The 72,089-nt window shown below is 36.4% G+C and overlaps 3 protein-coding genes and 1 non-coding gene across 10 annotated transcripts; all 4 read right to left on the bottom strand.

Moving 5' to 3' along the window:
- Positions 1 to 7,117: 7,117 nt before the first annotated feature.
- On the bottom strand, positions 7,118 to 7,224 carry LOC131608376 (small nucleolar RNA R71). The gene has a single exon (XR_009285641.1). It is a non-coding gene; the product is annotated as a small nucleolar RNA R71 (small nucleolar RNA).
- A 485-nt stretch (positions 7,225 to 7,709) lies between these two features.
- Positions 7,710 to 12,010, bottom strand: LOC131604355 (protein FAR1-RELATED SEQUENCE 6-like). The gene is made up of 3 exons (XM_058876800.1): positions 11,829 to 12,010; positions 10,639 to 11,636; positions 7,710 to 7,823 (listed from the first exon to the last, which is right to left on the bottom strand). The coding sequence occupies exons 2-3, from the start codon at positions 11,632 to 11,634 to the stop codon at positions 7,710 to 7,712; spliced, it is 1,110 nt and encodes a 369-aa protein (XP_058732783.1). The 5' UTR covers positions 11,635 to 11,636; positions 11,829 to 12,010.
- Positions 12,011 to 16,369: 4,359 nt separating this feature from the next.
- Positions 16,370 to 20,725, bottom strand: LOC131601450 (uncharacterized). Its single transcript, XM_058873266.1, has 6 exons — positions 20,383 to 20,725; positions 17,833 to 17,892; positions 17,618 to 17,730; positions 17,477 to 17,545; positions 17,214 to 17,265; positions 16,370 to 16,985 (listed from the first exon to the last, which is right to left on the bottom strand). The coding sequence occupies exons 1-6, from the start codon at positions 20,674 to 20,676 to the stop codon at positions 16,854 to 16,856; spliced, it is 720 nt and encodes a 239-aa protein (XP_058729249.1). The 5' UTR covers positions 20,677 to 20,725; the 3' UTR covers positions 16,370 to 16,853.
- Positions 20,726 to 28,555: 7,830 nt separating this feature from the next.
- Positions 28,556 to 33,140, bottom strand: LOC131601448 (uncharacterized). Of its 7 annotated transcripts, none has more exons than XM_058873259.1 (4): positions 32,728 to 32,864; positions 31,396 to 31,467; positions 30,946 to 31,051; positions 28,556 to 30,282 (listed from the first exon to the last, which is right to left on the bottom strand). In XM_058873259.1, the coding sequence occupies exons 3-4, from the start codon at positions 31,006 to 31,008 to the stop codon at positions 29,062 to 29,064; spliced, it is 1,284 nt and encodes a 427-aa protein (XP_058729242.1). In that variant the 5' UTR covers positions 31,009 to 31,051; positions 31,396 to 31,467; positions 32,728 to 32,864; the 3' UTR covers positions 28,556 to 29,061. The 7 variants fall into 7 exon arrangements, with proteins under 7 accessions (XP_058729242.1, XP_058729243.1, XP_058729244.1 ...); XM_058873260.1 differs by having other exon boundaries at positions 30,946 to 31,033; XM_058873261.1 differs by having other exon boundaries at positions 30,804 to 31,051; positions 31,396 to 32,866.
- Between the last annotated feature and the right edge of the window lie 38,949 nt (positions 33,141 to 72,089).

Here is a 72,089-nt window from a genome sequence, read left to right as displayed (position 1 = left end):
TGGTACATAAGATAAATAATAATTAAAAGAAATTATAATATTCAAAAAAAAAGGAAAATAGAAGATTCATGTAATTACAATAAACAAATAAAATAAAATAAAATAAAAAGTTGAGAAACCTAGCTCTGATTAGGTGTTATTGGCTCCTGGAGGTCCACCGTGGATGAGCGCATGCAAGGCCCTTGGACCAGGTTTCCATAAGCATCCAACGGTAGATAATTGAAGGCGCATCGTGAATCATAGTTGCTTGGCTTGCCGCAACGCCTGGAGACACTCACTTCAACCAACGCACCGCATGCTGTCTGGTGTTAGCCTTTCCGTTTCCAACCGAAATATAAACAAGTTGCAAAAAATGGTTTTTAAAAAAAAACAAGACGCGTGAACACTGTTCACCGTCTCTCTCGTCTATGCCTTGTCTGCTCAGCCATGGCTATACCTGCAAAATCACGCTACAGACGCACAAAGATAATTCATACCGGCTATAACCGCCCTTGTGAACCCAACGGAATCATCAATTTAACCTGAAAAAGTCTCTATAAGAAAATCCCTAATTCGAAAATTATGAACCCTAGCCATGGAGATTCATGCTTCTTGCATTTGAACACCAATTAAATTATACAGAAAGATTGCAAACGTAATTATAAACATAACCACCGATACAAATGCGATTTATGATGCATATATGGATAAATCGGGATTCAAAGTAATTGGACCAAACCGTGAATGGCAGGGCCAAATTCCGGATGTGTGAGCACCTTGTGACGGCCTGGAACGCTTCAGGGGATGGCGAGGAATCGACTGATACCTTTTGAATGGCTTGAATTGATCCAATTCTTGGTCTGCAAAAGTCTTCACTGCCACCGCCTTTTTTGGTTCTATCAGGGTATGTTTGTACATATATAGGAAATCAAATCAGGTTAAAAAAACTGAATCAAATCTTTATAATTTGGAGGATTGCCATGGAAATTGAAACTTTCCTTTTTGATTCTCACTCTACCAAATCATGCTTTATCACACGGTTATTTCTCCCTAAAGGTCTTATTCTTTGGCTTTTAAAAAGATTTCACAAATCATTTATGAATTAATCCAATTTTTCATATTTTAAGATTTTATTAAATATTTAAATGAATAAAAATTCAAATAAATACTAATAAAATCTCATAAATAACAAAAAAACAAAAAAATTCAAATGATGGATGCAAAGGTCCCTCATAAGGTCATGGCCATATTTGAAAACCCAAATAATAGGCCCATTAGTCAAAAAAAATCCAAACTACTCGATATTGAACCTTATGCATTTCTTTAATTTAGCCAAAATTGTACCAATCACAACTCTTTCAATATTTATCATATGGAGATGATATGGGACTCCTTAGAGCCATTGGTTCATTGATTTTTCCTCAGAACAATCAAAACCTAGTTTTTTTAACCTTGTTTTGAATTTGAACAAGAGAAATAGTATGGGCAAATTTTGGGGTATGACAGTCGCGGGCAGCAAATTGAATGTATTTTAGATTTGATATTTTTTATCTCTTGTCTAATGCGACTAATAAATTTAATTGGGTCGATAAGAGAATTAAACCAAGGATCAATTAAAATTATTTCTCGTCAATGCGACTAATAGGTTTAGTCGGATCGAGGAGAAAATTACATTAATCCCGAATCAATTGAATAAAAATGAATGTTTTTGCCAAATGGGCAAGTGGGATTGGACAAACCATAATTTTTATAACCTTTATAGGTTTTTTTTGATTTTATAATAATTAAAATTGGTTAGAATAAGTTAAATCGAGATGGTCAAATAATCGGAAAAATCCTAAATCCTAATTTATACTTACCCTACAATAAATTAATTAATAAAATTAAATATAATGTATTACTATCTAATCTAAATAATTAAATAAAAATAAGAATATATTTAGAGAAACCTGGCTACGATCGTATGCTGCTGCTCTATGAACGCCCATGGTGTACCCGCATCCTTAGGGACGTTTGTTCAAGCGCTGATGAGATCCAATGGCTTCAGTACGCAGGTGCACGAGGATCCTTCATAAGCGTAGAGCACCGAATCCTACAACATGTTGATTCAAGAAAAATAAAAGAATGAGCAAGGGGCACCAGGGATCGAACACACGTTCCCTTGGTCACCCAGTGCTCCACTATGCCACCTGCGCTATCTGCTTCAGCTGATAAAGGGAGCGATCAAAAGAGATATAAACAAAAAAACAAATTTTAAAATAGAGGAAAACGCGCCCAGCAGCCATGGCTGTCTTCTTCGCGCAACTTTTCTGTCCCAATTCCCTCTTCCTGAAACACGATCAATAAATGGAAGATAAACCATGGTTCGACTTAAATCACCCTTCTGAACGCGATGGTACCCTTCACATAGTCCAATTTTGCCTATTTTAAAAAGCCCTATTTCAAAGCTTGGAACCCTATCCATGGCGAAACCCCATTGTTGTACTGGAACTTCAATCAAAATAACCAGAAACCATCGGGACATCAATACAAACCCGAATATACGATCAAATCCAATTGAATTTGCATGAATATCCGAAATCGAAATTAGATCAAGGGGTGCTTAAACCGTGGCCGTGACTTATGTTTCTGAGCGTGGGAATGATCTGTGAATGTCCAAAACGAATCAGAGAAGATCAAGGAAGGTCTTGGACCCTTTGATTTGGCTTGAATCAATGAGAATCCTTGGCTGCTATTTGCTTGAAACCTCACGGTTTTTCTTTTCTTGAACAAGGATTTCTGCGGCCCCCCTTTGGTCTGCAATTGTTGTTCAGTTATATATCATTCAATTAGGGTTTTTTTTTAAAGTTAATTCTTGATTGAATCCTGTTAAAGGATGATAGAGATTTATTGCCATTTTGGAGTGATATTGTGGGGTCTGCACCTCTAATCCTCTCACCTGAAACGTGAACAAAACATAGTTTGGCCAATTTGATTCCTTTCTTTTTCTTCAGCCCAATATCAAAACAATGAGCCCAATAATTAGCCTAATAAAACCCCCTCCTAACAAATAATAATAACCTAGTTAACAATAATACTAATACTAATATAATAACAATTATTAATAATAATATAATAATACTAATAATATTCTAACCTAAATAATAATATTAATGCTAATTTTAATAATATATAATTAATAAAACCTAATTAAAAATAGTAAACTCAATTAATTAAAACCTAATATTAATCCTAATATTACCTAATAATAATTCTAATAATATTAATAATAAAATTTATAATGCTAAAAAATAATAACAATAATCAAAACAAATGCTAATAAAACCCATAATACCCCCAAACAATGATAAAACCCTTGTAATAGTCGGGCCCAACGTTCGGGTCCTAAACATCTGTTACTTACGCCCTTGTGTTAACTCAACCTAATTTATAAGAGAGCGGGTTTGACAATAGAAATGTCGAACCCCATGACTCTTAATTTTGAACCTTGATGGATTAACGGGCGTAGATTTGATCGGGCAAATTTTAGGATATGACAAAAAGGCCTTTAAACTTTAAAAGGCTTAAAAACATCATTTTTGTTTTAATTTAAAATTGATTAAATAATAAATATTTTAGATTTTTAAAATATGGTCTAAAAATATATCACATAATCAAGGTGTGTGCAAAAAATTAGACAAAAATAAGTTCATTTGATAGGTTAAATTATTAATCAAAGTTGTAAAGAAAAACAATAAAATAGTGGTAAAAATATAAGAATGCATTTGGTAGGTCTTGAACCCACACCACTATGATTGCCAGCTCAAAACTTAACCACTGAGCCAACGCGCTTCAACTGCTAACAAAATACGCGTAATAATATATAATAAAAAACATGTTCTAAAGCCAGATTGAACTTCATCTTCAACCTCTAGCTCATGATTTTTCAAAAATGCATCATGCTCAAAACTCAACCATTTTGAAAAGTGTAAACATGAAAATCACTCCATTTTTCCTCACGATTCCAAATATGTATAAATCATTAATTTATTTTAACTATAATTCAATAATTTTCGAGAAAACCTCAAGAACCCTAAAATTTAATTTTGAATTAAATGGTATATAAAAACGATAAATAAACACAAACAGGGGGATTTTGATCCTTACATTGTGCTGAACATAATAGAATCAAATTTTATTAAAAAGGATGCAAAATCCAAGGAGTTCAAGTTTTGAAAGTTGCCTTTGAAGCTGGAAATCGAAACCTGGATTAATGGACTTCCTGAAGTGAAATGATGATCTGAATAACCTCCTTGGACCTCGGTGAAGCTATTTGAATGCTTAGAACACTTTGAAGTTGCTCAAAAATCTCTACCTGAATCCTCTTGCAAATGGCAAAAGTTGAAAATGGGGAATGATGTTCTAAGTGTTACAGATGCAATCTTAAGGCTTGAACAATTACGATGAGGTGTATGAAAGGTGTTTGGATGGTTGTTTGACACAGAAAACACTTGGAACTTAAAAATGCTAAGTTTATGCAAAGTGAGAAATTTAAAGTTTCAAGTGAGGTAGTGAATTGGAGAATTTATGTGTGTTTGATTTCAGAGGCAAAACCCTCTATTTATAGGGAAAATTTGCGGCCTCAAAGAATTTCATGTTTGGTGTTTCTTCAAATTCTAAAGAAATCTTGACGGAAAGTGGCCTCAAAGAGGCCTACTTTTCAAGAATAAATCTGCCTTGGAAAATTTTCCAAGTGTTGGAGAAAAAATAGACAACTTCAAAGCTCCATAACTTAAAAGCCATTCATATTTTGGAAAATAGTTCAGAATGACAAAGTTGTATATTTTGAATTTTTCTTCAAGTGAGGCCTTTGAGCACAAAATTTGGCCAAGTATTGAGGAAGTTATGGCCGTTCAAAGTTGAGCAAAAAACATGTATTTCTTCATGAAAAAGTCTAAACCCTAATTGTTGACTTTTTGATTCTTGATTGATTTTCTTGATTTTTCTTGATCAAATGACTTCAATAATCATATATTCATGATTTTGATCTTCAAAAGTCCATGGTTGACCAAATTTCTCAAAAGTCAAAGGTGATCTTGAATAGTTGACTTTTTCCAATTGATTTGATTTCTTCCAATCATCAATTGAATCAAGCTCTTCTAGCTAAATCGATGATATTAGTGGATTATAATGAGGAATTAGAGATACTTGAATCATAATTTGAGCCATGGAACCATGCTTTGACCAAAAGTCAACTTTCTAGAGAATTAGGTCAAAAACCCTAATTATGTACCAGATGAATTTGGAAGCTGTTGATCTTGAATTAAGCCACACTTGGGCTTGGATATTGATGAGGGGAATCCCTTGAGCATATGAGAATGCTTGAGCTTCTTTGTGAGCCTCAAAACCCTAATTGCTTGAGTTCCTTGATCAGCCACCTATCTTGGAAAACAAGCAAACACAATCTTTTTTGTATATTTTGGTTAGTAAATGATGCATGAATGTTTATGTATAATGATAAGATGATGATGATCAAATCCTTGGTGCTTAATGCGAAATGAGGTGGGATCTCATAGTAAAAAATTGGGGTACAACAGGGGACTATTACAACTTAGTTCTAAGTATTCTCTTCTGAAGTTTTCATTCTGTATTTGGATAAGCAATCTTGCTGGCATAATTTGGAACAGTTCTGAAGTAGTTGTCATTTACAGTATTATTGCATTTATATCAGGTTCTATTTAATTGCTTTCTATCAGTGTATGATTGTTTTGATATCCTTGTTGTACTTTTGTCCCAATAATTATTATTTCTGTTGAAATCATGTTTTATTCCAAGATTAATAATTGCGACAGCATGTTTAAGTTTAAAACAATGTTTGACTAAATCTTTTGATACCGGTATGTGATAACCGTTGTACGGACGAGATTCGGTAATAATTGGCGTTAACTTTTATAAACTATTTTTCTGATTTTAGTTTCTAATTCTAAAACTAAAACGACTTTTGTAACGAGAGTAAAAAATCAATAAAGGTTATGGTCAATAGAGCGACAATTTGAGATTTTAACCGGATAGTAGAAAATAAGCATTAATCCTCAACACAGCGAGAACACTTTAGGATTAATTAGAACTTATTAATTTTCAAAAATTACTTTTAATTCAAATGAGTGAGCGACAGTAAAGCATTCTGGTTTAAGAGTATAGTTAGAGACAATAGCACGACAGTGTGAGATAAAGTCTTTTAAATTATTACTTTTTGCTGAAAAATATTTTGACACATCTTACGCCAACATTTTACCGAGTCCCGAAGTATGATGTGAGTATCATATCGGTGTCTCATTATTGAATATTTCTATTAAAGTTTTATTTCTTCGTTCAAATTTATTTATCGTTTCCCTCAACCTCAACAAGAATCATTAGCTTTAGATTTACGTAGTAGCAGTAGATAACGGTAATTTGACTTTTGGTCCTTTGGGTTCGATAATCTTTTAAAACTACGCGATACGACTGTGCACTTGCAGTCACGAATCCTATAGTCATACTAAGCCGCAATTAAGTTTTTGGCACCGTTGTCGGGGACCAATTAAGTCAGTATCGTAACTCTAGTGTTGTGCATTATAGACTAAGGAAAACAATTGCCTTCTTTCGTCAGTTATATGCCAAGTACTCATTCACAAGGCGAGGAATTAATACAACAAATTAATGAGATAATATGTTTTATTAATATAGGACATCGATTCCACAATCTTCCCGAAGTCGAGCCAATTCCAATTCTGAAAATGACTCAACCCAGCTAACCGTCCTCTTAAGGACTACGCTGCCCCATCTCGAGCTAAACCGCATTTGAGTATTGCATCTCCTGCCATCGAGGCAAATAACTTTGAACTAAAACCTTCATTGTTGCAAGCTTTGCAACAGAACCAATTCTCTGGTAGTCCTATGGATGACCCAAATCTCTATCAGTCAGTGTTTGTACAATATGCAGACACGGTAAAAGCTAATGGTGTTAATCCCGAAGCGATACAATTACGTATTTTCCCCCTTTTCTTTGAGAGAAAGAGCCAGAGCGGGGCTCCAGTCCTTACCTTCCAACTCCATAACTACATGGGACGAATTAAAGAAAGTCTTCTTAGCAAGACATTTTCCACCTAGTAAAACAACTATGCTAAGAAGCCAAAACAACGAATTTACACAAAAATACAATGAATCACTTTTCAAAGCATGGGAGAGATACAAGGATATGTTAAGGCTTTGCCCACATCATGGACTTGAACCATGGCTAACTATCCACACCTTCTATGGTGGTCTCCTATATAACACAAAACTAACCTTAGACGTTACAGCTGGCGGTGCTCTAATAGACAAACCCTATGACGAGGCCTATGGACTTATTGAAAACATGGCACAAAACCATTATCAATGGGGAGGAGAGCGAACTTCCATGAAGAAATCCCAAATTAAGGGAGGGGTGCACGAAGTCAGTGGCATAGACCGCGTCAATGCTAAAGTGGACGCCCTAACTCAAAAGATTGAAAGTTTAACCATAACTCTCGCGACCAACGTGGCTGTCGTAGCTCCAAACTGCGAATTATGTGGAGTACCTGGACATATCGAATCCGAATGCTAATTACTAGTAGGCATACCACCTGACAAAATGAATTATGCTCAAGGAAACCCATATTCGAATACTTACAACCCAGGTTGGAAAAACCATCCAAATTTCTCCTATAAGAATAACAATGCGTTGTATGCCCCTACCCAAACACCTCACAGTTTTCAAAAGCCAAATCAAGCCGCACCTCAAGCACCCCGAAAGTCAAATCTTGAGATAATGATGGAAAACTTTGTTGCTTCTCAAACACAACAAACTAAGGAGTTTATGAACCAAAATGTACATACCTCTGAGTTAATGAAACAATTAGCAACTAAAATATATGCCTTGGCTACTCATAACAAAATGCTAGAAACTCAGATTTCTCAAGTAACCCAAGAACAAAAACAACATCCCCAACTGGAGTGTTTTCTGATCAACCACAACCTAACCCGAAAGGTCATGCTAATGCTATTATACTGCGAAGGGAACAAAATTAGATGGGTCAATAGACCCAAGAATCTAAATTACGCCCATGTCTCAGCAAAAGGAAAAAAAAAGCTGAAAAAGCAACAAACAAATCAAGTGAACATGAAGCTAAAACTAGAGAAGAAGTTGAAAAAGAGAAACCATACGTACCTCCCCACATAAATTTAAGAAATTTATAAGATTAGTTTTAATGAGTGATTTGATGATAACTATGATAGAATAATAGTAATGCTTTAGTGGTGCAGAGAGAATTATTTAAAGAAAATTTGATGGTATGAGTAAACGTTATGATGCACACTATTTGACTAGGCAAATAATTGTTGAAATGTTACATCACTTACTGCTATGTATATACATTTGTACTTGATAATGCAATTCCATTTAGGTGTATGGTAAATAATACAATATATGAATAATTGTGAGTGGCTATGATATTGATAGTAATAAATTTAAGAGTAATGCTAATTTGTGCTCCAATGACACATGTTAAGAAATTTATAAATGAAATGTTTGTGTTGGATATAGAAACTTTGTGTTTGAAAATTATATATTGATTTGATTAAAAATTTATAGTTAATTTATTTATTTACTTTTTCAATACAAACATTCCATTTATATTTTTCCTTGGGTCACAAGTTAGCATTATCCTAAATTTAATATACTGTGTGGAGAGGTAGGAAACGTAAGGAATTAAGCGAGTGGGAATGTAGAAAGAGAATTTCTTTAGCCACCTCCTAACCTTCTTGCCCACCCCTAGTGAATTTACCACTCTACCCCTTGTTTCGGAAGTTCATTTCCGAAACGGTACTTTTTTTTGCAAAAAAGGTGTTTTCGGAAATGAACTTCCGAAAAAGTGTTTTTTTTAATATAAAAAATTGATTTCGGAGATGCATCTCCGAAATAAAGTTAAATTTTCAGAAAATGTGGTGTTTCGGAAGTTCATCTCCGAGCGCACCCCCCATGATGGAATTCGGAAATGCACTTCCGAAGTTATGTCTGGACAGAAGCAAAATGAAAAATAACAACGATTCGCTTTATTTAATCGGGTGAAGATTAAAACGATAATATTACTGAAAATCAAAGTTACATATTGTTGAACACGGGTAGGTGGGGATGAGTCAACATTTTGATAACGTCGTCCGCCGATCTTTGAAGTTTGGCGTCCAACTCGATCGGGGCTTTCGAAGAAAATCGGTCGAACGTTGTCCACATAACCGCTAAGTCTTCGTCGTTCTTGATCTCAAAAGGTGTGAACTTAATGTCTCCCTCGTCGTTAAGCGATGGAGAGCGGTACTCGAGCTTGACAACCTTCCGATTCTCGGGATAGCGCAAAAGCGTGTTGAGCGACGGTATCAATTCCGCAAACGGCGTGTCGCGCGAGAAGCGAAATTGGAACGGCATCGGGTAGCCGGTTTCAAAGTAGACGAATGCTAGGTGAGGGTAGGTTTGTGTCATTTGTGTTTTGTGGTGTGAAGAGGATGAAGAAGAGTGTGTGGTATTTATAGACTTATTGGAGCATTGATGGCCCAACAAACCTTATCCTGCCTCAGGGGACATTTCGGAAATGAACTTCCGAAAATAGGCTCCGGACATGTATATTTCGGAAGTTCATTTCCGAATTATGCAGAAAACAGACTTAAATTTTGCATTTTGTTGATTGCTTAGTGTTTTGTGTAAACAATACCAAAGGAATTCAAAATAGACATAAATTAGACATTGATGACATAAAACATACTTATATTATATATGTATTGAATCGGTCCGATTTTACATGATAAACAACAATACATACAAAAAATGATCGTTACAAACAAAAAACGATCCGGAACGAACTAAAATTCACCGAACCAATCGGTGGATCCTAAGTCCAAAATAGGCACGTTCTTCGAACGCTCTCTATTTTGCTCGCGATCCTTGCTCATCATTTCTTCAAACTCCGCCATCCTCGCAACGAACGGATCCGGCCAAGTCTCCGCCTCATTTGAACGATGTGCCGTCCATTGACAAGAAGTAGCCGGTATAGGACAACCCGGTTTCAAAAACACTTGAACGAAGTGCCGCGATCGTAGATACCCGATGCATATGACGCGGCCCGACCGGTGTTCCATGACCGTCTTGCTCCGACCGAACGATGTTTGAATTTCATTGTGTTGATTTTCAAGCATTTGATTCACGGTGTCCCACCCGCGACACAAATCTCCCTTACTATCACCCAACCACCTCTTGAAGACCGCATGTGCGGATTCAACTCGGTTAGTCGTGGTGCAACCAAGATGTCTAACCCGATTTGTCCAAGCGCACACGACTTTTTCTCTAACTTTGTCAAGAATGGTGGATTCGACGTAATGACAAAATGTCCTAATGGAACCACACAAAGACCTAAAGTGTACCAATTTCTCGGTATAATCCTCTTCGGAGTATGCATCCAAAATTCCCCTCCATGCCGCCATTATCCTATCAACCACAACACCGGCTTTGACAAATTTACCATTTTCATCCAACCTATCTTTTGTCCCAACCGCGGGTTTCAACTTGCTTCTCACGTTGCAAGTTATGTGATACCGGCAAAGTAAAGCGGTAGATGTCGGGAAGACGATATCGACCACATTCATCAAAGCATTGTCCCGATCGGTGACAACGACGTTTGGCATAACCTCTTGATCAACTAACAAAGACTTGCAAATTCCCAAGGCCCACGTAAAGTTTTCTTCTTTTTCACACTCCAAAAAAGCAAACCCCACCGAATAAGTCTTGTCCGTCGAGGTCACACCGACGATCTCTAGAAGAGGAAGCCTATACTTGTTTGTCTTGTACGTCGAATCCATGACTAGAACGGTTGGAAATGTGTTGAACAATTTGATACTTTCGGGATGAGTCCAAAAAATATCACGCACGGTAACTTTGTCCTCGGAGGTTCGGAAGCTTGAAACGTAATTGTTATCGCCTAGAAGTTTCAAAAGTTGTTGCATTTCCGACCGAGGGCCCATATTCAAAACCTTGAGATTGTGCCGTTCATTGTAAACTTGCTTGATATTTGAAACGCTATCCGGTTTCTTACGCTTCAAATCGGCAAGTATGTTGCGAGGCGCCACTTTGACTATCGTTAGGTCCGATATCACATTCCTCTCTTCGCGGGACAAACGACACGCCATTGGATGCCCGTGTAACTTGACATCCAAGGCATGATTATGCATTCCACAAATTACGGTTAACCGCCACAAATCATCAACCCTCCGAGTGGCACGCAACTTAAACGGACACCCGCACTTTCTCGATCCCGTGTCCTCGTGTTTTAGCACACGGTTTGATTGCACATAACTACCACCACGTTCGCAATTCAAAACAACGAAAGCTTTCCGCCTACTATTTCCGTTGTCCGACCTTAAAATGACAATTCCAAATCCAAGTTTACTAGCTTCGTTTCGAACCCAATCAATCAATTGTTCTCGACTAACGAAGCTCCGATCATTTGTAAAATGTTGCCTAACATCGACCGCATTGATCATAGGAGTAGCGTCAATAACCGGATCGTTATTAACGTTGACAATTTCCGGATTTAATACTCCATCGTCTTGCACAATGTTGTCCGGATGCACCATACCTAGCAAATGCAAAAATTAGCAAAATTGGCCAAAACTGTTTTTTTTAAACTGCCAGGGCATGTTTCGGAAGTTTATTTCCGAAATTTGTTAGGTAATATATTTCGGAAATGAACTTCCGAACCATATCAGTTTTCAGCATAAATTTGTTGAATCAATGTAGTGAAATAGGGGATGAAATGAGAGATGTTTACCTGAAATTGTAGCTTTCTATGCCCCCTTTAACGTGATCAACGGTTTGAAACTTGCTTTTAGGGCGAAAAATTGATGGAGATTGATAGGGTTTAGAGAGGGTTTTGATAAGTTTTTGGAGAAAAATGATGAAAAAGTGAAGGAGGGAAATTTGTATATGCAGCAACAGTTTCGGAAATGAACTTCCGAAAATATGCACGGATTTTGAATTTTTTTTAGTTCGGAAATGAATCTCCGAAAACATCAAATTTTTGATGTTTTCGGAGATTTATTTCCGAACTAAAAAAAAACAAAAAAAAATAACTTCGGAGATGCATCTCCGAAGCAGGGGCAGTTTTGGGATTTCGCTGGGGGTTTCCCCCATAGGGATAGGGAGGTGGGTAAAGAAAAATTCATGTAGAAATTGTTAACTAAGTGCATTATGGTTCCTAAAAGAAATGGGGTAGTGGACTAAGTGATGAATTAATTCCACAATAAATTAATTTATTGTTAATAGTAATTCTAAGAGTGAACTAAATAATAATAATAATAATAATAATAATAATAATAATAATAATAATAATAATAATAATAATAATAATAATAATAATAATAATAATAATAACATAAATAATTAATAGAGAAATAAAAGAAGTAAAAAAGGTGGGTGGAACGTGAGTGTGTGTGTTGTTAGTTATAAAAAATAGTTAAGTGAGAGAATGAACAAATAGGGGGAGTTCGTTTTAAAGTTGAAGAGGTCAAAATTTTGTTCCATAATTTTCTCCTCTCAATTCTCACACTCTTTCTGATAAAAAAAAACTACCTTCGCGTAGAAAGGAAAAAAAAAAAACCATAATTCTCTTTCGCTCACATGAAAAAAAATTCTTTCAAAACAACACACAAAAATAAATAAAACTCCACGCCATTATCAGATCACTAACGGCGTCCTCCCGTTCGCAGTGCAATTCTTGAAGTTTTATTAATGAAATTGGATCGTAGAATCTCTTTGAGTATCGAAATTATAAAAGAAAACGCGTTCAGTAAGGGTTTTTTCTCCATACATTCGTACTACATAAGACGGTATTGTAGAATGATAAAAAAACCTTGATCTATTAAAACTAAAATAGTTATAAAAAATTAAACATTAATATACATGTATTTATTGCTTAGATTCATGTATTCACTGTATGTTATTGAATGTGCTAACATTTATTTAAGATTTTGCTACCAATATATTTATATCTTACAATCAGTTATTTATTATTTGTGATTTTAATTAAATCATGGGTACCATTATTGGTATGTGTGTGAAAATTGATTTGGTACAAGTAAAGAAAACAAGAGAACCTTATGTTACGTGATACATATTATTAGTTATATTTATATGTACTCATGTTGACTGTTGTTTCAGTACAGTATAATGGGTGTGAATAAATGTTACTCTAATATATGTTGGTTATGATGCTCTAGAATGTGTTAATGATATGTATATGAATAATTATGTCTTGTGTGGGATATATAATATCTAATAAAGACTAGTTGCTCTGTCGATGACTATCTCTGTATTTTGAGACGTGCATCATATAGACTATGTCAGTAGAGTCCTTGTAGTTGCATTTGTGATAAGTTCGACGCTTTCAGGCCTTTGTGGCAAGAGTTTTTGTGGCAAATTTAACACTTTTGGGCCTTTGTGGCCTTTGGGCCTTGTAGTTTACTAGTCTAAAGCTTGCAGAGTTGCCCGCTCATTCACAAAATTATTCTTTTGTTTAACTGTGCCGAGCTTACGACATTAAACGAAACGCTGCGTGGGAGGTAATCCATAGTTTTAGTTTTTATTTCTTAATTTTCATATAATGTAATATGCGATTTAATTGTTTTAATCAGTACTAACTTTCTCCGTGTCTCTTTTCAAGCTACTCACTTCTTAACTAACTTTAAAGATGGAGAACATAGATAATATGGTTATCACTTTTGATAACATGGCCCATCATCATCGTTATGAGATTCTTTTTTAGAGCGTGATGGCACTAAAAAAATATGTTGATAGCACTACCATGACTGGTTTAGGTATTAGGGATAACATCTACTACATGTTTAACCAAATAGGATGGGAGGGTTTTATTAGGAAGAGGTGCCCCACTTACCGTAAGCTGACTTTAGAATTCCTAAGCTATATCCCTTATGATCCTAACTATGGGATGACTTTCAATAGAGTAAGGATCTCTTTTAGACTATTTGGGTATATCTATCGTTTGACCCATCATGAGCTCGCAGAAGTGTTAGGTCTTTCTAATGGACCCGACATTTTCACAACGGCACAAGAGGATTTATTCATGGAAAATGAACTTAACCATTTTTGGAGTAGAATTTCTGGCCAACCACATCATGATCCACACCCCATGCATTCCACCCAAATCCATAACCCTGATATCTGTTACTTCCACATGATCTTAGCCTTTACCCTTTTTGGAAAACCTGAGAACGATACCCTAGTGTTTAGAGATGAACTTTTTATTATGTTTTTTGTTTTCCAGTCTAGACCCGTAAATGGTGCCACCTTCATGTTTGATAACCTATATAGGGTTGCACAAGCTACTCATGGCCCCAATATATGATATCTATTGGGCGATAGCCTCCGAAAGGGTTTAAGCATGAAAGTGGGGTTCTTAAGGCTAAAGCAGAGGCAATCATGATAACAAGACCACCCACTAAGATGGGGCCATGAGTAGCTTATGCAATCCTATATAGGTTATCAAGCATGAAGGTGGCATCATTTATGGGTCTAGACCGGAAAACACAGAACATAATGAAAAGTTCATCTCTAGACACTAAGGTATCATTCTCAGGTTTTCCAAAAAGGGTAAAGGCTAAGATCATGTGGAAGTAACGGGGTTATGGATTTGGGTGGAATGCATGAGGTGTGGATCATGATGTGGTTGTCCAGAAATTCTACCCTAGAAATGGTTAAGTTCATTTTCCATAAATAAATCCTTCTGTGCCATTGTGAAAACGTCGGGTCCATTAGAAAAACCTAATAGTTTTCGCGAGCTCATGATGGGTCAAACGATAGGTATACATTAATAGTCTAAAAAAGATCCTTCCTTTATTTAAAGTCATCCCATGGTTATGATCATAAGTGATGTAGAGCTTAGGAACTCTAAAGTCAGCTTACGGTAAGTGGGACACCTCTTCCTAATAAAACCCTCCCATCCTATTTGGTTAAACATGTAGTAGATGCTATCCCTAATACCTAAACCAATCACGGTAGTGCTATCAGCATATTTTGTTAGTGTCATCTCTCTTTGAAAAAGAATCTCATAACGCTGCTGATGGGTCATGTTATCAAAAGTGACAACCATATTATCTATGTTCTCCATCTCTATAGTTAAGAAGTTAGTAGCCTGAAAGGAGAGACATAGAAAGTTAGTATTGAATACTGATCAAAACAATTAAACCACTTATTATATTATACAAAAATTAAGAAATAAAACTAAAACGGTGGGTTACCTCCCACGCAGCGCTTCGTGTAATATCGTAAGCTCGACACAGTTAAACAAAAGATTAATTTTGTGAATGAGCAGGAAGCTCTGCAAGCTTTAGACTAGTATAATAGTATCTGTTGTCAACGCAATGATATTGTTTCAAACGTTGCTCGCTCATCCCGAATTTTCTCCCAGATATTATTTTAAATTTCTATAAAAATGCAAAAAGAAATTTCTTCTAATTATAAAATGAGAAACTATAATAATAATTGAAAACGAAATTTGGAGAAACGTATAATAAATGAAATTGAGAAATAGTTTGAAAATTTCTAGTGGAAGAAAATTCATATCCGCATTTTTAAAAGACTGTACCGCAACAGCTTATTTATTACATAAATTACTACTTTTGAAAAAGACCATGTTTATTCCGTTGGCGCTTCAAGCAACATATTCAATCATGATTTTCTCCTTGAGTATCTAAAATGTTAATTGAAAGGGTCAAATTCCATATCCACATTGAATCATACTCACCATAAAAAAATACTATATCATAAAATAATAGTAAAGGCTTCACCAATTAAAATATAATTAACATTTTCTTTTTATATAATTACTTTATACTATATGAAATGCAACGTGACTGACACTATTATATGAGACACAACTGATGATTCTGATAAATAAACTCATTCCAATAGAAAACTGCCACAAAGACCCGAAAAAACGTCAAACATGCCACAAAGACTCCTATAAAAAAAGGCCCGAATAGCATCGACCTTACCACCGTGAAAATCACATTGCCTCTGCTATCACATTTAGTATGATGCATGTTACCAGGTATACAATATATGCCGAACAACCAAGCAAACCACAATTATTACTAACTGATTTTTACTGCTATCTAGTAGCAAAATAAAACCTTAACGTCATTTTTAAAACACTGTGTGCGGAACCAAACTAGAGCATAGCTTTTATTCATTACTAAGATTAAATTTTCCCTTCTTGTTGATTCTACATAAGGGCATTAATTTAGCCTATGGAAACTGAAGTTGTTTAATTAACAGTACAAGATAAAAATATACTGATAAAAACATCCACCAAAGGCAAGTGTAATGAGTTAGAGATGAATGTAAAGGAGTACAAAATTATTGTGATGCACATCTGTACGAGTTGGGAAATATGAATGTGGAGATGTTAGCTGCGGTAATCATCAGAACCAATACCAATTCTTCCTCTAGTCCAGAAAAAGTAGCACAAGCTGGTCTCTTGAGGAATTATGGCATACTAAAATGTCTCAATTTGCACAATATAATTGGTTTAATGTAAGTTACTATATGAATATGAATCTAAACTCCTGAAGTACCGAATGGTTGATTCACAATGCCATGAACAAAACTCTAAGCATTGAGTATTCTATCAATGTTTACTGCATACATCCTATACTGGAAATCCAAACATACCAAATCTGCCATTTGAATATCTTCCACTTTTCTTGCAACTTCCTCGCGCACATTTGAACTTAGTGAACAAGAATGATGGAATGGTATGAACTCTTTTATTCTGTAATCAATCTTCGTCGAAGAAAAAATCTTCATCTTCCGGAGGACCCTTTCTAAGTTTTTCTTGTAATTCAAGATTCTTCGGCAAAACAAGTTCAGCTTTCTTACCTGATGTCGAGAAATATCTCTCAAGTAACATCTAGTTAAAACAAAATTACGATCATTAATCTATAACAACCTTCTCTTATAATTGCCACTTCAAAGCAGAAAAAACACGAAAATAGATATCCCAAAAACACAAACTTGTATAAATTTTTCTATGAAAATGTCACCAAGTTAGTGGTTATGATAGTTTCTAGAGATTGAACTCTGAACCCGTTTAAAACTAGCTCGTAATTTTTTTGGCATAAACAGAATATCTACGTACCGTGGCAGCATATGCATCAAGTTTCTTCTGTTTAGTAGACTTACTCAAACCCCTGAAAGAGTTTAAAGCTTGTCAATTTCAAAGTAAAGAGTATAAGAATAAAACGTAAGACTTAATTCAACTGAGAAATGCCGATATTGTTAGACTGAATACTTTCTCCCAGATTCGAATCCACAACCTCACAATTATGCGTGAGTTTATGGCGGTTATTGTCACTTCGTCTACCAACCCAAAAAATAAAGTATGAGTTTAAAAGCAATTACATGTTGACCATTCGATCAATGGCATCTGCTGTTGTTCCATGTTCATCGTGTAGATATACTCTCCAACCCCTGGAATTAGAATTGAGATATAAAATAGAATTAAAAGTTGTGATAAAAAATAAATGCATTAAAATGCATTACCTCTCAGCTGCTCGAACAGCAAGCCTTCCAGCAACACTTCGTACTATGTTTGACTGTATCGTTTCATTTCCGTCGGAAGATTTTGGAAGTCCAATTATAAACTCATCAGCTTCCTATAATTTTAAAAATCATATTAGGGTATCTCTAATGTTACAAAACAGTTCTTTATCAACAGGATTTTAGGCACTGCAACATGATAAAAGATGAATCCAGACCTCTTGTTCGGCAATTTTCAATATCCGGTCCTCGAGTTTCTGTCCTCGCAGTTCCAAAACCTAAGGCAACTTTAAGATTGTAAAGATGAATGGCTAATGATGAAACACAAATATGACAATTCTTAATTGCACTTAAAGCGCGTTTGAGAGTTCTTATCTACTGACATTACCACCAGTAAAACTATATGAGAGATGTTATGGAAACATCTTATGACAAGTTAATAAGTTGTTTTCAGCTTATTTTCACAAGTTCTCAAAGATAATTTTTTCTTAAAGGTGATTTCGTAATTTAAATATAATATATATCTTATCATGTCACTATTAATATCATGTTTTTTATCATGTGTGCACCAGACACATAATAAGATAAGTCTTCATTCATATCATTATCACATTCTATCATAATCCAGTTTCTTATCATATCCCTATGCATCAAACGGGCGCATATATAATAATCTTTTATGATATATACACTTGATTAAGTTGTTGATCCAAAGAGTCTTAGTTACAAATATATTTCATGTTGTCATGGAAATTGTTTCTTAAAGATTGCAATAACATATGCACCAACCATAAATTTTGTCATGTTCAACTTAATGAACACCTAACACATCATAAGTAAGCATACAAATTCTCAGACTTTCAACATACTAAACAACAAGCACATTGTATCCTAATGACTAAACTTCCATAACACCTAACATCACATCACTAATAAACACACAAATTTTATCATTTTCAACATACTAAACAGCATCACATGGTATCTATATGACATATCTAAATATGAAGGGTTCAATCACAAATAAGCGAGCACCGTGTTAGCAATTGACACAAAATACAAAACAAATCACGAGTCTGAAAATATCAATCATTGATTTAAAAGCGCCAAAATCTAGAGTGAATTAGATTCATTCTGTTTTTCAAATTTTCGCAATTTGATGTTTAAGGTAAGCAGGTAAGCACTAATGTGTTCTAGCTTTGCATTGGAACTGGGAAGATCATCGATGAACTAAGATTTCCATATTCAGAGTTATTTTCTAACACATCATCAACCAATACCATTCACCAACCCTCACCAATTTTTGGTCTATTCCTACACCTATCTCAAGTGTAACATCTTCCTCATCAACAATGTCACCGAGCTCATCACCTATTAGCAACTCAGTTGTTCCCACATATACTTACCCTATATCTACTTCCAACTCTAGCCTTAACACAAATACACCCGCCACAAATCTGAACATTATTGCTTCTAATAACTCTTCATACCATGCTCCCACACCACCACTCACTAATCCATCGTCACTTATTCCTGTTCTTGGTCCTAATGCATCTACTCTTTCTCCTAAGTGTTCCTCTTAGCTCCATTGTTGCAAGTACATCTCTCACCAACCTGTCATAAATCCTCCTCATATTCATTCCCAAACTCACACCCAATGGCCACAAGAGCCAAATATGGATCAATCGGCCAAGGAAAGCCCTTAACGGATTATATGAGGTTGATTGAAGCTTGGATCCAGATGATAGAAGATTAACATTAGGAGCTTGCATCTACTTGGGCCCTAATCTAGTGTCTTGGTCTACTAAGAAGGTCATCGTATCAAGGTCAAGTACAGAAGCTGAGAATAGAAGTTTGTCACAAGCAATATGACGATTACAACTCCTCATATTGACAATCCATATACTATTTCTCTGCCATATAATATTATTCTTCATTAAAAACCCAAAAATATGAGTATATTTTCTTGGTAAAAAAAAATCTTAAATAAAAGTCTTATTTACTCTCGTGGCCTTGCATAGAATTAAAGGCCTTGCATAGAATTAAAGGCCTTGCATAGAATCAAAGTCTTACTTCCGTTACTATTCTGTTACAATTTGATAGTTAGTTACAATGAGTTTTCATTGTTGTTACAGTTACTTGTAACAACAATGTTTCTTTTTCCTTAAGATATGGTTTATTTTTCTTTTTATATACTATTTGTTATAAAAAAAACAAAACCACATTTAGACAAGTTTGGATTGATGGTATAAAATGGAACAAATAAATTGTAATAGAACCTACAATGAATTGTAATAATTTTTAAAATCTAACTAGCCTATTTTATTCCAACTCTATTCCAATCTTTAGTCTATATCACATCCTTTAATGGTTAGAATAGGATTATGTTCCTAATTATATGATTCATTCTTATGGCTAATACATGAGTAAGCTATGAAGCACAAACATATATATGGACACGACTTCAAGTAGATAAAGTAATAATTCGAGAAACTAAAAGTAATTGAATCTAATTACAATTACAACGCCTTGTACATGAAGGGGTACATTGTGTGAGTACAATTTCCTTCCACCAAAAAACAGGACAATCTAATCCCAATATTTTCCAAATCTATTAACAAAATGAACAAATAAGCAACAATAATGTACCAAATAACATACATAATAAACCCTCATTTCATTCAAATGTTCCAGGGAAACTCAAGAACAACAAAACCTACATAACAACAGTAGATAGTTGAATAACAACAGAAAGTAGAAATTGATACCGTTAAAGGGCGAACAACGAAGCCTCTGCTGACTGCAATGCCAGTGCGAGACATTCCCAAGTCGATACCAAGGGAGAACCCTCCAATCCATTCTGCTTCCCTCTTCATCCGAAGCGCGTTTGGGGGAAGTTCTTCCAAAGTTATTTTAGCGTTCCTAATTCCATTGTGAAATTTGGTATTGTGGGTCGAATTCAGTTTTGCAAAAGATGAAATCTTTGTACGATTTGAAGGTGAATAAGAGTGGAAGAGTTTGTTGGGTGGCACTGGTTGCAGCAGTTGCTGCTGAATCCACATTAGATTGAAGGGATAACGAAACTAAGTTGCATTTTTCGGTTTTCTTTTATTTTTTTTCCTAAGAAACGTGAAGAAAAGGAACTTAAATACATTTTCGTCTTTTTATTTTGTTCAAAATAATTTTTTTTGGTTAATACCATTTTACCCTGTTATAAAGGCGATTTCTAGTTTTACACTTTAAAGTCAAATGGCACATGCTTATAATTACATATAATTACATATAGGTGATTTTTAGTTTTGTCCCCTATAAAAAAAATTGTAAAAATACCTTTGCAATTTGAAGATTTTATTGTTTTAAACCTTAAAATCAAATGGCACAATGTTTATTTGAGGCGTTGATTGGATTTTTTTTTAAATTCAAATATGTTAACATCGCTTTATTATTATTATTTATATTTCTACATGTTATTTTATTTTATTTTTCATTTATTTTAATTTTAAATTATATTAAATTATTAAGAATACAATAATTTTGAAAAAAGTCAATAAATCTATTGCAGAAGCTGGGTTCATTTTTTTAAAAATTCAAATATGCTGACATAGTTGTATTATATCTATTTTGAATTATTTATATTTTCACATGTTATTTTATTTATGAATCTGATTTGTGATGAGACTGAATTGCTATGAGTTTTGTTTATGAAGAAGTTTATTTTGTGACGATAAATTATTTGCGATGTTTTAATAGAAAGGTTGAAGAATAACCTGATGTGTGTAATTGAATCGATGTAATTCGTGTTACGGATTAGAATCTGTTATGATATTTTATGTGAAGTGTAACACCCTTGAGTTGATGATTTTATTTGATTTATTTTTCGTAAATTATATGCGAAATATTTTTGGGCTTAGAAGGGTGTTACACATAACAACTTTACAACCGATAAGGACTCAAGCATAACAAGCAGACAAGTTAAAGTTTGATGATCACTATAAACATCCTGTGATGATGACACTCAACTTGAATAAATCTCCAGTCTCATCTCCAAGAATAATTCAAGCAATTGTCTATATGATTGGGTTACTTGACAAGTCTTGAAGCTTTAAAGTGAGAAAGAGATGAAGTGTGAAAGCTCGCCATGATGTGTCTGAGTGAGTTATGTGTTGTAAAAGCATAAGGATTTTTTCTTAGTTATAAGACTAAATCACAAACACGCATACACTAAAACAAGTTTTCAAGCCTCTTATTCCTAAGAAAATATTTCCAAAATTTTTTGGACAAGTTTTAGACAAATTTTTGCATTGTCCAGTCGATTGGCACTCATATCCAATCAGTTGGGTATTACAAAAGTTATTATTAAGCGTTTGTGAAAACGTCTTAATGAAAGGAGATAACTATGTATCCTTTCTTTCCTTTTTAAACATCATAAATGTTTATTTTGAGACCTTCCAATCGATTGGGAAAGAAGCCAATCGATTGGCTCATCAACTCTGGCCCAAGAAAATTTTCTTTTTTGTGTCAACCTCTAGCCTATAAATAGAGGTTTTTTACTTCGCACTTTCACATCCAGAAACGCGAGTATAATATCTCACTCTCTTTCTAAAAATATTTTCAACTTTCTCTCACATAATTTTAACCGTAGCCCTTCGAGAAAGTCCTTTTGTTTAGTGAATAATTTTTTGTATTCTGAAAAGGGCATTGCTATAAATCCACCAAAGAGTATTTTGCTATTGGTTGAATAATTTATCCATAAGGGAGTGTTTTTTTGGGTTCAAAGTTAAACCCTTTAAAAGCTTTGGTTTGGGAATTTAGGTTTTAAGTTGCTGGCTTGGTTCGTAAGCTCAACCTGGTTAAAATTTTACCTTGGTTCGAGATCAACCCGGTTCAAATTCTCAATTTGGTTTGAGATCAGCCTAGTTCAAAATCTCATTATGGTTTGTGAGATAAGCCTAGTTTAAAAGCTTAATGTGGTTTGAGATAAGTCTGGATCAAAATATCACATAGGTTCGTGGTAAGCATGGTTAAAACCTTTGTTCAGTTTGTAAGTTCAATCCAATCAAAAGCTCGCCTTGGTTCAAGATAAGTCTGCAGAAAATCTCAGTTTATCTTGGGAACTAACCGCTTCAAGTTATTGTTTGAAAAGAAGACTAACTGTTTCAATCCCCTGTTTGGAAGGAAAAATAAAGGCTTATTTCTGCAAGTTCATGTTTGGAGGAAGATTAACCACTTCTCTCAGTCGTTCACTGTTTGGTTTGAGGTTATCATGAATCTTCATTTTCCTTGTATAATGGGGGTTCAAAATGTTAACCTACAAAAACCTCTTAAGCATTACTGGATACTCTCAAGATCAAATATTGGGGATAGGATTAAGTTTTCTTGACTCAACCTATATAAATTCTTTGTGTCTTTTCTCTTTCCCTTAACTTTTATTTTCTGCAACTTAAATTTCCGCTGCTAATTTCTAAATACATTTTCAAAATGTTTTTAAACTCTAAAAATAATTACAAAATTTGTTCAAACTAATTTTTTTTTTGAAACCCACAATTCACCCCCCTTCTCTTGTGTGTGGACTCACATATTCAACAAGTGGTATCAGAGCCTAAATATTGTTCAAGAAATAATCGTCTCAGGAGAAATATGACTTCCAACACCTTTCCTAAAAACACCTCCACCATTTAATGGTGTTAAGTTTAAATTATGGAAAGCTAAATTTAGAATTTTTATTCAAATCATTAATTTTTTAAATGTGGGAAACTTTAATAAATGGTCAGTTCATCCCTACTTCCTAAATAAATGGAGAAATAGTTGATAAATCTGATTTCCTTTGAACAATAGAAGATAAGAGAAAAATTGAAAATGATTTCAAAACCAAGAATTTTCTAGTAATCTCCCTAGTTGGTAATAAACTTCTTTATGTTTATAATTTCAAAACTGCTAAGAAAGTGTGATATACTCTTTAGATGATATATGGAGTTTCTCCATGTATTGAATGAGAGGAAATGAATACACGAGGCAAAAAAGATGAAGGTTTCCTTCCTAAATGCTTTTCCAAATTTAGGAATGTTAGAAATTAAATTTAAATGTTTGTCACTAACCAATATCTAATAATTAAGAGTTGGAAACTCAATCCAATCCTGAAATCAAGCGGTGGGAGTATTCATGAGTTTCAAGAAAATCAAAGAAAGATGAAATCATAGAAAAATTGAACGAACTAGTTCAATTACTCAAAGACGAAGGTACAATCTCAAAGACTGGAGAATCATCAACTTCATCAAACTCCTACCAAATAATTTACATGGTCTCCTTAGAAAGAACACACTAAGTAGTTGAATGATCCTTAGAAAAATCAACATCAAATGAGGAACTTCGTCTGTGAGAGAATGTGAAGCACCATCAAATGAAACATTTGAATGAAGATAAAATGAAGCCTATATAAATGAATAAGAGTCAACCTTAGATATAACCATAGAAAGATCCTTTTTAAATGAAGAATATGAAATTTTCTTGAAAGCATCTTATAAGGAAGATGATGATAAGGTAACTAAGTCATCTTACAAGCAATTGTTTAAAATTAGTGCTAAGTTGATTGAAGAAAATGATAGGTTTAAAGAAAATGCAACTTATACCTTAAAAAGTATCTCGAGTTTCTTGAAGAAAACAATAAAACGCTTAAGTTAGAAATGACCAATATTAGAAACTCAACAAAAACTTGTGACACTTGTGTCTCGTTGAAAAGGGAAGTAACAAATATGCATGAAAGCCAAAGTAAGTTTACTAAGGGGGAGGTGTTTACCCAGAAATATGGTAAACAATCGCTAGTTTCCTTTTTAAAGGTTACTTTTGCGGAATCAACTAGAATATTCCAGGACTAATTGCTTCTCTTTGTCTGTTACGTGTATCTAATTTGTATTAAATGCAGCAATAATTTTACAGTAGAAGAACACACTGAAATTTAAGGCTTTAAAGTAAATAAGAACGATAAAACGCAGTAAATGTACACTGAAAATGAAGCATAACGTAAATGATTGCATAAATTAAATTGGTGCGCATACATACATTCCAAAGCAGCACTCATTACTCATTTTGCACAGAGATTTGAGTTTCACTTGTGTTTTGTAGAAAATGCGGACCCTAAACTATTCATCTGAAACTTGCTTAAATAGTACAAATAAAATAACTACTGCTAACGGTCGACTAATTACTAGCCAACACGTGTTCTCGACATGCAGCATCTTCGTCTGTGAGACTTCCACGCGTCTTTTAGAAACTGCTGAAAACCGTCTGAAACTGTTGCTTTTGACTTCTGATATCTTCCGACTTCAAGTCTATACTTGGCAAACGCCTAAGTTTTTCTACATATTTTAGTCGACCAGACATGGCAATTTGCCAATTTTAGTCAAACCACCTCGACTGACAAGAACTCTTTAGTCGAACTGTTTCGACTCAAGACATTAATATCTTGCACTTTTCTCAAAGGTCAATTATTAATATTTTGTATTATCAAATCCCATTTTTAGTAAGTCGAAATCTTAGGGTAACAGGAGGACAATCTTGATTTGATCCTATCAAGTCAAAAGTCTTCCTTAAATATAAGTGGACTAGGTTTCAAATTAGATAAAGCACGTAGTAGAGGATTAAACATGAAGAAAAAGAATCGGCCAGTTTCTAACTTCTCACATTGCAATAAATTTGGCCACTTAGAGCCATTTTGTTTTGATAAGTTGGAAAGGTATAAAGGTAATAATCCTAGACCTTCTAGAAGAACTAATGCACCTGAACCCGAAAAAATATGGATACCAAAGGTGAAACCCTAGTATGTTTTACATGGATGCTTGCAGCTCGAAGTCTTGATGGATATCAAATGGAGTTGTACAAGGAAAAAATACACTTCCAAGTATATTGTGTGCTCAATAAGTATTTTGTGAGGAAATAAGTAAGGTTGAACTTCATCAACATTATTCAATATATACAAATGTGGTTGAAGAATTACATCCCAGACCATTGACTTAACATTTAAACCTATAGTACATATAACTTCATATCTTCTATCATGATGAGGCTTTGGAATTCCTATAGAGTCTACTTTTAACAAATAGTTTGAATAGAACTCAACAACTTTTTTTGTGATGTACAATTCAACGATTGAAGCTTATGGGTGATGATGATTCTTTGTATACCCTTTAAAGATCTTCATGTATCACTCTAGTGGATTCATCCAACGTAAACAAATTGGACCATAAAATCTGATTTCACTAACTAAATGAATAATTAAGTGAACCATACTGTCAAACAATGATAAAGGGAAATACATCTCCAATTGACACAAGATTATTACAGCCTCATCTTCCAATTCATCTATTTTTTATCAAGTAATTTTTACATATATTATTAAAGAATAAGCACAATCTAATTTTAATTACTTTTACATTTTTTGGTAATATGCCATAAATAGTCACTAGTATAAGCTATTGCATTAAGACACGACAATCAAGAGATCTTAAGTCAATTAACTTGAAATATTTCATCGATACAAGTTTCTTGATGTTTAATGAGTACATTTGGGGAACTTTGATACCATGAAAACACATGTAAAACCTTTTTTTTCTTAGATAGAATGGGACATGTTAGGAGAAAGTATGTTCTTTCTCCTAATTATTCCAGAGTCACACTTGTTGTATACCCTCGTCACCCTATCTAGATGGGAATTTTTACCATTTTTTGTCTTACCTTGAATATTTAGAAGTGTTCCAATCAAACTATCACATATTTTCTCTACATGCATCACATGAAAACAATGTCTTATATTAAGGCTAAACAAATATAGAAAATCAAAGAACACCGACCTCTTTTTTCATATATTTTTATCAACATGCCCATTTTGGTTCTTACCAAAGACAACATTAATGCGTTGTTTTCTTTTATAAACTTTCTCCCTAGGTAAAGGCTTAGGAACAATATCAAACTCATGCTCTACATTAAAATCTTCTGCAATCTATGATATAGATGCTTGGGCTTTAGAAATTTTTGATGCCCATGGTAAACATTCTTTTCCCATATTGAAGTTGGTGGGAGCATGCATTTGATTCACATATAGGACACATTTTATGTCCTTTGATGCTTTATCCGGACAAATTATCATAAGCACGAAAGTCGTTGATTGTGCAAAATAACATGACACACATCATCAAATTTTCAATCAGATACACATCATCAACATCAATGCCTTCCTCCCACAAAACTCTTAAATATTCAATTAATGGATTTAGATAAACATCCATATCATTTCCAAGTTGTCTTGGCCCTGAAATCATCATAGATAACAACATATATTTGCGCTCCATGCACTACCATGAATATAGGTTATAAATCATGAGAAGAACATGCAACGAAGTATGGTTAGTACTTAGATTACCAAAGAGGTTCATTCCATCAGTTCCAAGTTCAAACCTAATGTTTCTTGACTTGTGGCCAAAATTCAAATACAACGAATCAATTTTCTTCCAATGGTAAGAATCAACTACATGGCGAACTTTTCCACCACATTTTCTTTCCTCTACACGCCATCTAATATTCTTTGTGTCATTAACATTAGCAAACAATCTCTTGAACCTTGGAATTATTAGTTGGTACCATAACACTTTGGCAGGAGGACGCTTCTTTCTTACATCGTCATTTTTATCCCCACCAATGTCATTCACCTTATAGCACAATTCCCTACACTTTGGACATTGATTCAGTTTTTTATACTCTTTCATGTATAATATGCAATGATTATCGCATGCATGTATTGCGATATAATCCAAATCAATTTGACACAGTATCTTCTTGGCCTCATAACTACAATTTGTCTATTTTTACCTTCTGAAAGAATTTCTTTCAGCAATTCAAGTACTTATGTGAAACTTTTATCCGTCAACCCACTTTTTCTTCAGATTAAACAATTTAGACACTAGAGACAATCGTGTAAAATTTGTGCACCTCTTATATAATGACTTATCCTTGTCACTACATAAACTATCATACATGCAAAACTTGAAATGATTTATTTAATTGCAAAATTTGAAATGATTTATTTAATTGTAAAATGAATAGTAATTTAACTAAAATAAAATAGACATTGATGCGATATAAAATATATTTAAATACAAATGCAAAATTTAAAATGATTTACTTGATTGTAAAATGAACAATAATAATATAAATTTAATTATATTAAATAATCAATTCAAAAAGAGAAGAGAAAAAATGAATCCTAAAATAGGGAGAAAAAAAAAGTAATATTTAAAAATAAGGATTTAGTCTCTCAAATTAAGATAATGATTGATTAAAATAAAATAGATATTTATGTTGATAGTGACTCATTAAATAAATAAATTTTTAATTTTATTAAAGTTAAAAATAAATATTATTAGTATTTTTAATGATATTAAATTAATAGAGAAAAAATTAAAATGAAATTGAAAAAGTGTTGAAAAAAGAAATGAGAGGGAAATTTAAAATTTTAATCAAAAGAGAATGAGTGTTTGTAATATTTAATTATGATTTAATTGATGAAAATTGAAAAATAAATGCCATGACTTAAAATATGAGAATAAAAAAGGTTAATATTATTTGATTACTTAAATATCCTTTTATTAGTGTAAAGAATTTATGGTGATGAGACAATTTAGGAATTTTATGAAATTGATTTTTAATAGATAGTAGATTCAGCTTAAGGATGCTTAGTTGTTTTATTAACAGTGCTTAGGACCTTGCAAATCATAATATTTTAATATTAGTGTTTTAGGATTCTGCACATTTAAGTCCACTAGTGTCAATAGTGTCAATCTCTTGTGAATGTGTAAGCCAGTGCCTTCAATCAACTGGTGTTTATTTTTTCAGTTTAAAATTGATTCGACTTCGTGATTCATGCATAAAGTTTCCAAAAACCCTGCACATAAATGAAGAAAAAACTCTCGTTCATAATATATCATTGAACCTGCTTACTAATACACTAGGGGTAACATTATTATCAAATATCAAACAGCATTATCGTCTAAAATGGTAAAAAGAATCACAAACACAGGTACGCGCGCGCGCACACATGCAACAATCTAAATGATTCGACACATCTAACATCCATTTGAGAGATTTTCAGTGTTGATATCGCTTTGGTAGATGAGAAATCCTTGCCGGCAATAGAATGGAACAATTGTCTGAATAAAGTAAAACTGAGAGAGAGAGAGAGAGAGAGAGAGAGAGAGAGAGAGAGAGAGAGAGAGAGAGAGAGAGAGAGAGAGAGAGAGAGAGAGAGAGAGAGAGAGAGAGAGAGAGAGAGAGAGAGAGAGAGAGAGAGAGAGAGAGAATGATTGTTCTACTATGGTCATACTATGATTAGAACGCTTCACATTATGAAGGTATTCATTTGATTTTGTGCACTTGAATTGTCTCTGCCTGTCATTAGCATCCTATTTAGTTTCAGAACTTCCACCTTCAATTTGTATGCCAATGCCAACATTTGAACCTTCCTGTGCATTTGACTCCACTGGGGCAGAAGGTGTCTCATTTTTTGATTCACCGGTAGGATTTCCCTGCGCTGCGATTTCTGAGACTTGTATCTGTGCCAACTGGGGATCATAACTTGAACCGGCCACCAATGCAGGAGTAGGTGTCTGAGCAGTCAATGAGCCATTCGGTGGTGCTGTTGCTGATCCTTGTGCTTGAGATAGTGCATTCACCAGGAGCTGAGCCAGAAGTACCTGTGGATCATTATCACCTTGTTGAACTTGAGCATTAATTGCAGTGGCTAGAGCGTTGATGTCAGGTGGGTAAAGTGCTTGAAGCCCGGCTACTCCAGCCAAAGCTTGGGAACCTACTTCAGACAAAGTTTGATCACCTACTCCAACCAAAGCTTGGTTACCTACTCCAACTAAAGCTTGGTTACGTACTAATCCGGCCGGAGCATGGGGGCCATAGGCACGCTTCAAGTGCTTTTTCCCAGTAATATGAGCCTGGTAAACTCGTTGGGTGTCACATTTAACATTGCACAACTCACATGTAATGGCTACAGCGGGCTCAGGTTGTGAACCATCAGCAGTCCTCGTCTGTTTACGTGTTTTTCCTCCTCTTAATTTACGCTTCAATCCACGGCCTCTTGCAGCAGAATTTTCTTCAGCTGGAACATCAGAAGTCTCTCCTACATTATTCTGCGAAATTATGTTAACCTTCTGACTATCAGTTGCAATTTCAGAACTAAAATATTTGGTAGGGTCTTCAGATTCCTGAGCTATAATAGTTTGATCCGTTGAGTTCAACTGAGAGGTAGGAATCTGTCCACTTTGTGGTACATTGATAGCACCGCGTCTCTGTTTTGCTTCATGTACTCTGATATTCTTCAGATGCTTTTTTCCTTTCAGATGCAGCTCCATGACTTCTTGGGTATTGCACTCGATCTTGCAAATATCACAGAATACCCCACGCGGTGGCGGTTGCACTGGTGCAGTTTGCACTTGAGTTGAGACTGATGATGAACCCGGTACATCAGAAATAGCAGGTCCAGAAGAATGAGACGGAAAGTATCTCCCACCGCCCACTCCACGTCCTCTTCCATGACTGAACTGACCTCGGCCGCGACCACCCCGCCTGAATGATCTACCACCTCTACCTCTGTATTGAGATGATGGCCCAATCTGCAAATAAAAAATCACATACACAGTCAAGCATATATTTATATGGTCGCAAATATTCAGGTAAGAATAAATTGGAAATTTGAGAGGAAAAGATTAGAATAAAAGATGTGCACACGATTGACAAAATACCACAAGGGTGGAGATATTGTGGAGAGAGAAAACATGCAAGTCAATTAATGAAGGAACTCTTGATAATACTCCAAAGGCTTGCAAATATTGGAGAAGAGTTAATAATTAAGAAAAAAACTGATTAAGAAAAGGAATATCTGGTTCATCCAGGTAAGAACCAAGTAATTTTAAGTCACCACTAACATTAACAAATAGGAGACTGTGCTGGCCTTAAAATTGCTTCCAAGGCATCCTCGATAACGAGAATTATTCCAATTCTTACATACAGTTCAATCTAAGTGTCTCAATTTTGAACATGAAACAACAAAGTTGGCATTGGATCCAATTTTTTTATTCCAAAATTCTGATGCAGACTAATAACAAAAATTGGATCCAGCATTTATGAATATTACTTCATTTTTACAACTCTTCATGTCCAATAGATCTCCAAACTAACATGGAGTTTCCTCATTATGATTGAGATAATTTATGGCTTATCAACCAAAGTACCCATCAATTGCCCAGAGAGTTGGCCCATTCGCACACATCAACAACCTTATCAGCCTCAAGATACTGTTGATCCGGCAACCCTTGAGAAGTAGTCAATTTAAGAAACATGCTCAATGCTCCCCTAAATCTGAAACTGAAAACGAAACACCCTCTGACAAAAGAAGAAATAAAGCATATCAAACAAAGATTATATCCATGGAATAACCAAAACAACGGAGTTCCTTTTCCCAAACTGTGAGGCACAGAAAAATTAAGGCCAGACAGTTAAGAAGAGAAACAAGATGATCTTATGCCCACATCAGCTCTAAAGCAACCAGCAAAGACCCACCACCATGTGAGCATTATTGTGGCATTGAAGGTAAGGGCCACAATTGCTTATTAGCTTAGATTATGCAACTACTGTCTTTATCTGGTCACTCTAGGATGTTGTGGCCAAGGTTGCAGAATTCTCAACATCTTCTGAATGTTTTAGATGAAAAGCCGGGGATATAATACCTATTCCAGTATCATCTTTTTGTCCATAGAATGTCCCAAAAGAGCCTGAGGAAGCACAGCAAGATATTCTCTCTAAAATGCATAAAAAATGTTTGAAAAGTCAAAGAGCTGCGAAATCTTCAACCAGCCTTTTCTGTTTACTCCTTCAAATCTTGGTAATAAATCAAGAAACTAGCATGTTAGAGTATCAACAAATTTTCTGAACTGATTCGAGGAGGAACAAACCATGTCATATAATGGCTTAGTTTGACTCGATTTATCTTAAACCATAGAACGAATACAACTCTTTCAATTACCTCACTATAGTAATATTAAGTAAAAAGACTCGACTGGATGTAAACTACCCGAAGAAAGATCCTTTATTGGAACAAAGATGGAGTTGATCCATAAGATGACTCTACTAATCTTGTTTATTTTCAAAGACTCGGGTAAAAAAACCAGCTGGGGCTTTTACTTTCCCCACCCAGCTGCAGTCTTTGAGAAAAACAAGTAGAATAAGAAATGCGCAAATGCAAATAGACTGACACTGAACAAAACAACCAAACCTCAAGGTAAAATTCTTATTAACAATGGTCCTAATAATATCAGTTGATCAATGTAGCCATTCCGCCAATGAGATAAGGCTTGGTATCATTGTTGTCGTTGTTGATGGTCAAATTCCTATCAACAAAATAGTTGGCCACATACCATACCAAATCACAGAAGCTTTTTCTCTACTTCAGGCATTTCATCATAATTAGACAAATACGCAGACAAAAGCAATGGTCTAGCTTTTGGAAGTGCCAAAAGCAATTCTAGAGGTGTAGAACTGATTTTGGAATGATTAAGAAAAGCTAGAACTTGCCACTTTTGAGTTTAAATGTGATTTTCATATTGAAATTTACTGTTCAACTCAATTTTGCATAAAGGTATTCTAACATAAATAACTTTACCTTCAATTCACTTTTAACCCGAACCAAATCAATCCAGTCAAAATCAATTTTTTTCACCGCATAACCAAACATAACCCAAAAACACACAATTGAATCCACATTTTAACTAAATCAAATCCATCTCCTTACAAACATTGATAATTCAACACACACAAAACCCTCTTACACACAAAATAAAGCTGAATTGAAGAACCCAATTCCAAGTACATTCATCACAAATCAATAAAAATCACAGAGAACCCTAATTTAATTCATTAATATAACAAAATCAAACTCAAACACATAAAATTGAATCCCCAATAAAACTAGGTCAAAATCAACAAACACATTTTTTCCTCTAGGTTAAAAAAATAATTAAAAACTGAAAACAAAATAACAATTGGCGCCAGGGTAAATTTACCGTCAGATTGGGTTGAACCGGTTCAGGGTTAACACCGGGAGGGTGAACCGGAGCGGGTTCAGATTGATAATAACCATGAGTTTGTTGATGTTGAAAATGCGTTATAGTGTCAGTAGGATAATAAGCGTATTGTTGATTATAAGCAGCGTAATATGAAGGTTGATATGCAGCGTAAGATTGATCGTAGGGTTGATGTTGAATCTGAGATGGGTCGTATTCATAATAGGATTGAGGTTGTTGTTGTGGTTGGTTGAGGTTGTAGGCTGAATAATCCATTGATGCGAATGAAGAATTTGAGAAGGTGGAGATGGAAGAGGTGAAAAGAGGGAGACAAGAGATAGAGGTGGTGGTGTTGTTGCAGTGATGATTAGAATACGAAACGTGAATTTGGTGGTCGTTTTGAGGGATATGAATGTTGGATACAATGTTTATTTATTGTATGGTTTAACTTAATATAATTTATTGTTATAATTTTTTATTGGTTCAAATAGTCATTATTAAAATGTTATTTTAAATAGTTATTTTATTGCTATAATTTATTGTTATAATTTTTTATTGGTTCAAATAGTCATTATTAAAATGTTATTTTAAATAGTACCCTGCCAAACCTTGGCCATTGTCATCCCTAACTAGGGATGGCAAAAAAATCCATACCCACGGGTATCCGCGGATAAAATCCGTCACGGGCACGGGTTGGATAGCTTATCGGATATCCACGGGTATTATAAACGGATATTTAGTTACCCGTTTACTTACGGGTACGGATACGAATTTGATGGTATCCATATCCGCGGGTATCCATATCCGTTAATAGTGATTAAAATTACTTAGATATCCTTTTAAAATTAGTATACTTGAATATCTTTTTAATATCAATTAGTATACTTAAATATTCTTTTAACATTTTTTCACATTCTACATCAATATTCATTATAAGATGCTTTTGAATTTAATATAGTAAATGTATAACACATACTTTTCTATTAATAAAAAGATAAATTTTCTATTCAATATATAGAAAATTAGTAAATTTCAATTAAAAAAAGTATCCATGGGTATCCATAAATACCCGCGGATATTTAAAATATCACGGATACCTACCCGGCAGATATCCACACGGGTATGGAGCGGATATGGATACCATTTTTATTAAACGGATGGGTAGCGGAAGACTAGTATCCGTACCCATGGGTATCCATTGCCATCCCTATCCCTAACAAAGACGAGACCCTAAACTATTTTAAGAATGAGTTTTGAAGGATAGTTCAATGTTTTGCTCCCTTCTGTGATCCGATCATAGAGATCCTGTGGATATAAGGATGATATTTTGATGGGAATTTCTTAATACACTTCATATTTCTCTTGTGCACTGCACGAAAATATTATAATACCCCCTGGTTCCGAAGATGTATTTTCGGATGCATCAAAAGGTTACAACTGAGACAATTATTTCAGAGATGTATATTTGTAAAAACTTTGAAGGTATATTTCAGAATGTTACGAAGCACAAGCAGAAAAACAAAACTAAAAAACAACATGTTGACAAAATAAAATTAACATTAATATCATAAAGTCAGCAATACCTAATGGATTTTAACATAAACCAAACATTACACTTCAATATCCAGTTGGACGTTGTAACATCTTGATAATATCATCGTCCGATCTCGAAACAGTCACATCCTGCTCAATCAGAACTTTTGATTCTAAACATAAAAAAGGCTCTCCACATAGCTCTTAAATCAGTGGTCGTCTTTAGCTTATAGTTGCTGAATTCAAGCTTCTCTTCTTTGTCAACGGGTGGCGAGCGGTACTCAATCTTCAAAATTTTGTGATTAACGTCATATGGTAGAAGCTCCTGCAAGAGGGGTGTACTCAATGATCTTAATTTCTCTTGAGGGTGTAACGCAGTTAAAGTGAGCATTTTCATTATGTCAAATGATGTTCATTATGGTGTATTGTCACTACAAGAAAAAAGGTCTACGACCACGCTAAATTTTTCCACAACTGAAAAACTGTGGCCGCATACAAGCTTTGGCCAGGGTTTTCAAATCATAGACATATGTTTAGAAATATTGAATCCGGAGTGTGAAACTGTGGCCTTTTCATCATTTGCCACGGTTAACAAACTGCGGATAGTTTAAGCCACAATAGTAAAACCGTGGCATTATAATTTTCACTTCAAATTGTGGTCCAAACCCAAAAAAATATAGCCCGCCAGAATTTCCCTCTTTTTTTTTAGTTTCCCTCTCCTTAATTTTTTTAGATTAAAAAAAAAGTTAAAAATGTAAATACAATTTCAATGTTAGTTTTCGTTCACAAATGGAAATAGGGTTAGAGATAGTGAAATCCAAAACTCTCTCCCTCCTTCAAGAGAAGATCGTGAACGGTGATGGTGGTGCGGCCGATTCCTCTCCTCCAATCGACAACAACAACTAACATTGCCTTCTTCTCTTTTCATCACAAATGGCAGCGCGATCTCCATCTCCAGCGATATCTCCTTTTCGTCTCCGTTTGATCCTCTCCGTCTCCGATTTTTTCGATTCATGTTAGTTTTTGTTCAACATCATGTTTTAGTAACCTAATTTGTTTGATTTTTACAGAGATTAACACAAATTCTAAAAGGGAAAACGAAACCCTAGTTGTAAAAAAACGAAGTAGAATAGGGTTCGAGAAGAAGAAAGTCGCACTGTAGAGAGAACTAAGGGATTGGGTAGCGCGCCATCTCCCGTGTACGATTCTTCTTCCCAACCTTCACCTTTCTCTTTTCTCTGCGTACAAATCTAACCCTTCTTCGCCTTTTTCGTCGAATTCGCCTTCGATTTTTGGACATCATTCCGGTTTCTCTAATGAGTCTGCTACTCCTCCTAAACCTCCTAGGAAAGAGCCCAAGACACCCCACAAGGTAACCTCTTCTATTTCTTCTCTTTTCCCTTTGTGTATGTATACTCATTTTGTAGGATATCATATAGTTACACCCTAAACCTTAAGATAGAATAATATATAGCATAACTCAATTTCCACTCATGACAATCATCAATTGACAATTTGGTTTAGTGTTGATTTTTTCGAACTCTAGTAGAATCAGAAGAGTGTCTATTGTACAACTTTCAAGTTCAAAAGTCTTTGCAAGTTTAAGTATTTATAGTTTAAAAGGGTTTGTATTTGATTCTGTAAGAAAAATTCATAGAGTTAATAGTGATTGTTTAATGTTGATGCTAAAATTTAACATGGTATGTGTAGGTTTTGGATGTGCCTTCACTTTAAGATGACTTTTACTTGAATCTTGTGGACTGGTCCTCACAAAATACTCTAGTAGTGGGGCCTGGCACTTGTGTTTATCTATGGAGTGCTTCAAACAGAAAAGTGAGTATGAACCTGTAAACCTATTCTAAACATGTGAAATCATAGTTAACATGTATATTTGTGTGGCTTTCAGGTGACTAAGCTTTGTGACTTGGGGCCTTATGATGGTGTTTGTTTTGTCCAGTGGACCAAGGAGGGTTCTTTCATATCTATTGGTATAAACCTTGGTCAAGTTCAGGTACCTTGTTAGCGATTAGCTTCATTAGATTTTGTTTTATCCATCCATGTATTTGAAATAACAGAATTTGGCTTATGGTAACAGATTTGGGATGGTACTAAATGCAAAAAGGTCAGAACAATGGCAGGGCATCAAACAAGAACAGGTGTCTTGGCATGGAATTCTCGAATTTTGGATTCAGGGAGTAGGGATAGGAACATACTTCAGCATGACATGAGGGTTTCAAGTGACTTTATTGGCAAGCTTGTTGGGCACAAGTCCAAGGTATAAAACCTATTAGGCAAATAAATATGCATTGAACAAAACTAGTAATGATGTTTTATAAGGCCAATCGTATATAAGTACAGAAACGGTTGATAATTTTTATTTTTAACAGGCTTGTGGATTGAAATGGTCATGTGATGATAGGGAACTTGCTTCTGGTGATAATTGTGGTTGTCGTTTTTTTTACCTCCCCGTTTCACTTGGGAGGACGGCACGCTAGACCCTTCACGCGAAATTTGGAAGGAGAATGCGCCCGTGGTGGGAGGAATTTTATTTCAGTTCTTCCTACGATATCACACGAACTTTCTTATTTGTCCTACGAGTAGGAAAGGGAAAAAAAGATCTCAACTAAACCCTAGGAGTTTGCTAATGTCATACCCCAAAATTTACCTTCCACACTTGTCTCATAACAAAAGCAAGGTTCAAATCTCAAGACATGGCTCATTCAAATGATCCAGATAATTCACAGTCAACTAATTCAAACTGAAAGGTCAATAACAATCAAGGCATGATTCAAACCATAATCATTGGGCAAACATCAAAGCATGGAGTGCATAACCATCATTTGATCAAGAATTGATCATGATCCCATTAATAGAAACTCAGAGATGAACAAACATAAAGGTTCAGATTAGGGTTTCTTAGGAGAAAGTCAACCCAACTTTGACTGGGCATAACTTTCACATGGAACATCAGAAATTTCCCACTCAAAGCCTACTTTGAAGGAAATTGGATCCTCTACATTTTTGTGTCTCACAAGCCAAGGCCAAAAGTGCTTCATTTAAGAGATACAAAGCAAAAGATTATAGGTCATTTTCAGGCATCCTTCAGAAACAGTTTTTCCCCAAAGAGAATATGGTCAAGATAAAAGCTTCAAATGAAAAATATATTCCAAAGTGGCTTGTAGAGGACCTCTTGAGGTTTCTAAAAAGTATTAGAACTCCTTCATAGCCCAAATATTGAAGGAGATATGCTTGATCAAAGTTAGGTGATTTTGAGGGACCAAATGTGAAAAAGGAGGGTTTCAAAAGTGAAATTCTTACAAATGGGCCTACATTTTATGACCCAAACTCGGTCCACAAGCTATCCAAAACATATGCCATGAATTGTATCATTTTATTTGATTTTACATAATTTTATTTCATTTAAAATTAATTTTTAATGATTTAATTAAATGAAAAAATCAAATATTTGGTAGAAATAATTTTTTGATTATTTTTTAATCAATATTAATGGCAAAGTATGATGTAATTTCGTGGTAATTGGATCAAGAAAGAATAAAATCAAATATTGGCCAAATTAGTAGCTTGGCATTCAAGTAAGAAAATCAAATTTTCTCAAAATAGCAAGATTGGATTTAAGTGAAGTTTTGGGCAAAGATTTAACTTAATGTATTCACTATAAGTAGAGGGAGGATTGCAGATGGTTAGGGGAGAAAAAATTCGTGGGCAAGCACTCTTGCAAGAACAAGAAAAGTGAACAAAAAACTCAAGGGCGGTTTCAGAGAATTAGGGCATCTCAACCCAATCTGAAAGGTGCAAAAGCTTCCTTGGAGTTCCCTGAGTGTGTCTGGATCATCACGCTTCATCAGCAACCCCAGATTAACCTCCAATCGACTAAGGTATGTAATTTTAAAAACTGGATCGATTGGATTGTTTCATGCATTCTCATAGACTTTTGATGCTATATTATGATTACTATTGATGCTGTGAATGTTTGTGAATCGTTAATTAAGTTTCTGGGCATGTTTGGTAAGGATCACCATTGCTAGCCGATTTAGGGTTCTTAGTTGCGAATTGGGGGTTTTTGTTAGGGTCAAAATTAGTTTAAATTAGGGCCATCGTTTGATTCGCAGGGTTCAGACGAAGGATCTGGTTAGGTCGCGAAAAGTTTATATGCGTATATGTTTGATTCGCTATTTTCTATGTTTGGTTTGCTACGGACAAGAGCGTAGCTATTTCGTAGCTATTTTTTCTGGAATTTACAGGTTGAATGAAGAAGATGATGGCGTGGCATCATGAGATTGGGTGTTTTAAATTTTCGCGCGCGTTCTCTTGGTCATTCACTTGTTTTTTTATATTTGTTTGAGTGCGTTTGTTTAACGTGTAATATCTGTAGCTGGGTTGGTGAGCGAAGCATATGTGAAACGGAGGGACGAGGGTTCGAATCCTCGCTCCCTCATATATTTTTTCTGGAATTTACAATTCTTGATCCCGTGTGTCTATGTTCCTATGGCTCACCATGTACCCTCAGATCTGGGCCTTCAATCCAATCATCCCCTAGATCTAACGCCCTGGGATCAATACCCATACCATAAGCCCTCAACTTAGCCACACAGAATTAAAACCTTAATAAATTAAATAAAACTTTAATTATTTTGTTTATTTTAATTAAAATACTTATATTTAATATATATTAATTATATGATAATTATTTTTTTTAATAAAATAAATACATGATATTTATATTAAATATTTTTAATTTGTTATTCGTGCCGATTAAATAAATTGATCGCTATGGTTAACAATAATTTTAATTAAAATACTGTTAAATTAAAATAAAAATCAAACTAAATTCGATTAAATGGTTGCAATCATCTTATTGATTATGATGATTAATCTCGCCTCATTATTTAATTTAACTTGTTATTATGTGTAATCGTGCTAATCGATTATGAGAGGTAGCAATATAAAAAATAAAATTCATAAAATAATAAAATACAATAAGTTGTTATTAGTGATAATCGAATTAATCGATTTGAATTGGTAACAATGCAAATCCTTAATCTTTTAACTATGATGATCAAACCTATTGATCATTGCGGTTAATTGTGCCAAATCAGGGTTGTACGCCCACACCTTCAAATAATTCTCAAATCCATTCAAAATTACAAATTATCAAACTACGATAGGCCATCCAAAAAGCCTCTAAAAAACCATATCAAATCAAATTCAAACTCTAAATGGCGTACAACCCTTCCCGAACTACGTAGACTCTGATCCTCCCTAAGGAGGTATGTAGGCACTTGGCAACAAGGTGAGTCCCCCTCTTCAAAATCTCAATCATGTCCTAAAATTCTGTTTGCCACATTTCTCCCTAATTCCTGCCATGCAACCCTAATCTTTGACTGTTAGCCTTTAGGAAAGGGCTGAGGGTGCCTCGTACCTTCCCTCAGCCTGATTATAATAACTTACCCTCAATCTCTTATCTGCGTAGGGTTTCCTATTCGCCCTTCAGAATAGGTGGCGACTCTCTAAGTTAAAATTTTAGGCAGGTTGCTACAGCTGGCGACTCTGCTGGGGAACACTTAATGGTGAATTATTATGCTCCTATAGGTTTTGGCAGAGTTTAGGTTTTTGGCGAAACATTTAGGTTTGTGGCGCATTTTAGGGTTTGGCAAACTTGCCATTTTTAGGGTTTGGGGGGAGGTTCATCTTTTAATAAATATTAATGTTTTTTATTATTTATTTGTTTTTGTTTTTTTTTTACTTGTTCTGCCTTGAAATGTTTGATTATTGCATTGCTGTTTTATATTATGTTAAACCCTAAGTGTGGGAGTTAACTTTGAGATCAATAGGGGAGTACGAATCTCCTACGAATCTCACTGATAACTCCACTCGGAGTGGGTTGAGTGTTCGGAAAGGTCCAAAACGAGGCTTGACTTTGTTGAGGGCTGGACTGGATACTTGGCTGATCTCTCCGAGAACCTACCCCAAAAATTCGAACCTCATGGATAAAATGAGTCGTTTTAAAATCCGAAGAGACAAAGAGTCTCGGAGGCTACGAATGACCCCATGAGACCTTCTAGAACCCCCCATAAAAGGTTGGCTCCCTAGAGCCCCCTACGTCGAACCTATGAACTTGGGTTTCTTGAGATATTGTGTTATATATGTTTGATTTGTTTTATATTTTTTTTTTGTTGCTATGATTTTCTTTTCTTTGTTGTGTGTTTGCATGCATCATCTCTCATTTGCATTCTCATCATGTTTTATCCACAAAAAAATAGTAAAAAAAAATATATGTAATATAAATGTAAAAATATATTCTATTTGGTGAATGTGAAGGAAGGATGAGTACCAAGAAGACCATTGTTCACTTTTCTGTTTCCACTCCGGATATCAAGAAGCTGAAAATAATCAAGGAAAAATTACCATCAAGTGCTTTGGATAGATTTGTAATCCGCTATGGGAACATTTTGGACTTGCTAAGGGTGAGAGTACAAGAAGAAGCAATTACTGCTTTGGTTCAATTTTATGACCCTCCGCTTAGGTGCTTCACTTTTCAAGACTTTCAGTTGGCTCCAACTTTGGAAGAGATGGATGCTACGTTGGGGTTCTCAAAAATTAAAAAAGAATTCTATACTGGTGTGGGTAAAGAAGTTGACTTTTCAGATTTGGCAAAAGCTTTGGGGTTATCTGCTACGGAATTGAAGACTAATTACAAAACTGATGGGGATGTGCATGGGATCAAAAGATCTTACTTAGAAAATCAAGCTTTAATGTATGCTCAAAAGAAACAATGGGACATTTGTGGACATTTACTAGCTCTTTTGATTTTTGGAGTTATTTTATTACCAAAAAATGTTGATTATGTTGATCCCGCCGCTATTCATGCTTTCTCCTCCTTTAAGGTTCACGGAAAAGATCCTACTCCGACTATCCTCGCTAATATTTACTATGCTATCCATACAAAGTACGAAAAGAAGAGAGGAATGCTATTTTGTTGTGTCCACTTGCTATATTCTTGGTTGACTTCGCATCTCTATAAAGCTAATGGTCTTATCAAAGAATTGACTAGAAATGATTGGGCTCAAAAGCTAAGGGCTCTTAAAGCGGATTCTATCCTATGGTATGCAAAGAAATTAAATTCTGATAGGATCATTTACAAATGCGGAGATTTCGACAATGTGCCATTAATGGGGACTCTTGGTTGTATTAATTATAACCCCGTTTTAGCATTACGTCAACTAGGACATTCTATGGATAGTGAACCTTCCAAACAACAAATAGAAGAATTGATCTTGCATGATAATGGGAAAGGTGAACCAAGAACATTGAAGAAAGTAATTCAAGCTTGGAGTCAGGTCCAAAGAAAATATTTTGGGCCAAAGAATGCAATTGCAAAAGCACCTTACACCGCATGGGTTCAAGAAAGAGTTGGGAAGATTTTGCTTCCTTTTGTTGTGGATCCCGCATACAAGCCTGATTCTCCTGATCTTGTTCCTCTATCTATCGAAGAGATAGAAGGGATCAAGGCTGCCCTAGAGGCGTCCCGAAAAGAAAAAGAGAAGTTAGAACTTGATTTGCATCAACTTACCAACGAAAGGAGCCAACTACGCTTCGACCTTAAGGATAAGAACCAAGAACTTCAAGCAATGAAGGAAGAGAATGATAGACAAAGGAGTAAGAGGAAGCGTGCAACTGAAGGGTATTTAAGTGCTAATTTTAATTTAGAGGCTCATGATGAGAGGTTGGAGCGAGCTAATGCGGAAATTGCAAGGTGGAGAAGGCGTTATGAGAAGGCTTCCCATGACAAAGCGGAATCCGAGAAAAATCTAGAAACTGTAGTCTTTGAATTAACTGATAGAACTAAGGATCAAGAAGAGGAAATAAGGAACCTCAAATATGATCTTCAAGAAGCTCGCAATTCTGAACAACAAGAGTGCGCAAGAAGATCAACCACGGAAGAAGAACTTTTACAGCGCACTGGTGAGTACGAAAGAGCATTTCAAGCTATGGTATCACTTCGGGAAGTGTTCATGAGAGAAAAAGAGATACACGAGGCAGCCTTGAACGAAAGAGACTATTGGAAAAGACAATACACAATCGTTTCTACAGCTTACGAGCATGTGAGCATGGTTCCTAAGATGCTTGAAGACTATGAGAAATGTCACGATGATTATGATAAGCTAGTCTTCTTGTGTAATGATCTAATCCTGGATATTCCAAAAAGTTTGGAAAGAGCAGAATCCTCTCCCATCATCCTTCCTAAAGTCGTCAAAGAGTTTATGGAGCTTTGTAGGAGCATGGTGGACAAGTTCAAAGAAGACATCCAAAGGCGTTCTTAGCTTTATGATATTTCCTTGTTGCTTTTATTTCAAGTACTTTTAATTTAATTTATTTTGAGTATTTTTAATTTCAGTTTCCCTTCCTCTTTTGTGAACCAACAATGAAGTGGTATTTCCTTTCAATTAATAAAGTGTGGTTATTTTCGCATTTACTTATTGTTCCTATAATATTCACCAAATAAATATATGCAAAAAAAAAAAAGAAAAAAAAAAGAAAAAGAATAAAAAAAAAGAATGTATATTTACTATAATAATGTGGATAAGACATGAACATAGCATAAGCACAACATTCATATCATGCATGTCATATTTAATTACCAAGCATTAAAGAAAAACTATCTTCATCTCCAGTCACACCATTGCAACTCAACCGCTAATTCAGACAAGATCTCAAAAGAAAAGGGCGATGGAACAATTGGAACAGAACCAGGCCGCCCTTCGTGAGGAAATGACCCAACTAAAGGGTACTGTTGAAGACCTCCAGGGAGGAATGGCCCAAGTGCTGAGCTTCATGAAAGACCTCAAAGATAAGCAAGACAAAGCTAAGGAAGTTCATGATCAGTATGAAGAGATACCTAAAGATGGCAACCCATTGTTAGGATATGTTCGAGGCCATGACCCTCACAAAACGAATGCTCACGCATCTAAAAGGGTCACCACGACCCATGAAGAGGGAGAGGCCTCTCAAGAAGGATTTATCCCTACTACTCAGAAAGAGGGGACGTCTCGCACAGTTCGCATTCCAATCAACAATCCGCTTAGGGATGAGGACTACTTGGATCTACAGTATGGGGACACTAATGACACAGATCAAGTCCCTCAACCAAAGCTGACCTCTGCTGATTCTGGGGAGAATTCCAAGGAGAGTGAACAAATCAAGGCGCTGGAAGAAAGGATGAAAGCAATGGAAGGATATGATGTCTTCGATGTGGATACCTATGAAATGAGCTTGGTGCCGGATTTGACTATTCCTCATAAATTCAAGATACCCGATTTTGAAAAGTACAAGGGACTCTCTTGTCCGAAGAGTCACTTGCGCATGTATGTACGAAAAATGGCTGCTTATGCTCATGATCAAAAGTTGATGATGCATTTTTTCCAAGATAGCTTGAGTGGAGCATCGGTTGACTGGTATATGCAATTAGAGAAGTCTCACATCCGAAGCTGGACCGACCTTGCTAATACGTTCCTAAAGCAATATAAATACAATTTGGACATGGCATCCGATCGGATGCAACTCCAAAATTTGTCACAAAAGAAAGAGGAATCGTTCAAGGAGTATGCACAGAGATGGAGGGAAATGGCCTCCCGAGTCCAACCTCCCCTGTTGGAAAAAGAACTCGTAAAAATGTTTATGGCTACACTACAAGGGCCATACTACGATAAAATGGTAGGGAGTGTGTCCTCAGGGTTTTCAGACTTAGTGGTTATTGGTGAAAGAATAGAAGACGGAATTAAGAGCGGGAAAATACAAGGAGCATCATCTAACTCCTATCAGGCGAAGAGGCCTACCCCTAACTTCACAAAGAAGAAGGAAGGAGAGACTAATGCTGTAGGGCATCAGGAGAATAGACCTCCCATGTCATATCCACCACAACAAAACCGGTTTCAGGGAGGACAAAGGAGATTCGATCCGCTACCTACTTCCAAGAAAGAAATTCTGAAATATTTAATAAATGAATCCTTGGTAGAAGTTAGGCCACTGCCACCTCTTCCTCCAGGCAAGGTTACACCCAACTACAAGCCAAATGAAAGGTGTGAATTTCACGCCAATTCTCCCGGACACACCTTGGAGAAATGTTGGGCCTTCAGGCACGTCGTTCAAGATTTGATTGAATCAGGGGCAATCGCCTTTGACAAACCCAATGTGAAGACGAACCCGATGCCACACCATGATGGCGCAGTCAATGCAATAGAAATTGTCAATGAGCAAGAGTTGGTTCAACAACGGAACTCCCCCATAGATGCCCTTAAGAGGTATCTTCTTATAAAGGGGTTTGTCCTAGAACACAACGAGGCTTTCAAAGACACTTTGCAGAGACTCACGGATCAAGGATTGATCCAATTGGAGGAACACCCTGAAGAGGAATATGTGGCGATGGTGGAAAGAAACGAGCCTTTAATGATACCTGCACAAGGGGCAAGGAAACCATTGATTATCCCATGCTCTAGACCACCAGTGATGATACCTACGCAAGAGCATACCAAGATCATCCCAATCAGAGGACCATATCCTTTGGACAAGATGAAAGCGGTACCATGGGAATATGAAACCGATACTAATACTGCAGTATCAAGCATCGTTGGACCTGGGGGCATGACCCGTAGTGGGCGCATATTCAAAACTACGCAGGCACCACAAACTGAAGGATAGAAAAACACTTAGAAAGGGGGGGTTTGAATAAGTGTAGCTTTAAAAACTTGACAGATAAAAATAAATTGCACAGTTATTTTTATCCTGGTTCGTTGTTAACTAAACTACTCCAGTCCACCCCCGCAGAGATGATTTACCTCAACTGAGGATTTAATCCACTAATCGCACGGATTACAATGGTTCTCCACTTAGTCAGCAACTAAGTCTTCCAGAGTCTTCTGATCACACACTGATCACTCCAGGAACAACTGCTTAGATACCCTCTAAGACTTTTCTAGAGTATACTGATCCACACGATCACTCTAGTTACAACCTGCTTAGATAACCTCTAAGACTTCCTAGAGTATACTGATCCACACGATCACTCTAGTTCCTTACAACTTAATGTAATCAATTCTAAGAGTATTACAATTGCTTCTTAAAAGCTATAATCACAAACTGTGATATTTCTCTTAACGTTTAAGCTTAATCTCACTAATATATTACAACAGCAATGTAGTGAGCTTTGATGAAGATGAAGATTCTGAGCTTTGAGTAGAACAGAGTTTCAGCAAGTTAATATGAGTTGTTTTGGTTCAGGATCGTTAACCTTGCTTCTCATCAGAACTTCATATTTATAGGCGTTGGAGAAGATGACCGTTGAGTGCATTTAATGCTTTGCGTGTTCCGTACAGCATCGCATTTAATGTTATACGCTTTTGTCAACTACCTCGAGCCTTGTTCACGCTGTGTCTACTGACGTTGCCTAGAGTAGCTTTTAACGTTCCTTTTGTCAGACAGCGTAGCTTGCCACTTGTACTTCCTTCTGATCTGATGTTTGTGAATACAACGTTTGAATATCATCAGAGTCAAACAGCTTGGTGCATAGCATCTTCTGATCTTCTGACCTTGAAGTGCTTCTGAGCGTGATACCATCAGAACTTCAGTGCTTCTGATCTCGTGTTCTTCTGATGCTTCCATAGACCCATGTTCTGATTCTGCTTCGACCATCTTCTGATGTCTTGCCAGACCATGTTCTGATGTTGCATGCTGAACCCTTTGAGACAAAGCTTCTGAGCGCTGAATTATGCATACTCTTTATATATTTCCTGAAAAGGAAATTGCAGTTGATTAGAGTACCATATTATCTTAAGCAAAATTCATATTATTGTTATCATCAAAACTAAGATAATTGATCAGAACAAATCTTGTTCTAACAATCTCCCCCTTTTTGATGATGACAAAAACATATATAAATGATATGAATTTACGATCAGAAAGAGCAGAAGGCAAAAGACAAATTACACAGCTATAGCATAAGCATATGAATATGTCTCCCCCTGAGATTAACAATCTCTCCCTGAGATAAATAATCTCCCCCTGAAATAAATACTCGAAGAACTTTAATAAAAGACTTCCCTGATTATTTCGGTAGAGACGATCACATAAGCTTCTGTCTTCAGAGAATTCATAGCTTCTGACTTCTGCTTCCATTGGACAGCTTCAGAACTAGAATTTCTTTAGATCCCTAGAACACTCACAACTTCTGATTCCTGCTTCCATCTAGGACAGCTTCAGAACTTGAATTTCTTTGATCTTCAGAACATTCACAGCTTCTGATTTCTGCTTCCTTTTAGGACAGCTTCAGAACTTGAATTTCTTTGATCTTCAGAACATTCACAGCTTCTGATTTCTGCTTCCATTTAGGACAGCTTCAGAACTTGAGTTTTCTGGATCTTTAGAACATTCACAGCTTCTGATTTCTGCTTCCCTCGGATAGCTTCAGAGCTTGAATTTCTACCAACATCACTTCATGCTAGATTTGTATCAGAACATTGTTGAATGTACCAGAGCATCATCAGAGCATCTCTACATCCTGAAATGTTACAGAACAAAAACTAAACGACAAAAGTCAGCATGAACGAGTCAGAACATAAAATGTATATTTGAACACATGATATGTATCAGAGCCATATAGGCTGAAATAATGTATCAGAGCAAATAGAATTTTGTCAGAGAAAATAGACAAATATGGATCAAATTCTATTATCAGTGCTTCTGATTCATTCTTCTTTCTTGCTTCTGATTTCTGAAGCTTGACAGCACTCAGCTTGCTTCAGTTCCCATGAGTTTATTCTTTTTACAGAATAACACTTCTTATGGTTTTGCTTCTTGTGTTTGCTTTGAAGATTCTCTTCACTTCTTTATACCTGCAAAACACTTAAACCATATAGAACTTGCAGTTCTTGTTAGTAAATGTGTGGGAGCTTTACCCAGCAACTGATAGATTAATCAAATCATTTATCATTTATTTTTCTCCCCCTTTTTGTCATAACATCAAAAAGAATATATCAAAAGATTCAGATGACAGATAAAATTACTGGAATGTAAAAAACAAAGAAACTTTTCATTGATAATCAAAAAAGATTACAAAAGGTTCCTATGTTTAACAAGATGAGAAACATTCCTAGCAAATACATAAAAAGTCATCCCAAGAGGAAATGACTACAAAAATTAAAAACAAAAACCCTAGCAAGACACAATCTGTGTCACCCCATCAAGAATCCCGGTGGTCTTCTTGTCTTCCAGACTAGAACCTCCACTGTAGGAGAGATCCTAGAGACCAAAGAGGAAGAGAGGGACAGTTCACAGACAGAGAGCTACTGTTGCAAACGGGGCTTTCCCTTAACATAGAAGTTAAGAATATCATTCTTAACCTCTTCCCATAACTCAAGAAAGTCTTCTGTCTTTGGGTGAAAGTTGATAACAACATCAAAGAAGAGGTCTGACTTGAGAGGTATTAGGAGAGCCATCCCGAGATATGCAGAGATCTGCCGCCTTTGAGTCATAGATCTTCAACAGGCTTAGAGCGTGATTAAGAGATCCAGACAAAGGATTCAAGGTGAACGCTAGGTTTGAACTAGGATTTTTAAAAAAAACGTTTGAAGAGGAAAACTTGATGAGGAATGCAAAGAGATAGAGAAGGAAAAAACGTTTGAAGAGTATTTAAAAGAAAATAAAATGAATCAAACGACGGATAGCATTTAATGTTACGTGACATGAGGAGAGATAATAAAGACGAATGAGGTGACTAGCACAGTTACCTATGGTCGGCGTCCCTTCAACTGCACGCGCGCTTATCCATGAACAGTAACGACAGGTTTACCATCCCGAGATAAAACGTTACAGCTGTTTTGCTTTAAAAGAGGTTCTGAATCAACTTAGACAATGAAACGTTAGTAATAACCGAATCATAATTTCTAAAAGATTTCAATCAGAACTTCTGATTTAAAAAAAATCCACATTCATTTCAGAAGATACTCATACGTAAGAACTTCTCATCTTCTCATTCTGGGCATAAATCCATACTGATGTTCTTCAGAATGAACTTAAACCTATCTTCAGCCAGGGGTTTTGTAAAGATATCAGCCCATTGATGGTCTGTATCAACAAAGTTTAAAGATATAACACCCTTCTGAGCATAGTCCCTTATGAAATGATGTTTAATCTCAATATGTTTAGCCTTTGAATGAAGAATAGGATTCTTAGATAAACATATAGCAGAAGTATTATCACAGAATATAGGAATGTTACTCTCATATATCTGATAATCTTCTAACTGACTCTTCATCCAGAGCATCTGTGTACTGCAACCAGCAGCAGCGACATATTCTGCTTCTGTTGTTGATAGAGCAATAGTTGCTTGCTTCTTGCTGTACCAGGAGATCAAATGACTTCCAAGAAATTGGCAACTTCCTGAAGTACTCTTTCTTTCAATTCTGTCTCCAGCATAGTCAGCATCGCAGAATCCTACTAAGTTGTATTCTTTAGATTTTCTGTAAACTAAGCCAACGTTAGTAGTACCTTTCAGATACCTTAGAATTCTCTTAACAGCAGTTAAATGAGATTCTCTAGGATCTGATTGGAATCTAGCACACAAACAAACACTGAACAGAATGTCAGGTCTAGAAGCAGTCAAATATAGAAGAGATCCAATCATACCTCTGTATAACTTCTGATCTACCTTCTTACTTACCTCATCCTTACCTAGGATGCATGTTGGATGCATAGGAGTTTTGGCTTCTTTGCAGTCTAGAAGATTAAACTTCTTCAGAAGTTCCTTCACATACTTCGTTTGGTGAACATACGTTCCTTCTGATGTTTGATTTATTTGTATTCCAAGGAAATACTTGAGTTCTCCCATCATGCTCATTTCAAACTCAGCCTGCATAGACTCAGCAAACTCCTTTCCAAGTGTAGCATTAGATGTTCCAAAAATAATATCATCTACATATATTTGACAAATTAAAATATCCCTTTTAAATGTTTTACAAAAGAGAGTAGTGTCCACTTTTCCTCTAGTGAAACCATTATCCAGAAGGAAAGAACTTAAACGTTCATACCAAGCTCTGGGAGCTTGTTTCAATCCATACAACGATTTCTTTAGTTTAAAAACATGATTAGGAGACATAGAGTCTTCAAAACCAGGAGGTTGATGGACATAAACTTCTTCATCTATATAACCATTTAAGAAGGCACTCTTAACATCCATCTGATAGAGAGTGATGTTATGTTGAGTGGCAAATGAAATTAATAGACGAATAGATTCTAACCTGGCCACTGGTGCAAAGGTTTCTGTATAGTCAATCCCTTCTTGCTGACTATAACCCTGAGCCACCAGTCTGGCTTTGTTCCTTACCACTTCACCTTTCTCACTGAGCTTGTTTCTGAAGACCCATTTTGTACCGATTATATTGAATCCATCTGGTCTAGGAACAAGATCCCAAACATCATTCCTTGTAAACTGATTCAGTTCTTCTTGCATAGCAATTATCCAGTCTGGATCTTCTAGAGCATGATCAACAGAAGTTGGCTCGATCAAAGATACAAGACCTAATTGACAGTCTGCATTGTTCTTAAGGAATGCTCTTGTTCTGATTGGATCATCCTTCTTTCCAAGAATGACATCTTCTGAATGACCAGAAGTGAGTCTGGATGATCTTCTGACAGATGGTTCTTCAGAAATCCTTAGATTCTCCAGAGAAGCTGATACTTGATCTTCAGATTCTTTGCTTCTGAGAAGTTCTGCTTCTGATGCGTTGCTTCTTGGCTCAACAACTTCTGATATATCAATATCACAATCTGCAAAATTATCAAACTGCTTTGGTTTTTCAGAACCAAGCTTATCATCAAACCTGATATTGATTGATTCTTCTACAATCAATGTTTCAGTATTGTATACTCTGTAGCCTTTTGAGCGTTCAGAATATCCAAGAAGGAAACATTTTTGTGCTTTGGAATCAAACTTACCAAGATGATCTTTAGTGTTCAGAATAAAGCAAACACATCCAAAAGGATGGAAATATGAAATGTTGGGCTTTTTATTCTTCCACAATTCATAAGGAGTCTTATTTAGAATAGGTCTGATGGAGATTCTATTCTGAATATAGCATGCAGTGTTTATTGCTTCTGCCCAGAAATGCTTAGCCATATTGGTTTCATTGATCATGGTTCTGGCCATTTCTTGCAGAGTCCTATTCTTTCGTTCTACAACCCCATTTTGCTGTGGAGTTCTAGGACAAGAGAAATCATGGGCAATACCATTTTCTTTGAAGAATTCTTCAAAGGATCTGTTCTCAAATTCACCACCATGATCACTTCTAACCTTTATGATTTTACACTCTTTTTCAGATTGAATCTGAATGCAGAAATCAAAGAACACTGAATGAGTCTCATCCTTGTGTTTCAAGAATTTTACCCACGTCCAGCGGCTATAATCATCTACGATGACTAATCCATATTTCTTCCCTCTGACAGATGCTGTTTTGACTGGGCCAAACAGATCAATGTGCAAGAGTTCTAATGGCCTTGAGGTAGAAACAACATTCTTGGACTTGAATGCAGGTTTGGAGAACTTGCCCTTCTGACATGCTTCACAAAGAGCATCTGATTTGAATTTCAGATTAGGGAGTCCTCTGACCAGATCCAGTTTGTTAATCTGAGAAATCTTTCTCAAACTAGCATGACCTAATCTTCTGTGCCAGACCCACTGCTCTTCAGAAACAGACATAAGACAAGTCACCTTCTGACTCATAAGATCTTGCAGATCTGTCTTATAAATGTTGTTCTTCCTCTTGCCTGTAAATAGGATTGAGCCATCCTTCTGATTTACAGCCTTGCAAGACTTTTGATTAAAGATTATATCATAACCATTGTCACTCAATTGACTGATAGATAAGAGGTTATGTGTTAATCCTTCTACAAGAAGTACATTAGAAATGGAAGGAGAGTTACCAGACTTTATAGTTCCAGAGCCAATTATCTTGCCCTTCTGATCTCCTCCAAACTTGACTTCTCCTCCAGACTTAAGCACCAGGTCTTGGAACATAGACCTTCTTCCTGTCATGTGTCGTGAGCATCCAGAGTCCAGGTACCATGACATGTTGTGCTTTGTCCTTTTTGCAGCCAAGGATATCTGCAATAGGAATAATCTTATCCTTAGGTACCCACATTTTCTTGGGTCCTTTCTTGTTAGATTTTCTCAAGTTCTGATTGAACTTGGGTTTAACATTGTAAGCAATAGAAGGAACAGCATGATAATTCTTAATGTGAGTTTCATGATATTTCCTAGGTTGTGTCACATGCTTTTTGGTGTGTGTTATGTGAAAACTTTGAGCATGTGAAGTGTGCCTAATATCATGGGAGTGGCCATACTTGAACTGATCATACAATGGCTTGTATGTGAATTTCATTTCATCAACAGGTTCAAGTTTGTATGGGGTTTCACCCTCAAAACCAATGCCAACTCTTTTGTTTCCAGACACAGCATATATCATAGAAGCTAGCTGACTTCTGCCAATACTTCTAGATAAGAACTTCCTGAAACTTAAATCATATTCTTTCAGAATATGGTTTAGACTAGGAGTGGATTTTTCTGAATCAGAAAGAGATCCAACATTATTGGATAATTTTAAAAGTTTTTCTTTTAATTCAGAATTTTCCAACTCAAGCTTCTTTGTTTCAAATTCAAATAGCTTTTTCAGCTTTTTGTATTTGAGACTAATCTGAGACTTGAATTCCAGAAGTTCAGTTAGACCGGAAACTAACTCATCTCTAGTAAGTTCAGAAAATACCTCTTCAGAATCTGATTCTGATGTAGATTCTGATCCGTCATCTTCTGTCGCCATCAGCGCACAGTTAGCCTGTTCATCTTCAGAGTCTGAATCATCTTCTGACTCATCCCAGGTTGCCATAAGACCTTTCTTCTTATGAAACTTCTTCTTGGGATTTTCCTTCTGAAGTTTTGAACATTCATTCTTGAAGTGTCCAGGCTCATTGCATTCATAGCACATGACCTTCTTCTTGTCAAATCTTCTGTCATCAGAAGATTCTCCACGTTCAAATTTCTTTGAACTTCTGAAGCCTCTGAACTTCCTTTGCTTGGTCTTCCAGAGTTGATTTAGCCTTCTGGAGATCAAGGACAGTTCATCTTCTTCTTCAGATTCTGATTCTTCAGGATCTTCTTCTCTAGCCTGAAAAGCGTTAGTGCATTTCTTGATATTGGATTTTAATGCAATAGACTTACCTTTCTTTTGAGGCTCATTTGCGTCCAGCTCTATTTCATGGCTTCTCAAGGCACTGATAATCTCTTCCAGAGAAACTTCATTCAGATTCTTTGCAATCTTGAATGCAGTCACCATAGGACCCCATCTTCTGGGTAAGCTTCTGATGATCTTCTTTACGTGATCAGCCTTGGTGTATCCCTTGTCAAGAACTCTCAATCCAGCAGTAAGAGTTTGAAATCTTGAAAACATCTTTTCAATGTCTTCATCATCCTCCATCTTGAAGGCTTCATACTTCTGGATTAAAGCGAGAGCTTTAGTCTCCTTGACTTGAGCATTTCCTTCATGAGTCATTTTCAAGGACTCATATATGTCATAGGCCGTTTCCCTGTTAGATATCTTCTCATACTCAGCATGAGAGATAGCATTCAGCAAAACAGTTCTGCATTTATGATGATTCCTGAAAAGCTTCTTCTGATCATCATTCATTTCTTGCCTTGTCAGCTTTACGCCACTGGCATTTACTGGATGTTTGTAACCATCCATCAGAAGATCCCATAGATCACCATCTAGACCAAGAAAGTAACTTTCCAGTTTATCTTTCCAGTATTCAAAGTTTTCACCATCAAATACCGGCGGTCTAGTATAACCATTGTTACCGTTGTGTTGCTCAGCAGAGCCAGATGTAGATGCAGGTGTAGACTTTTCAATTTCACCAGCCATCTTTTACTGAAGCGTTTTTCTCTTCCTGAATCTTTTCTAAACACGGTTAAGTGCTTGCACCTTAGAACCGGCGCTCTGATGCCAATTGAAGGATAGAAAAACACTTAGAAAGGGGGGGTTTGAATAAGTGTAGCTTTAAAAACTTGACAGATAAAAATAAATTGCATAGTTATTTTTATCCTGGTTCGTTGTTAACTAAACTAATCCAGTCCACCCCCGCAGAGATGATTTACCTCAACTGAGGATTTAATCCACTAATCGCACGGATTACAATGGTTCTCCACTTAGTCAGCAACTAAGTCTTCCAGAGTCTTCTGATCACACACTGATCACTCCAGGAACAACTGCTTAGATACCCTCTAAGACTTTTCTAGAGTATACTGATCCACACGATCACTCTAGTTACAACCTGCTTAGATAACCTCTAAGACTTCCTAGAGTATACTGATCCACACGATCACTCTAGTTCCTTACAACTTAATGTAATCAATTCTAAGAGTATTACAATTGCTTCTTAAAAGCTATAATCACAAACTGTGATATTTCTCTTAACGTTTAAGCTTAATCTCACTAATATATTACAACAGCAATGTAGTGAGCTTTGATGAAGATGAAGATTCTGAGCTTTGAGTAGAACAGAGTTTCAGCAAGTTAATATGAGTTGTTTTGGTTCAGGATCGTTAACCTTGCTTCTCATCAGAACTTCATATTTATAGGCGTTGGAGAAGATGACCGTTGAGTGCATTTAATGCTTTGCGTGTTCCGTACAGCATCGCATTTAATGTTATACGCTTTTGTCAACTACCTCGAGCCTTGTTCACGCTGTGTCTACTGACGTTGCCTAGAGTAGCTTTTAACGTTCCTTTTGTCAGACAGCGTAGCTTGCCACTTGTACTTCCTTCTGATCTGATGTTTGTGAATACAACGTTTGAATATCATCAGAGTCAAACAGCTTGGTGCATAGCATCTTCTGATCTTCTGACCTTGAAGTGCTTCTGAGCGTGATACCATCAGAACTTCAGTGCTTCTGATCTCGTGTTCTTCTGATGCTTCCATAGACCCATGTTCTGATTCTGCTTCGACCATCTTCTGATGTCTTGCCAGACCATGTTCTGATGTTGCATGCTGAACCCTTTGAGACAAAGCTTCTGAGCGCTGAATTATGCATACTCTTTATATATTTCCTGAAAAGGAAATTGCATTGGATTAGAGTACCATATTATCTTAAGCAAAATTCATATTATTGTTATCATCAAAACTAAGATAATTGATCAGAACAAATCTTGTTCTAACACAAACATCTAGTGAAAACTTGACACAATCTGGAGGACAAGCGGTTGTAAGACCAAGTGACGAGGCTGAACCTAAGGATAAAGAAACTTCTAATAAGGATGCTGAGGAGTTTCTCGCTCTGATTAAGAAAAGTGATTATAGAGTGGTAGATCAGTTGCAACAGACACCATCTAAGATATCGCTCTTATCACTATTGATACACTCTGAGAAACATCGAGATGCTCTGATGAAGATCCTAAACGCTGCCCATGTAACTAAGGACATCACAGTCAATCAATTTGACGGAATGGTGGCCAATCTAACTGCTGGGGCATGCCTAGGTTTCAGTGACAATGAGCTACCCCTACAAGGAAAGTCACACAACAAAGCCTTGCATATCTCCATGCAATGCGGGAAGGCTCATCTGGCTAGAGTTCTGATTGACACAGGGTCATCCTTAAACGTGATGCCAAAAGCAACACTTGACAAGATAGCCTTAGAAGGACTTGTGGTTAGACCTAGTCGTCTGGTGGTTAAGGCTTTCGATGGATCACAGAGTCCGGTGTTTGGAGAAGTAGACCTTCCTGTCATAATTGGTCCCCACACCTTCTGCATCAACTTCCAAGTGATGGAAATCGAGCCAGCTTATACCTGCCTACTAGGACGTCCTTGGATTCACGCAGCTGGGGCAGTCACCTCCACCCTCCATCAGAAACTAAAGTTTGTGAATGGGAACTCCATAGTGACTATCAATGGAGAAGAGGATATATTTGTCAGCAATCTAAACTCATACAGATATATTGAGGCTGGAGACGAAGCATTGGGTACCGCATTTCAAGCACTAGAAATTGCAACTGCTATCACACTACCAGTGGAGAAGATAAGAAGGGCGGTGACCTCATGGAAAGACCTACAAGACGCAGATACTAAAGGCTGGGGCAAGCTGCCAGAAGTGTTGGAGAAGAAAGATCGCCTGGGGTTAGGATACCAACCCACCAAGGCCACAAGCATTAAGAAAGAAGAACGACCATTTCCCCCAATAATGCAAACTTTTGTGACTGGCGGTTATGAACATGTGGCTATGGTGTCCAATCAGGATTCTCGAGAAGGGACATCCAATTTCATTCGAGAAATCAGGCCAGGAGAACAGCTTCAGAATTGGACAAGCCTGGAGATACCGGAGATAGTTTTCATTTCAAAGTAATTTGCTTTTGTGTGTTTTATTTCCCTTTTAAATAAAGAAAAACAATAACGCTCATGCCTCGCCCGAAGCATAGAGCTAGTTTGTAAGGGCCCCATTTACTTTCAAGTTCGAAGTTTATTAATAAAATTGTCTTTGCATTATTGGTATTGAAAATATTGTCTTTTCTTGCATTTATTCCTTTTCCATTTCTGAAAATGACAAGTAAATTTCTTGCACAAACAAAGCACGTTCACATCTGCATACTAAAAGAAAACAAAACATAAAACATGTGCAGATCACCTTCTGACACCACCGATAATAATACTGCCGAGACCCTATACAAACTCGAGGCTCTCGCTAATCAGGCTGAAGAAGGGGATGAGGAAGACGATGAACCTCCGGAAGAGTTGTCAAGGTTAGTGGATAAGGAATCCAAGAGCATGCTCCCTCCACAAGAGGCCATCGAAATCATAAACTTGGGAACAGATGAAGAACCCAAGAATATCAAGATTGGGGCAACATTAGACGAGGGTATAAAAACAAGGCTAATCAAACTCCTCCACGAGTACGCAGAGATATTTGCTTGGTCATACCGTGACATGCCAGGGTTGGACACTGATATTGTGGTACATAGGTTACCGCTCAAAGAGGGGTGTGCGCCGGTCAGGCAAAAGCGCAGAAGGGTTCGACCAGATATGGATAGTAAGATCAGGGAAGAGGTGCTCAAACAGTTCGACGCCGGGTTTCTTGCTGTGGTTGACTACCCACCATGGATTGCAAACATAGTGCCAGTTCCTAAGAAAGATGGGAAGGTGCGCATGTGTGTAGACTACAGGGATCTAAATAAAGCAAGTCCAAAAGATGATTTCCCACTACCACATATAGATATCTTGGTGGACAATACAGCACAAGCTTCAGTGTTCTCTTTTATGGATGGTTTTTCCGGGTATAATCAGATCAAGATGGCGCCCGAAGATATGGAGAAAACAACCTTCATGACATCTTGGGGCACTTTCTGTTACAAAGTAATGCCTTTCGGGTTGAGAAACGCAGGGGCAACATATCAAAGGGCCATGGTTACATTATTCCATGATATGATCCATAAAGAGGTCGAAGTATATGTAGATGATATGATCGCCAAATCCGGCACAGAAGAAGAGCATATTACAAATCTACATAAGCTGTTTGAACGCCTGAAGAAGTACAAGCTGAGGTTGAACCCGAATAAGTGCACATTTGGTGTAAGATCGGGAAAGCTGTTGGGGTTCATTGTAAGCCAACGAGGTATAGAGGTTGATCCTGATAAAGTAAAAGCCATACAAGCGATGCCCGTTCCAAAAACAGAAAAAGAGGTGCGAGGTTTCCTGGGTCGGTTGAATTACATCTCAAGGTTCATTTCACATCTAACAGCTACATGCGAGCCTATATTCAAACTACTCAGGAAGGATCAACCTATCAAGTGGAACGACGATTGTCAAGTAGCCTTCGAAACTATAAAGAGCTACCTACAAGAACCACCGATACTTTTACCTCCTGTACCCGGAAGACCGCTGATCATGTACCTCACAATACTCGAAAGGTCTATGGGGTGTGTACTGGGGCAACAAGACGAAACAGGCAGGAAAGAACACGCTATTTACTACCTCAGTAAGAAATTCACGGATTGCGAGTCTCGATATTCACCATTGGAAAAGACATGTTGCGCCCTAGCATGGGCCTCCAAACGTCTAAGGCAATATATGCTGAACCATTCCACATGGCTAATATCGAGAATGGATCCTTTAAAATACGTGTTCGAAAAGCAGGCGCTCACGGGTAGAATTGCAAGGTGGCAAATGTTGTTGTCCGAATACGACATACAATATGTAACTCAAAAAGCGATAAAAGGGAGTGTATTGGCAGAACATCTTGCTCACCAACCCCTCGAAGAATACCAGTCTATGAAGTTCGACTTCCCCGATGAGGATATTATGCTAGTAAGAGACTATGAAATACCAGGACCCGACGAGGGACCCGAACCGGGTTTGGTATGGAAACTCATGTTCGACGGTGCCTCAAATGCACTAGGACATGGCATAGGGGCAGTATTGACATCTCCCGATGACCGGCACTTACCCTTCACTGCAAGACTATGTTTCGACTGCACCAACAACATTGCAGAATACGAAGCATGCATATTGGGGTTAGAAGCTGCGATCGATCTGAGGATTAAACTCCTTGATGTCTACGGAGACTCAGCATTGGTAATCCATCAAGTCAACAAAGAATGGGACACTCGAGATGCAAAACTAATCCCATACCGAGACCTTATACTGGAATTGACGGCTGAATTTGATACTATCACTTTTACTCATATCCCGAGGGAAGAAAATCAAATAGCCGACGCACTAGCAACGCTCTCCTCTATGTTCAAGGTGACCTGGCCAAACCATGAACCACGGATAACTGTTAGACACTTCGACGAACCTGCCTATTGTCTCACGATTGAGGAGCAGTCTGACAACGAACCATGGTACCACGACATTAAAAAGTACCTGGAAAAACAAGAATACCCGGAGAATGCCTCAACAATTGATAAAAAGACACTAAGGAGACTTGCATCCAAGTTCTTCTTAAGCGGAAGCATCCTATACAAAAGGAACTATGATTCAGTGTTGTTGAGGTGTGTAGATAAAAACGAGGCTAAGGAGATTATCAGGGAGGTACATGAAGGAACCTTCGGAACTCATGCAAACGGACATTCAATGGCTAGAAAAATACTGCGAGCAGGGTATTACTGGTTAACAATGGAGGCCGACTGTTTCCAATATGCAAGGACCTGTCACAAGTGCCAGATCTACGCTGACAAGGTGCACGTACCACCAAACCCGTTGAACGTTCTGAGTTCACCATGGCCATTTGCAATGTGGGGAATCGACATGATAGGGATGATAGAACCTAAAGCTTCGAATGGACACCGATTTATATTGGTTGCCATAGACTACTTCACCAAATGAGTCGAAGCTGCCTCATACACCAACGTGACGAGACAAGTAGTCACTCGGTTCATCAAGCATAATATCATATGTCGGTATGGGGTTCCAAGTAGGATTATCACCGATAATGGGTCGAATCTGAACAATAACATGATGAGGGAGCTGTGCGAGGAGTTCAAGATCGAACACCACAATTCTTCACCATACAGGCCTAAGATGAATGGCGCTGTCGAAGCTGCAAACAAAAATATCAAAAAGATAATACAAAAGATGGTGAAAACATACAAGGATTGGCACGAAATGCTTCCCTTCGCCCTACACGGTTACAGAACCTCGGTGCGTACATCTACAGGGGCAACCCCCTTCTCCCTAGTCTACGGTATGGAAGCTGTCCTCCCAATCGAGGTGGAGATCCCGTCACTAAGAGTCATAGCTGACACAAAGTTAGAAGAATCGGAATGGGTAAAAACTCGTTTTGATCAGCTTAATCTCATTGAAGAAAAGCGACTGACAGCTTTGTGTCATGGACAACTCTATCAGAAGAGGATGAAAAAAGCGTTCGATAAGAAGGTCCGACCTCGAACCTACAACGAAGGTGACATTGTCCTCAAGAAGATACTGTTACCTCGAATCGACGCCCGAGGAAAATGGACACCTAACTACGAAGGTCCATACATCGTAAAAGCGGTGTTCTCAGGAGGGGCATTAGTCCTCACTACAATGGATGGGGATGAGCTACCGCACCCAATCAACTCAGACGCGGTCAAGAAGTACTATGCCTAGCAAAAGCAGGATTACCGGACATAAGCCGAAGGCAAACTACGAAGGATAAGGGGTCGTGCAATCATCTACTTCTGAAGTCGAAGGATTATTGGGGCCCTCGATAACAAAAAAGAGCAACGGCAGTATTAATATCATTTCTATTTGTCATTTTCTTTCTTCGCATTTCTGTACACTCGCCAATTCAAGGCAATATCAATAAAATTTCTTTTGCATACTGCGCTTCATTTCTAATTTCAGTACCAGTTGCAAAGGACAATTTATTTTCATAAACTTTAACATGGATTTAACATGAGAAACTTGTAAACTTGCAACACAAAAGCAAAAAGGCAAAATCTCCGAAAGGCTACACACGCCTTGCACTGGTGTTACCCCAGGTTGATCCTTTCACAAAAAAAGAGGTCGGCAAATCATTCGAATACGAACTGAGCCAGGGTTCACAAACAATTCAAAAGAGGTTAAACAAAGGCAATGGGTGATAAGGAGATGAGTGATAAGGAGGTAAGGTGTCGAGTTTATCATACATACATCATTACATACATTCATCAGTATACATACAACATATGCATGTGTAAGCATTCACACATATGCATTATACAAACAACAGGGGCATGTGCATAACGCATAAGCATGATGCATACGCATTTACAAAACAAAATTTTACATAGGTAAATTTCGCGACAACACTCGCGAATAACCCTATTGGTGGTACAGGTAAATTCTGCGATAACACTCGCAGATAACCCTGATAACATAGGTAAATTTCGCGATAACACTCGCGGATAACCCTATTGGTGGTACAGGTAAATTCTGCGATAACACTCGCAGATAACCCTGATAATAGGTAAATTTCGCGACAACACTCGCGGATAACCCTATTGGTGGTACAGGTAAATTCTGCGATAACACTCGCAGATAACCCTGATAATAGGTAAATTTCGCGACAACACTCGCGAATAACCCTATTGGTGGTACAGGTAAATTCTGCGATAACACTCGCAGATAACCCTGATAACATAGGTAAATTTCGCGATAAAACTCGCGGATAACCCTATTGGTGGTACAGGTAAATTCTGCGATAACACTCGCAGATAACCCTGATAACATAGGTAAATTTCGCGACAACACTCGCGAATAACCCTATTGGTGGTACAGGTAAATTCTGCGATAACACTCGCAGATAACCCTGGTGACATAGGTAAATTTCGCGACAACACTCGCGAATAACCCTATTGGTGGTACAGGTAAATTCTGCGATAACACTCGCAGATAACCCTGGTAAAACAGGTAAATTCTGCGATGATATTCGCAGATAACCCTGTCAGTACAGGTGAACTTGCTAGAATTATAGCAAGCAATCCTATTGGGGTCCACAAACTACAGAAACTTACTAGAACTATAGTAAGTGGGGGTTCACAAACTGCGGAAGCTTGCCGACCATAGCAAGCCAATTACACAGCCAACAAAGGTCCTCGCTATGTAAGACTCTGGCTTTAGCAGGACATGTCTCTTCATCCATACTCAAATTCAAGGCAAATTTAAGGGTCTTCCAGTATTTAATAACTCTTCGATCGGAACGACGCGAGGTCTACACACCCTCTTGTCGCCCAATCCAAGGTAATTAAATAGGGGCAGCTGTCATACCCCAAAATTTACCTTCCACACTTGTCTCATAACAAAAGCAAGGTTCAAATCTCAAGACATGGCTCATTCAAATGATCCAGATAATTCACAGTCAACTAATTCAAACTGAAAGGTCAATAACAATCAAGGCATGATTCAAACCATAATCATTGGGCAAACATCAAAGCATGGAGTGCATAACCATCATTTGATCAAGAATTGATCATGATCCCATTAATAGAAACTCAGAGATGAACAAACATAAAGGTTCAGATTAGGGTTTCTTAGGAGAAAGTCAACCCAACTTTGACTGGGCATAACTTTCACATGGAACATCAGAAATTTCCCACTCAAAGCCTACTTTGAAGGAAATTGGATCCTCTACATTTTTGTGTCTCACAAGCCAAGGCCAAAAGTGCTTCATTTAAGAGATACAAAGCAAAAGATTATAGGTCATTTTCAGGCATCCTTCAGAAACAGTTTTTCCCCAAAGAGAATATGGTCAAGATAAAAGCTTCAAATGAAAAATATATTCCAAAGTGGCTTGTAGAGGACCTCTTGAGGTTTCTAAAAAGTATTAGAACTCCTTCATAGCCCAAATATTGAAGGAGATATGCTTGATCAAAGTTAGGTGATTTTGAGGGACCAAATGTGAAAAAGGAGGGTTTCAAAAGTGAAATTCTTACAAATGGGCCTACATTTTATGACCCAAACTCGGTCCACAAGCTATCCAAAACATATGCCATGAATTGTATCATTTTATTTGATTTTACATAATTTTATTTCATTTAAAATTAATTTTTAATGATTTAATTAAATGAAAAAATCAAATATTTGGTAGAAATAATTTTTTGATTATTTTTTAATCAATATTAATGGCAAAGTATGATGTAATTTCGTGGTAATTGGATCAAGAAAGAATAAAATCAAATATTGGCCAAATTAGTAGCTTGGCATTCAAGTAAGAAAATCAAATTTTCTCAAAATAGCAAGATTGGATTTAAGTGAAGTTTTGGGCAAAGATTTAACTTAATGTATTCACTATAAGTAGAGGGAGGATTGCAGATGGTTAGGGGAGAAAAAATTCGTGGGCAAGCACTCTTGCAAGAACAAGAAAAGTGAACAAAAAACTCAAGGGCGGTTTCAGAGAATTAGGGCATCTCAACCCAATCTGAAAGGTGCAAAAGCTTCCTTGGAGTTCCCTGAGTGTGTCTGGATCATCACGCTTCATCAGCAACCCCAGATTAACCTCCAATCGACTAAGGTATGTAATTTTAAAAACTGGATCGATTGGATTGTTTCATGCATTCTCATAGACTTTTGATGCTATATTATGATTACTATTGATGCTGTGAATGTTTGTGAATCGTTAATTAAGTTTCTGGGCATGTTTGGTAAGGATCACCATTGCTAGCCGATTTAGGGTTCTTAGTTGCGAATTGGGGGTTTTTGTTAGGGTCAAAATTAGTTTAAATTAGGGCCATCGTTTGATTCGCAGGGTTCAGACGAAGGATCTGGTTAGGTCGCGAAAAGTTTATATGCGTATATGTTTGATTCGCTATTTTCTATGTTTGGTTTGCTACGGACAAGAGCGTAGCTATTTCGTAGCTATTTTTTCTGGAATTTACAGGTTGAATGAAGAAGATGATGGCGTGGCATCATGAGATTGGGTGTTTTAAATTTTCGCGCGCGTTCTCTTGGTCATTCACTTGTTTTTTTATATTTGTTTGAGTGCGTTTGTTTAACGTGTAATATCTGTAGCTGGGTTGGTGAGCGAAGCATATGTGAAACGGAGGGACGAGGGTTCGAATCCTCGCTCCCTCATATATTTTTTCTGGAATTTACAATTCTTGATCCCGTGTGTCTATGTTCCTATGGCTCACCATGTACCCTCAGATCTGGGCCTTCAATCCAATCATCCCCTAGATCTAACGCCCTGGGATCAATACCCATACCATAAGCCCTCAACTTAGCCACACAGAATTAAAACCTTAATAAATTAAATAAAACTTTAATTATTTTGTTTATTTTAATTAAAATACTTATATTTAATATATATTAATTATATGATAATTATTTTTTTTAATAAAATAAATACATGATATTTATATTAAATATTTTTAATTTGTTATTCGTGCCGATTAAATAAATTGATCGCTATGGTTAACAATAATTTTAATTAAAATACTGTTAAATTAAAATAAAAATCAAACTAAATTCGATTAAATGGTTGCAATCATCTTATTGATTGTGATGATTAATCTCGCCTCATTATTTAATTTAACTTGTTATTATGTGTAATCGTGCTAATCGATTATGAGAGGTAGCAATATAAAAAATAAAATTCATAAAATAATAAAATACAATAAGTTGTTATTAGTGATAATCGAATTAATCGATTTGAATTGGTAACAATGCAAATCCTTAATCTTTTAACTATGATGATCAAACCTATTGATCATTGCGGTTAATTGTGCCAAATCAGGGTTGTACGCCCACACCTTCAAATAATTCTCAAATCCATTCAAAATTACAAATTATCAAACTACGATAGGCCATCCAAAAAGCCTCTAAAAAACCATATCAAATCAAATTCAAACTCTAAATGGCGTACAACCCTTCCCGAACTACGTAGACTCTGATCCTCCCTAAGGAGGTACGTAGGCACTTGGCAACAAGGCGAGTCCCCCTCTTCAAAATCTCAATCATGTCCTAAAATTCTGTTTGCCACATTTCTCCCTAATTCCTGCCATGCAACCCTAATCTTTGACTGTTAGCCTTTAGGAAAGGGCTGAGGGTGCCTCGTACCTTCCCTCAGCCTGATTATAATAACTTACCCTCAATCTCTTATCTGCGTAGGGTTTCCTATTCGCCCTTCAGAATAGGTGGCGACTCTCTAAGTTAAAATTTTAGGCAGGTTGCTACAGCTAAGTGTGGGGATTCACCTAGACTAGAAATTCTGGAGTCCGGGAGGTCGGTTATACATAGGGAAGTGTTTAAACACCCTACATATCTGTAGTACTCTACAGGAACCTTCTCTGTGTCTAAATGTGTTTGTGCTGCTAATGATTATTGGGAAAGTTTCTCCTTTGTATTAGGAGAAGGAAATGAATTGAATAAAAGAAAGACAGACAGACTGACTGACTATTTTTGGTATTTTATTAGCTCGCTGAGATTCCTTGTGAACCTCATGCCTACATATCCCTAATGGAAGTCAGAGCTTAATGTAGTTCGGGGAACTAATTTATTAATTATTTTTTGGTGCCTTGCTTGAAGCTAAAGGTTGAAGCTTTGAATTAAATCTCTATTTACGGTAAAGAGACATGAAGTCATCTTTATAGAGAGGTATTTCTACTATTCCACCACAAACATTAAAAGAGTGACAGAATAACTGAATTCATTTCATTCAAGAGGAGGACCTTACTTGTGTATGTGCAAGTATACCAGTCAAATGCCTCTTAAATGAAAGAAAGATGCTCATCCAAATTAGGGAAAGTTACCACATGTCTGGGTTTTACTGCCAGCTCATGCCTTTCAAAATCCTAAATGGGAGACTTGATAATTAAAATGAAATGATGTAATGTTTGTTTGTTTGAATGTGGTGAGATAGAGGAAAGATCTCTCTATAGAGATAAGCTATGTCTATCTACTGTATAAAAGATTTGATTTTTAACTGACTTGTATGAGGCCCAAGCTTGAGGCTTTTTGATTGATTGATTATTATTATGACTCTGGGAGAAAACTCCACTGGGGATTAATTTACAAGGGATTTTTATGTTCTGTACAAAGCCCAGAATTGAGGCTGACTCTACTTAGGGAAAATCTATTTTGATGGGTTTTATTTGGTGTTCTGTACAAAGCCCAGAATTGAGGCTGACTCTAACTAGGGGAAATATTATTTTCTGCCTTGTATAAAGCCCAAGGTTGTGGCGGACTCTTAAATAAACTGAGTATGGATGACTCTATGGGAAAAGATCCTAGATGTTAGGAATCTTTGACACACGACATATGGTTTATCTGCCTTGTACAAAGCCCAAGGTTGTGGCTACTGAATAATGAAGGACTTACTAGGGGAGACTCTATTATCTGCCTTGTAAAATGCCCAAGGTTGAGGCTGACTATTAACAGGGGAGTTTTATTGTTTTGGTGCCTTGTATGAAGCCCAAGGTTGAGGCTAACTATTTTTGTTGGATTTTGACTCTACTGAAGGATTTATTTATTAAAAGACTGATTTTTTTTTGAAGCTAACCCTTTCCAGGGATTTTGACTCAGCTAGAGAAATTGTCTGCTAAAAGACTGATTTTTTTCATGTTTTTGGAGGCTGACCCTTTCCAGGGGTTTTGACTCTTTTGGGGAAATTATCTCCTAAGAGAAATGAATCTTTGGTTTCTGAAGAAGTGATTTTGGAGGCTAACCCTTTCCAGGGGTTTTTGTTAAATTGATTGGCAGAAAGATTATCTAGTGAGACTTCTTGTTTAAAGCCCAAGATGAAGGCTAACACTTGCTGAGGATAAGCAAACATGGATCCTAGACTCTGCTAAGGAAGATTAATGAAGATAAGGGTGACAGAGACTGTCCATGTCTCTCATTCCAAAAGGTGTACTCAATGTAAAATTGAGACAAACTTAGCTTGTTTAAAGTCTGGTTTAAATTGGAAGAAGCTCACCAGGGTATGTTAAAAGGTGACTAAAGACCTGTTCCTATGTTTATAAGAAACCTGATGGGTCCTTGTATACAAGCTCAAGAGGAAGCTGGAAATGCTTTTAAGAAGCCTGTGGGTCCTTGTACAAAGCCCAAGAGGAGGCTAATCGAGGGTCCTTGTTATAGCACAAGAGAAAGCTATGTAGTTTTGAACTTATTTTGGCTCTAAGCAAATGGGTAAGAGGTTTCACCGGGAATAATTCCTCTTTGGGTGGATATGTCCTATTTTTTTGGATTCTAAGGTTTTTGCCAAGATGTTTCACCGGGAATAATTCATCTTGGGGGTTTGAACTACAAATCTCTAATTAGGAAAGAGCCTTCACCGGGAAGACATTCTCAATCCTAGGCCATATTCCTATTATATATATATATAGTTTAACTGTCCTAGGGTTTACACTCAAACGTAGTTCTAAACAAATATATGCACAGTTTATATTTGACAGTAATTTAAATAAAGACTGTAAATTGAAAGCTTGTAAAGCCTAACCTGGATGGAGTGGAGGCCTTTGAAGAAGTATGTACAAAGCCTCATCAACAGTTGATGGATAACAGTTGAATATATATGATAAATAGTTAATGTTTTTTTTGAAAACAGAAGAAGTGAAGATGGACATAGGTCACATAGGTATCTGAAGAGTTTCACCGGGAATAATGCCCTTCAAATACCAGAAGAATGTTTGAAAACAGAAAGAAGATTTTGTAAATATAGTTTTGGAAAACAAACTAAGAAAAGAAAGAAGGTGTTGGGACTTACACTCTATTAGAGGCCCACTTAAAAATGATTTACTGTTTATGAGAAACAGTTGAAAATGATTGAAATGATATAAGGTTTTGTTGTTTGAAAACCTTAATCATCTTTTAATCAGAGATTGAAAACAGTTTTGAATATTGACAAAAGTCAACTTAATTAAGGCAAAGATGAAATCTATACCTAATTAAGACCTAAATAATTAGGGTTTTATCATAAAATTATTCACAAAGTAATTAGGTTAAAACAAAATGAAAATATATATTTTAAAGTATTAAGAAAACACTTAAAACATACTATTTTAAACCTAATTAAAATACATGAAATAAATAATATTTTTATGATTTTTTTTATTATTCATAAAATAGGTATATTAAATAACAAGTGTGTGAAAAATGAAGTGAAAATGGATTAATTTGATAGGTTAAATAATTATGTGAAGTTTGTGAATAAAACAAAGGAAAATAGTGATAAAAAATTTGGGTTTGTCTCCTTCAAGGCTTGAACCCACGCCCTATAGATTACCAAACAAAACAAATACCAACTAGGCCACGCGTGCGGCTTGTTTAAGAAGGGAGCCCATATGATTATATGTAGAACAAAGTAATGAATGAGCTAAAAAAGAAAATAAATGAACAAAAGGTCTGAGGGGGGGATCGAACCCCAGACCTAAGGCAAGGCAAGGCTTTTGGACGCGCGCTGTAACCATTGGGACACTACGATGAATTCGTAGATAACACACCCATCATTCAAAATAAAATAAACTCGTTTCTGGGAAATTCAAAAAATGGCGCCACCATCTTCATCTTCAACCTCAAGCTTCAATTTTTGAATTTGCTATCTCCTTCGTTTCTCAATCAAACTTAAAGATGTAAACATGGATTTTGCTCGTTTTTGAACGAGGATCATGATGGTGTCCTTTAATTTTATTTATTTTCAGTATAACATAAAATTCGCAAGCATGAACACTAAGAACCCTAAAACTGAAATTTAACATGAAATACTCTATATGCATGATATGATGCAATTGATTGAGGGCTAATGATCTATGAAGGTGCAGAAACCAATTGGTAACTTCATTTCTAATTTATCATGCGTGAATTATAGAGTTTGAAGTTCTTGAAACTTACCTGAAAAATGAAGATTTGGCTCTGATCAAAAGGTGTTACAGAGCTGTTGTAACGATCCAGATAGCTTCAATGAATCCTTTGGAAGGTGTTGAGATGCCTGGCTTGGACTGAAAGTGCCCAGAACTTCTTGCTCGACCCCAACTGCAACAGCTCCAAGTGAGAGGTGAAGATGATGATTCTCCACGCCCAGAAGTGTTTCAGAGGTTTGGATCACCTCTAAATGACTCCCCTAAGGTGTTTGAATACTTAATTCCAAAGGAAGAGCTCTGGTTTGAAGAATCCGAGTCTTCTTGCCAAAGAACCTTTGAAAACCTTAAGTATGAAGAAAGAAGAGAGAAAGCAAGAATTATGTTGCTTTGGTGTGATTAATTATGAAGGATGACACTTCTATTTATAGGCAAAGAAAAGGATATGTTTGGCATTATGTAACTTTGTAGCCAAGTTTGTGATTCTTGTAAGAAAGGAATATCCACTATGATATAAGCAAAAAGATTCCTATATGACATAAGCCATGTGAATATATTTTCATGTCATTTTATGATATCTCTAAGTTGTAGAAGTTTATGACATAAAAATCTCTCTTTGACTTTCTTTGACTTTTGACTTTTAACTTCTTTTGAACTTTTGCTAATTTCACCTCTTTTATGTTTCTTTCTTTTTTTCATGTCACATGAGGACTTTGGAAAAGAAGTGAAGAAACTTGGACTTCAAGAATGAAGACTTTGAAGATTGAAGAATTGGTGATTTCAAGCATTCTTGAAAGCTTCCCTTTTGTTTCCATTTTTTGTAATTCAAATTTATTTCACTTTAGAATTTGTATAAACTTTATGTTCTTGAAAGTGAAAAGAATTCAAATGTTGTAATCTTTGAACTTTGAATTGGACTTTGAAATGTAATCTTTAATCTTGGATAAAGTCTACTTGTAATTCATTTGGAATTTGGTTCATGTTCATGTAAAGAAACTCCACTTGAATTTCCTTTAGAATCTTGAATGGATTTGCTACTCAAACATGAAGTTTGAATTTCCTTGAATGAACTTTGAATTTAGAAATTCAATTCCCTTTGATATAGAAAATGATGGGAAATCCTTGAAGTAGCATGAAACTTTAAATCTTGAAACATATTCTTGCCATCATGAATTGTTGAAATGATATGAAACTTGAAATATTTGAATTCATGATTTTGAATAATTACTTGAAATAATCCTTCAACCAAAAGATTAAAAAGATATTCCTTGCAAATTCGATTAAATTCCCATGAATTGTTTCAAACTTATACCAACTTCCAAGTAATCAATATGAACCAAATTTCTTCACCATGATGAATCCATATGCCAAAAGTCAAGAAAAATAAATTCCAAACAATCCTTTTGAATCACACAAATGGCAATGGCGCCTTTAAATGAAAATCTCCATGGACATGAAGTTATCTTGCAAAGAATGAACGAATGAAATCTTGATCACGGCTTCCAAACCGATCAAGAAACACTTTTGAATTTGACGTCAATGATGTGACATCTCAGGGGGGGTCAAAATTAGGGTATGACAGATGCCCTTATTTAAGTTTCTTTTATCCGGAGGGAGAGAGATTGATATCTTGATCTCTCCTGCGTGAAAGAGACTTAAATATCAAAGAATACCCGAATTTTGGGCGCTCCTGAGATGTTGTAATTGATAAAATCTTTACACGAACTGATCCCGTTATCGTACTTAGCGGGGAATGAGGAGACAAACTCCTGTAGGAATACATCATGTGGATTCTGGTGAATGGATGGCAATGTAGGATGCGCAATCCATCTTCTTTAACTAAGTGTTGATACTTAGAAAAAGGTAAACAACATCCCCTTGTTTCGGATGTCTGCATCTCGAAACTGGTCTAAGTTGTGATTTTGGACAATATCTCAGATAAAGAGAAATTCTCCAAAGATTTGTTTCCTCATCAAACTTCTCATCAGCACTTGGAGATGAGATACCATTTGATGGTAAATACAGAAACTTCAAAGGTTTGTTTCCTCATCAAACTTCTCACCAGCACTTGGAGGTAAGATACCATTTGACGGTAAATAAAGAAACTTCAAAGGTTTGTTTCCTCATCAAACTTCTTACCAGAACTTGGAGGTAAGATACCATTTGACGGTAAATAAAGAAACTTCAAGGGTTTGTTCCTCATCAAACTTCTTACCAGCACTTGGAGGTAAGATACCATTTGACGGTAAATAAAGAAACTTCAAAGGTTTGTTTCCTCATCAAACTTCTTACCAGCACTTGGAGGTAAGATACCATTTGACGGTAATAAAGAAACTTCAAAGGTTTGTTTCCTCATCAAACTTCTTACCAGCACTTGGAGGTAAGATACCATTTGATGGTAATAAAGAAACTTCAACATCCCTCCTTTCAACTTGATATTTTTGAAGGATTGTCATATGGTCCCGCGCTCTTTTGAGGGGCTAATGACTTTGCTCGAAAGTGGATGAACTGTCTTCGGGAAGAAGACTACCATTCACCTACTTACGCTGAGGAATCTGAACTATCTTCTGGATGAAGACTACCATTCACTGACTCCGTTGGGGATCTTTTGTCGATCCGCTGGGGAAATACCGAACTTTTGAGGAATTCAAAATGCGAAACAAACTACCTTATTTGAAGAAGATTGTCGAACGTCGCTCTGCAGGAGATTCTCAGTTGGGGAATTCCAAAAGTGAACAAACTATCTCTTTGAGGGAGACTACCATTTGTTGACTTGCTTGGGGGATTTGGGTGTATGAACCTTCTATATGAAGAAGAAAAACCCTTTCACAACTTCGCAGGGGAATCTTGAGTATATGCCCAAGTAATTTGGGTATTAACACGATCAAAACCTCGGCTAGACTATGCTCATTACGCAAATATGGTGTGAGACAAAATGCATGAATACTACGATGATTATGAAATGCAAAGTGAATGTGAATAGAATTGTCGCGGATGTAAAATCCTATGATACTACTTGAATCTTGTTGATCAGAAGATATTCTCTTCTTGTAGTTCGAACTCTGTTGGGAATACCTGGTTATCAGTTGTCCGCTGTCCGAAGTGAGTAATATGAATTGAAGTAAAGATCCGTCATCGGGAGATGTTCACAAAGCGACCTCATGGAGAAATCTTGGTTCCCGGAGTCTCAACCGTTCTCGGAGTAGCTGTTTGCATTCTTCCTATTGTTTGTAAACCTTAGAAAGAAATTTCACCTTTATTTTTGCAAGTAAATTCATTTTATTTTATGAAAACATTTGTTTCAAGAAAATGACTGTTTAAACTTAAAATGCATTTCAAGAAACTGAATAAGACTCGATTTGCAAAGAAAGGCACAAGGCTCAAATTATTATATATGGAATGGTAATCAGCCAAATGCTTGATTCCATGGAGTATTTACAAAGTTGGAAATTGGTAATTTTTTCGGGAAAAGGGCTACGATGAAACGTGACGACCGTTATCTTTCCCTTCCACTCCGAGTTGCGCTGTATTCGTGCTTCGTAGAAGATGACCTACTGCTGATGAATACTCCGCTATGGATTTTTGAATGATCAAGTTTGTCCTGAACACAGTTACTTGCCATATATCCCTAACTTTTGCGTAAACTACCCCTTTCGGGTTTTAAGTTTACCGGGATTGATTATTTATTTTTTATGTCCCTAACTTTTGCCTGAATCGCCCTTTCGGGTTTTCGATTCACCGAGACGCTCCTTTTTGCCTAAGCTGCTCTTTGCGAGTTTTCAACTTAGCGAGCTGTTCTTTTGTTTTTATTTAGGCGAAGTATTTCTTGACTGCGTCGACGTTCACAGGACGGGTGAATTCTTCTCCATCCATAGTCGTGAGTATTAAGGCTCCTCCTGAGAAATCTCTCTTGACCACGTAGGGGCCGTCATAATTGGGAGTCCATTTCCCTCTCGAATCTGTGAGAAAAGATTGAATCTTTTTTAGTACAAGGTCGCCTTCTTTGATTGTGCAAGGTCGAACCTTTTTGTCGAAAGCTTTCTTCATTCTTTGTTGATATAGCTGACCGTGGCATAAAGCTGTCATGCGCTTTTCTTCGATCAAGTTCAAATCATCGAATCTGCTTTGACACCACTCGGCCTCTGTTAATTTTGCCTCCATCAAGACTCTCATTGATGGGATCTCAACCTCTATGGGTAGGACTGCTTCCATGCCATATACAAGGGAGAAAGGAGTTGCTCCAGTCGAAGTACGTACTGATGTACGGTAACCATGAAGAGCAAATGGGAGCATTTCATGCCAATCTTTGTAAGTGATGACCATCTTTTGAATGATTTTCTTGATATTCTTGTTGGCTGCTTCTACAGCTCCATTCATCTTTGGTCTGTAAGGAGATGAGTTGTGATGCTCAATCTTGAATTCTTTACAAAGCTCCTTCATCATTTTGTTATTCAAATTTGACCCATTGTCA

Source organism: Vicia villosa, linkage group LG5 (assembly GCF_029867415.1).
Source record: "Vicia villosa cultivar HV-30 ecotype Madison, WI linkage group LG5, Vvil1.0, whole genome shotgun sequence".
NCBI classification, from domain to species: domain Eukaryota; kingdom Viridiplantae; phylum Streptophyta; class Magnoliopsida; order Fabales; family Fabaceae; genus Vicia; species Vicia villosa.
Note: the sequence above shows the minus strand (reverse complement) of the source record. Positions and strands in the feature narration are given on the sequence as shown.

Coding starts and splice junctions, on each gene's coding strand:
- LOC131604355 (XM_058876800.1), bottom strand. CDS start 11,634: ATGGTGCATCCGGACAACATTGTGCAAGACGATGGAGTATTAAATCCG. Junction 7,824..10,638: donor ACAATGCTTTGATGAATGTG/GTCGATATCGTC, acceptor TAAACTCCTTAG/TTTGTTGTGTTTGAGAAGCA.
- LOC131601450 (XM_058873266.1), bottom strand. CDS start 20,676: ATGTGGATTCAGCAGCAACTGCTGCAACCAGTGCCACCCAACAAACTC. Junction 17,731..17,832: donor TGAAAATTGCCGAACAAGAG/GTCTGGATTCAT, acceptor TTAAAATTATAG/GAAGCTGATGAGTTTATAAT. Junction 17,546..17,617: donor GCTGTTCGAGCAGCTGAGAG/GTAATGCATTTT, acceptor TTCTAATTCCAG/GGGTTGGAGAGTATATCTAC.
- LOC131601448 (XM_058873258.1), bottom strand. CDS start 33,003: ATGGATTATTCAGCCTACAACCTCAACCAACCACAACAACAACCTCAA. Junction 30,283..32,727: donor CGGTTCAACCCAATCTGACG/GTAAATTTACCC, acceptor TTTTATTTGCAG/ATTGGGCCATCATCTCAATA.